The sequence below is a fragment of the Bos javanicus genome, chromosome 20 (genome assembly GCF_032452875.1).
Source record: "Bos javanicus breed banteng chromosome 20, ARS-OSU_banteng_1.0, whole genome shotgun sequence".
Taxonomy (NCBI): Eukaryota; Metazoa; Chordata; class Mammalia; order Artiodactyla; family Bovidae; genus Bos; species Bos javanicus.
The window spans coordinates 40,530,302-40,602,390 of record NC_083887.1 but is presented as its reverse complement, the minus strand read 5'-3'; positions in this window follow the sequence as shown (position 1 = coordinate 40,602,390).

Below are 72,089 nucleotides of genomic sequence, written 5' to 3'. Positions count from 1 at the left end.
TTTTTTTCCTTTTTGCAGATGATAAAACCAAGGTATGACGGTGCTAAACAAGATGCCAAAGATAAAATGATTAATAAATGGCATGACCACACTTCAGGCCACATACAAAAGTCTCAGCTTGAAGCCCAGTTCTTAAGACTAATGCTATTCCTGTGTTACCCCCACCGTGCAGATCTGACATTGTATAGTGTGGCTTCTAGCCTCTTCTGGAGGCCTCTGAAGGTTTTTTGAGAGCATTAATAACTGAGAGATGAGCTGTCACTACCTACTAAGTAGGCATCATCACACAATGTGATTTTGGCTCAAGAGTCCATGAATGAGGGATTCTCTGTGCTTTACCCAAATATGATGTGTATTTTTCTTTTCTTAAACAGCTTTGTTAAATAATACTAGCTGCTGAAATAAGCAAACCCCAAATCTCAGTGTTTGACCCAACAAAGGTTTATTTCTCTCTTATAATCCAGTGAGGGTGAGTAGTGGGGCTCTGCTCTCTCTTTGCTATCATCCTATTACCTCCAACTTGTGGCTTATTTAGGTTGCCTTAGTGTCATCCAACCAGCAGATGAAGAGAAGAGAAAACAAATATGAAAAACTTACATTCTTAATTTCGTCACTTCATTTCATGAGTAAGAATTAGGTAGATAATCTCGAATGTAAATGTGGGTTAAATGTAAATAATCTATAATGGTCTGGTGAATGTAATTTAGCTGTATGCCTAGGAGAATAAGAAGAGGTATTTGGTCAGTCTCTGCTAAACAATTTTTTCCATTTATTTGAGTAAGTATAAAAATATACTTCATATATAACATGAAGAACTACTTTTCCTTAGCAACCTTTCAATAAGAACTCAGCTCCCTTAAGGCAATCTATGTTTTGAAGTGTTTTTGGTTTGAAATTATGTCTGTATGAGTGTAACAGGCTTACAAGGACCCAGGAAAATGCTGAAGAGGATGAAGTTCCTCTAATAAGTCTATAAGAATTGCATATGACCTTTTCACATTATTTTTGAAGGAGATCATAAACCCAACATGCATATATCCAGAATTACGACTAACAAAGTCATGAGGGAAGTGAAGTTGTGCAATGCATTCTTTCCTTTTCCTTGTTGGGCCACTCTCTCTTCATCCTCCCGTTTCTAGGTACCAGTACCCTCGCGTTGGCTCTCCAGCACCATTCCGCTCCTTCACTCAGCATTGATCAGCCTTATGTCCTATGAAGGCTTTGCATGGTGCCTAATTGGAGAAACTACTTCACAGTCAGAAACTGACGGCTGATTTAGCTAAGTGTGATATCACTTCCAGGAATATTCAGAATTCAACAGGCTTTCTTGGCAATATAACAGTTAAGAAGAATGAAATCTCTGTCTATTCTGTTGGACTTGGAGGGCTGCAGCAAGCCTACAGGGCTTTTTAGTGTGGCTTCCAATTCATACCACAGACATTTGCCAAGAGGAGATATTAAGGGAGTCTACCCTGACTTTCATGAAGGCTTCAAACGCTACTGCGTAACTAGGGCTGTGGCTGGTAGTTTTCAATAGTAATTACTTTATTAGTAATTCTGTTATGATAGTGACTCACTTGTCAGTCATCTTTCATTTCCAGCTATTGCTAACGAGTACCTGAAAAGAAGGGGAAAGATCTCTAAGCTACTGAAGCAGCTCATGCCACACAAACTGAGGCCCTTGGATCCACTGAAGAGACCCTTTGACATGCCGTCAAGGTCAATTTTTATTTTATACAAAATTTTACTAAGGTAAGTAATCTGATTTCTAATCTAAGAGTACATTGAAGGTAACAAAAAAGAGGACACAAAAAGAGGGCTTTTTATAAATCAAGAACAATTTGGGCAAACTGCAGTGACAGATCACATGGACATGGAAGGAAGAGAAAATAAAACAAACAAGCGAAATTGGTAGTTTGGAGGCATTTAAGGTAGAGGCAAACATCCTAATAACCACTTTGAGCAAATTCGCAAAACTGCAGTGAACTAATAGCTGTTTAACAACATTCAGAAGAGATGGAGATATGATTACTATGCTCTAGTTAAAGAGCATAGACTTTTATCAAAGCCAAAAATTGGGGGAGGACATCAGTATCTGTCGAAAGGAATAAAAATCCTCTAGGAGTGGAGCCAGTGTGAGGCAATATTGTAAAGTTAAAGGTGGAGAGCTCCCCATCTTTAATCTCTTGGAGAATCATGAGTTATCGCATAAAATATGCAACAGTTAACCTGGCCTTTTTGGGTTTTTGCATATTCTTCATTCTTTCTGATGAAGAAAGTGTAATGCAGGATTGTGCAGAATGTATGATAAAATAAAAATACTTCTCTCAAAACTAGTAATTTCAGTAGTACCTAGGGATGCGGAGTCTTCACAATGTAACTTATTAAAGAAGATCAAAGATTGTTCTAGCTGAAAGAGTAGTACGTCAGAGGCCACATGCTGTGTGACCACAACACATATCATGGCAATAGTGATGGAAAAGGTCAACATAGAAATGCAAGCTGAGCCCCCAATGAAGTGCTCGTCCTCAGAAATATTATTTGCCTTAAAAATAGTGATTTGGATTACACTGGATGTATATATTAATTTAGGAGAATTTATACATTAACGATATTGGTATCTTAACAGTATCTGTGTTGGTATTTTAACAATCTTCCAATTCATGAACAAGGTTGTTATTGTTGTTCAGTTGCAAAGTCAAGTCTGACTCTTTGCAACCCCATGGACTGCAGCATGACAGGCTTCCCTGTCCTTCACTATCTTCCGGAGTTTGCTCAAACTCATGTCCATTGAGTCGGTGATGCCATCCAACCATCTCATTCTCTGCTGCCCTCTTCTCCTGCCCTCAATCTTTCCTAGCATCAGGGTCTTTCCCAATGAGTCAGCTCTTTGTATCAGGAGGCCAGAGTATAGGAATTTCAGCTTCAGAGTCAGTCCATCCAGTGATATTCAGGGTTGATTTCCTTTAGGATTGACTGGTTTGATCTGTTTGATCTTGCTGTCTCAAGAATCTTCTCCAGCACCACAGTTTGAAAGCATCAATTCTTTAGCGCTCAGCCTTCTTTATGGTCCAACTCTCATATCTGTACATGACTACTGGAAAAATCATAGCTTTGATTATATGGATCTTTGTCAGCAAAGTGATGTTTCTGCTTTTAAAAAGGTGTCTAGTTTTGTCATAGCTTTTCTTCGAAAGATCAAGTGTCTTAATTTCATGGCTGAAGTCACTGTCTGCAGTGATTTTGGAGCCCAAGAAAAGAAAACATGTCACTGCTTTCATTTTTTCCCCTTCTAATTGCCATGAAGTTATGGGACTAGATGCCATGATCTTAATTTTTTGAATGTTAAGCTTGTGAGTCATCCAGCTGGGCATATCACATGATGTACTCTGCATAAAAGTTAAATAAGCAGAGTGACTATATACAGCCTTGATGTACTCCTTTCCCATTTTTGAACCAATCTGTTGAATCAGGTACATCTAAGTTTTCTTTAATTTCTCTCAGCCACGTTTTACAGTTTTTCTGCATTCAGGTCTTATAAAATATTGGGCAGATGTGTACCTAAATATCTCATATTTTTATGCAGGTGGAAATGCTATTTTTTATTTCAACTTTAAACTGTTCATCGCTGGTATATTGAACTCTCATTGATTTTTGTATGTCGATTATGCACACTGAAATCTCACTGAAATTAACTTTCTCCTTCTAGTAGTTTTTTGTAGAGTTTCTTGGACTTTCTACATAGATGATCATTAATCTGGTAAAAAAAAATGATTTTTGCTCTTTATTTCAATACAGATGTCTTTTTTCTCTCTTAATGCACTGGTCAGATTCTCCAGTATAATGGTGAATAGCAAGGGATGGGAATGAATATCCATGTCCTGTTCCTGATCTTTGGGGAAAAAATTTAGTCTTTCAACATTAAAGTATGCTGCCAGTGATAGTTTTCTTTAGATGCCCTTTATCATGTTGAAGACGTTCCCTTCTATTTTTAGCTTACTGAGTTTTCATCAAGAATGAATATTTGATTTGTTAAATGCTTTTTCTCTATTCAGATGAAGTGCTTTCTTTCTTCTCAGCTTTCTAATATGTTGAATTACATTAATTGGCGTTCAAATGCTAAACTAGCTCTGTATTCCTGGGATAAACCCAGCTTGGCCATGATTAACTTTGCTAAAAATTTGTAAACAATTTTGTGTCTATATTCATCAGAGATATTGGAAATGTGAGAGTTTGACCATTAGGAAGGCTGAGTGCTGAAAAATTGATACTTTTCAACTATGGTGTTGGAGAAAACTCTTGACAGTCCCTTGGACAGCAAGGAGATCAAACCTGTCAATCCTAAAGAAAATCAACCCAAAATATTCATTGGAGGGATGATGCTGAGGCTAAAGCTCCAGCATTTTGGCCATCTGATGCAAACAGCAGACTCACTGGAAAAGACCCTGATGCTAGGAAAGATTGAAGGCAGGAGGAGAAGGGGATGACAGAGGATGAGATGGTTGAATGGCATGTCCGATTCAATGGACATAAGTTTGAGCAAACTTCGGGAGATAGTGAAGGACAGGGAAGCCTGGAGTACTGCAGTCTGTGGGGTCAGAAAGAGTTGGACATGACTGAGTGACTGAACAACAACAATGGCTTCATAGAATGACTTGGGAAATATTCCCCTCTCCATGTTCTTTGAAGAGTTTGTGTGGAATTCATATTTCTTCCATAAAAGTTTGGTAGAATTCTCCAGCAAGTCATTGGGCTTGCAGTTTTCTTTACAGGAAAATTTAACTACAAATTCAGTTTACTTAGTAGACAGGGACATCTATCTATTTTTTCTTGATTGAGTTTTGGTAGTTTGTACTTTCAAGTAATTTGTGTTAGAATTCATTGATGTAAAGCTGTTCATAATATCCCCTTATCATTTTAATGTCTGTAGAGACTGAACCTACTGTGATAGCACTTCTCATTCTTCAGATGAGCAGTTTATGCCTTCTTTCTATTTTTCTGGTCAGTCTAGGTAGAGTTTTATCAATTTTATTTGTCTTCTCAAAAGCCAGCTACTGGTTTCACTGATATTCTCTATTATTTTTCTTTTCATTTATTTCAATTATAATGTTTATTATTTCCTTAGTTTGTTCTTCCTCTAGTTTCTTAAGGTGAAAGCTGAGGTTATGAATTTGAGACCTTTCTTATTTTCTGCAATAGGCCCTTAATGCTATAAATTCTCCTCTAATAAGTGTTTCAGCAACATTCCATAACTGTGGTTTTATTTTCATTCACTTCAAAATATTGCCTAATTCTTCTCTTGGTTTCTTCTTTGACCCATGAATCACATAATAGTATTGTTTAGGTTCTACATCTTATTTATTTAGAGATTTTTTCAGATCTCTTTCTTTTATTGATTTCTAATTTATTTTCACTGTAGTCAGAGAACATATTTTACATGACTTGAATCTTTCTGAATTTATTGAGGCTTGGTTTTATGGGCCAGAATATGGTCTACCTTGATAAATGTTCTGGGTGGACTTGAATGATGTTGTTGAGGAGAGAGCTTTAAAACGTCGATTGAATCAAAGTAGTTGTCAGTATGAAAATCTTCTGTATGTTTGCAGACTTTCTGTCTATTTGTTCTATCTGTTATTGAGAGTACAGTATTGAAATCTTAATTTGTGACTATGTCTATTTCTACAGATGTCTATTTCTACAGAGACTTCCCTAGTAGCTCAGATGGTAAAGCATCTGTCTACAATGCGGGAGACCCAGGTTCAATCCCTGGGTGGGGAAGATCTCCTGGAGAAGGAAATGGCAACCCACTTCAGTATTCTTGCCTGGAAAATCCCATGGATGGAGGAGCCTGATATGCTACAGTCCAAGGGGTTGCAAAGAGTCAGACACGATTGAGCGACTTCACTTACTTACTTACTATTTCTACATGTCTTTTGCAGCTCTTTTATTAGGCAGATTACATGTTTGGAGTTGTGTCCTCTTGATGTTGTTACTGCTTTAGTATTATAAAAGCACATTTTTTTTTTAATCCATGGAAATATTTTTTGCTTCAAAATCTATTTATCTGATATAATTATAGCTATTCTAGCTTTCTTTTGACTAGTTTTAGTGTGGTATATCATTTATCATGCTTTTACTTTTCACTATCTGTGTCTTTGTATTTAAAATGTTTTTTTTTTGCATGCAGTATATAATTGAGTATTGATTTTTAAAAATCCAGTATGACAATCTTTGTCTTTTAATTAATGGTGTTTTTATTGTTTTTAAATGATTCCATATTCTCTCTTTTGCTGGATTATTAACTATAATTGTTTCATCATATAGGTGATTGTTTTATGTTAAACAACTCTAATCTATCACAATTTACTTTCAAGTGATACTGTACCACTTCACACATATATATAAGAACTGTTGTACAGTATGCTTTAATTTTTATCCTCCTGGCTTTAATTGTATTTTTCATTATGTATTTATACATATGCATCCCACAAAACATTGTTATTATTATATTTAATAAGATATTTAAATAATAAGTAAAATCTTACTTATTTACCAAGTAGTTTGTCATGTAGTTCCCATTATGCTCTTCATTCATTCCTTTGTGTGGCTCTAGTTTTCTATCTAGTATTATTTTTCTATTATCTCAAGATCTACTAGGGATGAATATTTATTCTAAAATATATTTTTGCTGGGTATAAATTTGTAGTTTGACAGTTTTTTTTTTCTTTTAGTACTTTAAAAATGTAGCTGTCTTTCATCTCTGTAAGTTTCTTTGAGTTTTTTATTTCTTCTCTTTCTCAACTTAATTTTTTTAAACATCTGGAATACAGTTATAAAAATAACTTTGTAATGCCCATCTGGTAATTCTAACATCTGTGTCATTCTGATTTGGTTTCAGTTGGTTGAGTTTTGTCCTCATTATGGGATATATTTTTTGACTTCTATGTCTAATAATCTTTAATTAGATGCTTACTTAATTGGCATTGTGATTTTACCTTCTTGGGTTATGGATATTTTGTATTCTTAAAATTTGTATTTAAATTACAGGAAACAGTTTAATACTTTTAAGTTTGCTTTTAAGAGTTGTTAGGTGGGATCAGAGTAGCATTTAGTCTAGGGGTAATTTTAAATTTCTTCCCTTTTACTGAAGCAACTCCATTTGAGTTATTTCCCATGTCTTGTGAATCATCAGGTTTATTGCCTGGCTAGTGCAAAAAGGCACGGTACTCAGTAGTAGCCTCTCATCATTCTTTTCTTGGATTCAGATTGTTTCCTCATATTCATATGCAGCCAGAAGTCAGTTAAGTATTTATCTCTAAAATTATTTCTCTGTGAAGCTCTGTCCTGTTCAGTACTTTGTCCTGTAAACTCTAGCTTCCTTGATCTCCTAGACAAGGTCTGCCTCCTCAACTCAGGGAGACTTCTAGGCTCCTCCTGAGTTTCACCACCTAAACTGAAGACTATAAACTCTCTCAAGGGAGTAAGCCAGGGTAATAACAGAGCTTGCTTCATTTGCTCTCTGTCGCCCAGTGATCACTGTCCTTTATGTCTTAATTTCTGATGTCTCAAGAACAGTTGCTGCTGTTGGTCAGTTGCTCAGTCATGTCCAACTCTTTGTAGTAGCTTCATGTATTTTGTCTGTTTTTCATTTTTTGTCATTGTTTCTTTTCTGGGTTTTTTTTTTTTTTGGTTGTGTTGTTCTTATTTCAATTGGGAGTATGAATATGATCCATATTACTCAATCTATTCCAGAAGCAGAAGTAACTAAGCTTTTTAAGCTGCTTTTATTTTATTATAGATTATAATATCTAATGGTTAGTGCTTTTAGTATCCTGTTTAAGCAATCTTTGACTCTTCCCAGGGAACAAAGATATATTACCTTTGTTTTCACTTAAAAGGCTTTATTTGTTGCACCTTTCACATTTAGATCTGCAATCAATCTGGAATTAATTTTTTATATGACATAAAGTGGGGGTCAAGAAACATTTTTTTGGTATTAATATGTAATTGACCCAGAACTCCTTATTGAAAAGGGCATACTTTCTGTACTTCAGTGTAGCATCAACCTTTGCCATAAATCAGGTGAATGAATGCACATTTATTTCTTTGCTTATGGACTCTGTTGTGTTCCATTTGTCAGGCTGCCTATAATTTCATCAACACTGCTGCTGCTAAGTCACTTCAGTCGTGTCCAACTCTGTGCGACCCCATAGACGGCAACCCACCAGGCTCCTCGGTCCCTGGGATTCTCCAGGCAAGAACACTGGAGTGGGTTGCCATTTCCTTCTCCAATGCATGAAAGTGAAAAGTGAAAGTGAAGTCACTCAGTCATGTTGGACTCTTCGAGACCCCATGGACTGTAACCTACCAGCTTCCTCTTTATAATTAGTATAGCTTACAGTGAGTCTTGGTCATAAATTTCCTTCCAAGGAGTAAGCATCTTTTAATATCATGGCTGCAATCACCATCTGCAGTGATTTTAGAGCCCCCACCCCAAATAAAGTCTGTCACTGTTTCCACTGTTTCCCCATCTATTTCCCATGAAGTGATGGGACCAGATGCCATGATCTTAGTTTTCTGAATGTTGAGCTTTAAGCCAACTTTTTCACTCTCCTCTTTCACGTTTATCAAGAAGCTCTTTAGTTCTTCTTCACTTTCTGCCATAAGGATGGTTTCATCTGCATATCTGGGATTCTTGATATTTCTACTGGCAATCTTGATTCCAGCCTGTGTTTCATCCAGCCTGGCATTTTGCATGATGTACTCTGCATATAACTTAAACAAGCAGGGTGACAATATACAGCCTTGACATACTCCTTTTCCTATTTGGAACCAGTTTGTTGTTCCATGCCCAGTTCTAACTGTTGCTTCCTGACCTGCATACAGATTTCTCAAGAGGCAGGTCAGGTGGTCTGGTATTCCCATCTCTTTCAAAATTTTCCACAATTTATTGTGATCCACACAGTCAAAGGCTTTGGTATAGTCAATAAAGCAGAAATAGATGTTTTTCTGGGACTCTCTTGCTTTTTCAATGATCCAATGGATGTTGACAATTTGATCTCTGGTTCCTCTGCCTTTTCTAAAACCAGCTTGAACATCTGGAAGTTCACGGTTCACGTAATGTTGAAGCCTGGCTTGGAGACTTTTGAGCAGTACTTTACTAGCTTGTGAGATTAGTGCAATTGTGCAGTAGTTTGAGCATTCTTTAGCATTGCCTTTCTTTGGGATTGGGATGAAAACTAACCTTTTCCAGTCTTGTGGCTACTGCTGAGTTTTCCAAATTTGCTGGCATATTGAGTACAACACTTTCACAGCATCATTTTTTAGGGTTTGAAAGTTATGACCAACCTGCTGCTGCTGCTGCTAAGTCGCTTCAGTCATGTCTGACTCTGTGTGACCCCAGAGACGGCAGCCCACCAGGCTTCCCTCTCCCTGGGATTCTCCAGGCAAGAACATTGGAGTGGGTTGCCATTTCCTTCTCCAATGCATGAAAGTGAAAAGTGAAAGTGAAGTCACTCAGTCATGTCCGACTCCTAGTGACCCCATGGACTGCAGCCTACCAGGCTCCTCTGTCCATGGGACCCTCCAGGCAAGAGCACTGGAATGGGGTGCCCATTGCCCTCTCTGATGACCAACCTAGACAGCATATTAAAAAACAGAGACATTACTTTGCCAACAAAGGTCCATCTAGTCAAGGCTATGGTTTTTCCAGTAGTCGTGTATGGATGTGAGAGTTGGACTATAAAGAAAGCTGAGTGCTGAAGAATTGATGCTTTTGAACTGCAGTGTTGGAGAAGACTCTTGAGAGTCCTTTGGACTGCAGGGATATCCAACCAGTCCATCCTAAAGGAGATCAGTCCTGAGTATTCATTGGAAGGACTGATGTTGAATCTGAAATTCCAATGCTTTGCCCACCTGCTGTGAAGAGCTGACTCATTTGAAGGACCCTGATGCTGGGAAAGATTGAAGGTTGGAGGAGAAGGGGACAACAGAGGATGAGATGGTTGGATGGCATCACCACTCAATGGACATGAGTTTGGGTAAACTCTGGGAGTTGGTGATGGACAGGGAGGCTGGTATGCTGCAGTCCATGGGGTCGCAAAGAGTCAGACATGATTGAGTGACTGAACTGAACTGAACAGTGAGTCTTAATATATGGTAGTAAGACCTCCAGTTTTAAAATTTATTGTTCTTAAAGATTTACTGGTCTATTTATAAGCCTTTGCTTTTACATATGAATTTTAGAATTATCAATTTCTGCAAAGAGGTCACCTCTTAGGATTTTGAGCAGATTACATTTAATTGATAGATTAGTTTATGACATCTTTAAATACCGAATCTTCTCATCCATTAACTAAGGGCCCCTGCATTTGTTCATTTAGTTTCTTTTGAAAGTGAAAGTGTTACTCAGTTGTGTCTGACTCTGTGTCCCCATAGACTGTAGACCGCCAGACTTCTTTGCCCATGGAATTTTCCAGGCAAGAATACTGAAGTGGGTAGCCATTCCCTTCTCTAGGGGATTTCCCCACCCCAGGAATTGAACCTGGGTATATTCTATAGTTTTCAGTGTAGAGTATTATACATCTTTGATCTGCTCAGTATATTAAAAGTTGTTCATATTAATAGGGACCATTGTCTCACTTTCTCCTCAAATATTTCTTAAGATCACAAAATGGTAAGAAAAACCAGACATGGATTTGTCCTCATGAAGCATAAAGTCTTGTGCTACTAAAAAGTTTATCATATTCATAGGTTAAATAGTAATTTTGTATTACTAAAGCAACCATATAACTCATATTAAATTAATATTGAATTTTATGGATTTCATGAGGCTATGTTTGCTCTTAGATTTATTTAAGTTTCATTATATAAAATCAAACAGTTTAATTAACATCATGATAAAAATATTTCATTGTTGGGCATCTACAAGAACTTTTTCCTTACAAAATATCTATATTAGTGAAGTTTGAAAAATTGCTTAGGGAAATATTTTTTGCCTTTTTCACATTAATTGTCAAGTTGAGTGCCAAATGCATAGGTATATAATTGTGGACAAAATAGCTCAAAAAACTTTCCAGAAATAGCCTCTAAATCTATGGTCATAGATTTTAGTTGCTTTTTTATTTAAAAAAATTTTTTTTAAAGATTTTTATTTCTTTCCTGATGTTCTTCCTGAAGAAAATATTCTCTCCCAAAACACTCATTAAATATGAAGTGTCGGAGGAAACATTCTGACATGTCAAAAGACATAGGTAAGCTCCAAGTCTATGGTCCATGAGAAATTAACTTGTAGTTTTTGGTCATTTGTTTATGGGCCATTGTTCATACCTGGTTAAAACACTGATGCTATCTTGGTAGTGTTCTTCTGAGACACAAAAAGTGTACAAATACATGAGCTATTTTTTTGGACTGAGTTCAAACCCAATGGATTTTAGAGAATTTTTGTTGAGGTTTTCTTGTTTGTTTGTTTTTGGTTTTATATTTGATTTAACGGGATCTCTGGAACATTGTTCTATGAGCACTTTGGGTCAGCTAATTAAAGTGTAAAGTAAGACAAGATGCAAGGTATATTTATAGAAACACCCAATATTTGGGTGAAAAGTGAAGACCTTAAAATTGATTAGATATTTCCAAAGAGGTATATTTGACATCATGTAGTTTAAACATTCAGATGTACTACCAGTTTTCCTCTCTTCCTCCGTGCCCCCAGTGTTCGACATCAGTAACCATGGTTGTTGTTGTTGTTCAGCCCCTAAGTCATATCCAACTCTTTGAGACCCTGTGGAATAAAGCATGCCAGGTTCTTCTGTTCCTCCACTATCTCCTGGAGTTTGCACAAATTCATATACACTGAGTTGATGATGCTATCTAACCATTTCATCCTCTGCTGCTCCCTTCATTTGCCTTCTATCTTTCCTAGTATCCGGGTCTTTTTCAGTGAGTTGGCTTTTTGCATCAGGTGGCCAAAGTATTGGAGCTTCAGCTTCAGTATCAGTCCTTCCAATGAGTATTTAGGGTTGATTTCCTTTAGGATTGACTGACTTGATCTCCTTGTTGTCCAAGGGGCTCTCAATAGTCTTCTCTAGACTACAATTCAAAAGCATCAGTTCTTTAGCACTCAACCATCTTTATGATCCAACTCTCACATCCATACATGACTACTGGAAAAACCATAGCACTGACTATATGGATTTTATCAGCAAAGTGATGTCTCTGCTTTTTAATACACTGTCTGGGTTTGTCATAACTTTACTTTCAAGGAGAAAGCATATTTAAGTTTTATGGCTGCAGTCACTGTCTGCAGTGATTTTGGAGCCCAAGAAAAGAAAATATGTCACTGCTTCCACTTTTTCCCTCTTCTATTTGCCATGAAGTGATGGGACTTGATGTCATGATGTTAGTTTTTTGAATGCTGAGTTTCGAGCCAGCTTTTTCACTCTCCTCTTTCACCTTCATCAAGAGGCTCTTTACCTCCTCTTCACTTTGTGCCATTAGAGTGGTATCATTTGCCAGTCCGAGGTTGTTGATATTTCTCCCAGCAATCCTGATTCTAGCTTGTGAGTTACCCAACCTGACGTTTTCAATGATGTACTCTGCATAGATGTTAAATAACCAGGGTGACATACAGCCTTGTCATATTCCTTTCCTAATTTTGTAGTCAGTTGTTCCATGTCTGATTCTAACTATTGCTTCTTGACCCACATACAGGTTTCTTAGGAGACAGGCAAGATGGTCTGGTACTCCTATTTCTTTAAGAATTTTTCACATTTTGTTGTGATCCATACAGTTAAAGGCTTTATCATAGTCAATGAAGTGGAAGTAGATGTGTTTTTTTGGAATCCCCTTGCTTTCTCTGTGATCCAACGAGTGTGTTGGCAATTTGATATCTGATTCCTCTGCATTTTCTAAACCCAGTTTGTACATCTGGAAGTTACTGGTTCACATACTGCTGAAGCCTTGCTTGAAGGATTTTAAGCATAATTTTGCTAGCATGTGAAATGAGCACAGTTGTATGGTAGTTTGAACATTCTTTGGTATTGCCCTTCTTTGGGATTGGAATGAAAACTGATCTTTTTCAGTCCTGTGGCCACTGCTGAGTTTTCCAAATTTGCTGACATATTGAATAACCATGGCGGTAATCTCAAATACCAGGTTCTGTGTTTTATAAATATGTGTTTAATTGAAATAGATTTTCTTATGAATGCAGAGAAAATTTTGTTTGTAAAAAAAAATAGTGCTGTTAACTCTTGAGAAAAAGCCATGTGAAAAATAATTTCTATAAAGGTATCATTCATCTTACTATATCTATAAGCTCATTATGAAAGATCTAAAAATGTAGACATTTGAAATTAGGGGAAAGAGAGGCCCTAGTTTTTTTCAAGATGTTATTCTCCAACTAGTGTGTGACTAATAGGGAAGGTATGTGACTCCTGGGGCATCCCTGAAGGTAGAGTGAATGAGCAAATTCTTAGCTGCATTATGACATCACCAGAGAGCGTGACTTGGGTCAAGAGCTTGGCAGGAGACTTGGGAACCGTAGAATCAACAGCAATCAAGACTGGCAAGCCAACACACTGGCCACCATAAAACTGAAAAGGGAGCTTATTGTACCTCGTGCACAGCAGCAGGTTTAACAGAGAGTAGACATGTTTATAGTCCCAGATTTACAGCACACCTTATAAACACCTTATTACTTAGAATCCAGTCTGCTGTCCTGGAAACTAAGAATATGACTTTGTTAAGCAGTAGGATTTGTTGACAGAAATGTCTTGACTAAGTTTGCCATTGTGGTTAACCAAAATGCATTTACTCCTGGGAAAGTAAACACAAGCGAACAAAATGCCTCTTATACTACAATACAGTAAGGTTCAAGTTGACCAAACTTAATGGTATGACATAAATATGCTTAATGTTTATGGAATTTTTTAGAAACCTTTTGCCATGTTGGGCTTACCATCCTGTATAAGTCTTACTGAATGGGAATGTGTTTTCAGAATTACATGTGCTTAAAGACTTCATCAGAAATATCCAGAAAACCTGCCATGAATACCAGGGCTGACCACGCAGCAAATAAAATGGGTCATGGTCTCCTTAGCCATTAACATAGACAATTCAGTTCTGCACCATGTAATAGCTACGTACTGAAATAGTTAGCAACAATTAAAAATAGAGAACTAATGGAAGATAATGTTGAATAAATATTATAAAGCCACATGAAAGTATTTTCAAGGAAAGCAAAGTATCTGGTTGAAACCCACACAATTGAGGAAATTCCTAGGGAAGAATAAAAATTCAGACCAATCTTCTGGTGTTTAAAAATTCATGTATTTAACAGTAGATAAAATGCCTGGTTTGGAGGTAAAGGACTTTTGAAATTACAGACTCATAGAACCATGGGAATATAACCAAATCAGTTTAGCAGGTTTATTATCCTTTCAGGCTTATAGTCACCCCTCTCCAAACCTCAAAAATTCTATGGTAGGAAAGTTCGTTATGTCAGATATAAATGGGTATCCATGATTATATAGTTTGGATCTGCAATAATCCATTTTTTTGCAACAAAATTTATATCAACAAAGACCTACAGGTCATTACTAAGAAGATGGTGTCTGTGTTATAAAATGTGAATAAATAGTCATCGATTTACTGAATCCCACAAAGTAGATTTTGTAAATGACAAAAACCTGGAAATCTTTTAACAAAACTGCCACCGGACTTCAGGAGCCACAGCAAAGGAAACTAACCACATGAAGCCATAAAAACATTTTTACAAGTTTAAAATATGAGAGATGTTGCTCTGTAGTAGCATATTAAAGGATATCTGTGTTTGTTGACTAAGCTCCATGAATCTCCTCCAAATCAATTGCAATTATAGGCCACATTAACAGAAATAAAATGTTTCAAATGAAAGAGTTGATGGTTGCAATCAAGATAGGAATTACCGTTCATAGTTCTGGGCATACAAATTAAAACTGACATTAACAACCTGAAGTTAATCCAAAGGAAAGCAATTTGAATAAAAAGATTAGTATCACACATTCTCACATTATGAGAAATTTAAAAAATCAGAGATGTTTGGCTTGTAAAAATTTTTTTTCAAAAGAATATGATCATTGACTCAAATACATTGGATAGAGCACAATCTAGTTTTGTCCTAGGTTCAAAAAATAGAGAAGTTATAAGGAAAGCAACAAAACTTGAAAATGAATTTTCTAAACAAATAAGTAAAGCTGTTGAAAAATAAGAGAGCCTTCCTTGGGAGGACAGACCACTGAAAGTGATGCAATGTTGAATAAATCAATGGTGGTGGTTGTAGGAGGGAATGAAACTCTGGAGGGAAGAGGGGCTGGACTATAGTTTTAAAATGGTTAAGTGGAATCTTAGCCTCTGCAAAGAAACGAAAAGACTGAGTAATATGTTGGGGTTCTGTCTCCCTGTTCAGCCAAAGCATATTTTACTAAATCTATTTTATATGGTGCTCTATCCATGATTTCATTTTATAAAAGGCATGTCCTTTTAAAAAATTTATAAACCATTTGGGAAGATGATTTCTGAAGTCAATTCTGATGCTATTCTAGGATTCAAATCTTCTAGAAAAATTACTTCTTTATGGTGTGACCTACTGCCATTTTACTGACTAAAGTAGCTCTGTTTATTGAAATGCTAGTACTCAGAGGGCTTGGAGCACCACACATGAAGGTTAACTTGATGTCTGCTGCCAAGAATATGGCTTGGGCAGAAGAGAATAATTCATAAGCAGCGATATGGGGAAGCAATATCTAGGTAAATCAGAGGAGAAAACCTGTAGTTTAGAGAGATGTGATATTGCAGTAATTTTCAGGACCACATGAATGCTGTTCACAGCAGTGTGAAAGAGGAAACACCCTTGGCCTCCAAGGAGTTTCTCAGTGCTGATACTACTCAAATTAGATTGCATTTCCAGTGGAGCACTAATTTTATGAGTTGCTTGTAGAAAACTTAAGTCTCTGAGGACAGGAAAGAAAAAGGCTGATTTCATTTTTCAGATATTTTAGCATGTTAAGACCTCTGGGTTAATTCCAAATAAAGTGTACATCCTTGTTCAGCCACCCTCTTTCACAGAGAAGCAGTTGATAATTTAGAAGTGTTTTCCCAGACATGATCTCATTTGTCTCTCAGTGATGACCTAAGGATATAGGACATGCATTTTCTTTCAATCTCATTTTCCAGATGAGGGAATTGGAAACAATAAGTGACCAGACCAGGTCACACAACTACTAAGTAGGGGGGCCAGGATGAAATCTTTCTTGATTCCAAGTTTAAAGGTCTTTTGCAATATATTTAGCACAGATCAGATCAGATCAGTCGCTCAGTCGTGTCCGACTCTTTGCGACCCCATGGACTGCAGCCTACCAGGCTCCTCCATCCATGGGATTTTCCAGGCAAGAGTACTGGAGTGGAGTGCCATTGCCTTCTTCAATAAAGCTCATAGTGCCCCTAAACTTTGTTTTTTTCTTACTATTTCTTTGTGTCTGATACACAGCTAACTGCTACTTGACACAGCCTTAGCATTGGATATATAAGTGGACCAAAAAACCCCACTTGGATTCAAATAGTAACATCTCTATTAAAAATCAACAGTCCTCTAGAAATAAACAGGTCTATTTAAAAAAACTTAATTCAGTGACTCAGCAAATCGTGCTGTGATAGCTTTTAGTAATTACTTTTTATTTTTGTTTTTGTTTTCTTAAGTGTCTATGGTAAGAGAAGCATGCAGAAAAACATCATGCTTTGCGTGCTCTTTTATTTTCATTGCCTCTTCTACCACTTGAGAATGTCTGGCCTTTGCCAACCTTTTGAATGCCTTGCAGATGGACAAGTCTTAGTAAATCACCTTGAATTATATCAGCTGAAAACAAATGTAAGAGCTGGTAAGAAGCAAGATTTTCCCCAAATGGTGTCCTTGAAGAGTGTTGGGTTTTTTTCATTATTTTTTATTTTTTTCCTTTTTATTAAACTTTTCATTTTGTATTGGAGTATGGCTGATTAGCAATGTTGTGATGGTTTCAGCTGGACAGCAAAGAGATTCAGCCATGCATATACATGTATCCACTTTCTCCTAGACTTGCTCTCATCCAGGCTGGCACATAATATTGAGCAGTCATTTTTTTCTGACAGGTTAATCTTCAGTTTGAGACTTCATAGTATAAAATGCCAGGGTCTTGGGTGCAAGGATTATTAAAAAAAAAAGTAAATTCTAGAATGGCCCCTATGGGAAGCAGAGAAAAAGTCACATGGATACTCTTATCTACTTTTTTTTCTTACCTACTTTTATACTTCGAATTTTCTTCACTGTTCTCAAGAAGAGAGTAGATGGTGTCTATTAGGAGACTATTTACTCTCACAGAGCAATTTCCGTAAGATCAGTTCTGTTCTCCTGGGTTAGTCTAGATGAAGATAGAGTTTCTCAAAGGATAGTTCTTGTTCTGTGCAATACTCTAGCATAAGAGCTCCATTTTCAACCACATACTCTATCCCTTCTGTGCAGAATCATAGTTGTAAGAGAAATCCCACAGTTAAGAAATTCATTGTTCTTTGTTTAACCTAGCATGTCTCAAAGTTTGTTGGCCATTGTGCTGATCCTCTGTTTGCCCTTTCTCTGCTCTCCCTGAATTGGGGGATAAGTGGAAGGGAGAGCGCACTTTGGCAAGCTGTGTTTTTTCAGGCTTCCATGGAAACTAGCCTCCTGCTGTGTTTGGCTAATGTCAGGCTATGATGGGAAACTGGGAGAAAGGAAGGAGAAACCAGGGTGTTCTTTCTTCTAGTGGGTGGTTCTAGATTCACTTCTTTCCTTTGCACTGAGAGCGGTAGGGGATTCCTGCTATTGCTAACCTATGAGTTGTTTTGCAAGTGGTGGGCCAGGTGGTTTTCCAGAAGTGTCCATAGCATTCTGCATGCCAAGGCTCACAGAACATGCTCACTTGTCCTGGCAGTGGAGCTCTAGCTGCATAGATGTCAGTATGGTGGAAATATTATTTTAAATAGCAGAGATATTATGGAAATATTTTAGTGCTTTCTCTGTACCTGGCCCAAACTTATAAAGCTATATATGTAGCTATATATATATGTATATATATTTACAATTATGCATACATATTTCTTTTCCTAGAGACATCTGAAATTTGTATTTGTAAAAGAGATTTATGTATTCACAAGCATTCAAATTCAGCACTACCAATAAATTTGGTACATAAATTTGGTACATCAATTTCTCAAGACTTTAATAGCACAAAATTCCTAAATATGAAGTCATTTACATAAGCTTCTACATTGTAGAATCAAAATCACTATTAATTTATTCAGCAATTTCATAAATTTTCTACCTAAAATTTTGATAATACAAGTTTTCTATGACACATATCTCTGAGATGGTAGGTCTTAAAATATTTAAAAATCTGCAATGGTCATTATAAAATCACTCCCTCAGAAAAAGAAAAGTAGGTAAGAGAGTGAATTTAAATCTGTATTGAAAAAAATCTCAGATTGAGTATGAAAAAAATACTTCGGGGATGGGTGGCCTCTGCAATCTTAATAAGGTAAAAATAGGAAGAGGATTTCTTTGGAAGGAATGATGCTAAAGCTGAAACTCCAGTACTTTGGCCACCTCATGCAAAGAGTTGACTCATTGGAAAAGACTCTGATGCTGAGAGGGATTGGGGGCAGGAGGAGAAGGGGACGGCAGAGGATGAGATGGCTGGATGGCATCACTGACTCGATGGACGTGAGTCTGAGTGAACTCCGGGAGTTGGTGTTGGACAGGGAGGCCTGGTGTCCTGCGATCCATGGGGTCACAAAGAGTTGGACACGACTGAGCGACTGATCTGATCTGATCTGATCTGAACAGGAAGAATTTCCTGATAGAAATATTTTGTGGATCTGGTTTATGAAACAGATCTCATGATTGTATATTATCATTAATGTTGCTCCTTGAGGAGCCTAAGATATTTCAAAATATGCTACCTTGACTACTTCAAATAATTTTCTTTTAACATTGTTTATATTATTATTTTCCAGAGAAAATTACTTCAACTAGATGTTCCAGAGGGACACTTCTGCCAAGCCTTTATCCAAATGATGTAGATTTTATGAGTGGGTCTTGGTCTGAATCCACAAGCTTCTCATAACTTGGTATTTTTAGATAAGCAGAGATTAAGCCCACATCAAGAGTTAAAGATCAGCAACAAGGTTAACAAGTGTCACAAATGTCTAATCTTGCTTTATACTGATGGGGTTATATAAATAGCCTTCTTGACATTATTGTGGCCTCACTGAGTATCATGAAGCTTCCTTTTTAGCTCAGTTGGTAAAGAATCTGCCGGCAATGCAGGAGACCTGGGTTCGATTCTTGAATCAGGAAGATCTCCTAGAGAAAGAAATGGCAACCCACTTCAGTATTCTTGCCTGGAGAATCCCATGGACAGAGGGGCCTGGCAGGCTATAGTCCATGGGCTTGCAAGAGTCAGAAACAACTTAGCGACTAAACCACCACCGCTGAGTGTCACAGAAACACTACTGTAGTTTACAGAAATTCTCACTGGCTTAAAATTCCTTATATTTTAAGGGAATTGTTCCCCTTCTTAAGTCTAGATCTAGGAACCAGTGTACACATGATAGTTATGACATACTTGTGACATCTAAGCTGCTCGGAGTCTATGCCTGTGGCAGTGGCAAATGGTAAACACCTATGTAGCTAACATTATACACCAGGCACTGCTCCAAACAAATCAGGGCTCCCGCAAGCAGCCAGTGAAACCCCAACTGCTCCAAACACCTTTAAACTCAATCACTGCACTACTGGCTATCAGCTCTTTACAAAATTGCATTTTAATATTTTCAGTGAAACATTGAGCTCGAGAGTCAGTTTGTTTCCACCCTTTACTCTTTGAATTCACAAAAGCTAATTTCTTTGAGATTACGTTTCCTCATCTTAAAAGTGAATAGAACACCCTCTCCTCCCTTTCCCATGCAGAGGGGCCAAGGCAGCTCTGAGTGGGATGCAATGGTGTTAGGGCTGGAGTTCAGGTCCTCCAAAGAGAAATTTGGCAGGAGGCATTAGCCTTCAGTCAGCCAGGAGCACACACACCCAGGAGTGCAAGTCTCTGTTCTTATCAAAGACAGTTGCCAATGAGAGATTTACCATCTGATGGCCACATGATGTGAAGAGCTGACTCATTGGAAAAGACCCTGATGCTGGGAAAGATGGAGGGCAGGAGGAGAAGGGGACAACAGAGGATGAGATGGCTGGGTGGCATCACCGACTCAATGGACGTGGGTTTGGGTGGACTCTGGGAGTTGGTGATGGACAGGGAGGCCTGGTGTGCTGTGGTTCATAGGGTCGCAAAGAGCTGGACACGACTGAGTGACTGAACTGATACGCCAGGGCTCGTCTGAACCCTGGGGAAATAAAACAGCCAATTCAGTGCTTGCCTACTGCACAGTCTTCACACTTGGGTAAGGAAAATGTTGAAATTCTAAGGTTTGATCACTCTTTCTCTCTCACACACACACACATAGAATGAATTTCCTCATTAACATACTTTAGGTGAGAAGGAGAAGGCTAAGTGGATTTGCTAGCAGGAACATTCCACTCTTTAAGGACTATTTACCCTAGAATGGGGAATTTATAAATTGGATAAATATCCTAGAGGACCTTTGGAAAGGGATAGGAGAGTTTAGATTTAGAGGTAGCATTCACTGAATAACAACAAGATGACTAATTGGCATTTAGTTGTTATTTTGGAACTATTACAAATACATTCAAATACAAAAATTACACTCTACCATGGAAAATTGTATCTTTACAGTGATTTAAAGCATATCAATTCTGATCATGGTCATTTTGTCTTTATTTACATTCATATCTTAATGTAGACAGACACAAATATAGAAATAAAATGAAATTAACAAAAATTTTAAACTCATAACAGTGAGTATAGTTTAGTTTAAAAAATAATAAAGGGACTAGATATCCTGAAAAATTGTCCACTAAAACATAGAGAGTACTGAATGAAATACTTCACATATCTTTTATATTTATGGCTCATTTGAATTCTCAGAGAAAGCAGAGTGGGAAGCTGATGCCAAATCTTCAGCTGCTCAGGGCATTTGACAATCTGATGCCTTGAAGCTTGGATATGAAGGTGGGTGGACTGGGGGGAAGCAAGATGTGAAGAAGTAACTGAGACCCCAGATTAAAACTGGGACCCCTGAAGGTCTGTGCCCTGAGTCAAAGTTTGCTGTATTATTCTTTATACATTTTTATATATCTGGAATATTTCATTATATTTATTTTTAAGTTTTAAAAGGAATTAAAAGCATGGGAAATTACTTTTTTTTCCCTTGAGGGTTACATAAATTAATTTTTATTTACCTAGCTAAATATTAAAGTGAATTTTTATTTTAGCAATTTCTAATTTAACAGTTTTTGACCTGTCAGGGGAGTGTAATCTCCTTGGTTCTGTCTTGTCTCAACAAAAATTTGAAGCGACGGACATTAAAGCCCTTAGCGTGTCATAGCTCTCAGACAGACCGTGTTATAGCTCTTAGATAGATCAGTGTTACAGCTCCATGTTACAGCTCAGTTTTATTTAGAAAATAGCAGGAAAATACATCCTCAAGGCGTGAGGGCATGCTGACCCAAAGAAGCGAAGAGAAGAGAGGGCCCCCGCCCTTTGGCTCCTCTTTTTATGTTTTTTTTCCTCCCTCCACCCCCACTGCCCCAGGCCTGCCCTGTGTAAGCTGGCCAAGCCAGGAGAGCTGTTTGTTCTACCCGAGGTCCTCACTCCAGTCCTCTGACCTTCCTTTGTTCTATTTTCATGGGTTTTTCCCTTCCTTGTCTTTTAGCCACTGCCATTCTGGACTCCTGTTTCCTATTTTAACTACCTAACAGACCCATAATAGTATAAAAAAATACTAGATAATTGGTTCTCAATTATGAAAAGTATGGTATGGATAAGCCTGGCTAACTAAAAGTAATTTCTTCTAGGGTTTTGACAGTTTTACAGTCTAGTTACTCAGCCAATGTAAGTGGTATACAGGCTACTCTAAGTAATTGAATACATGTATCCCATGGGTTGAAGCCATTCCCTGCTCACTCAGACATCTCCATTTTTAACCGCTCTTTCTGGTGCTGGTCCTTAAGAAGTCTCTGTTTCTTTATCATCAGTGAGATAAACTCCATACCAGTGCAGAAGTGCACATACTAGATTTTGGCTATATATGCTCTTCCTTGATCTGGCTTTGGTGATAAAGCCATCAGGCAAAACTGGATGCACCTTTTCAGATCCAGACCTTGGAGCATAATTTGAAATAAATAAGAATGGGCACCAAAACATTAGCTTTCCTGAGGAGAATGGATGTACATTTGTTTTCTCGGTAAGAACAGCAATCTTCATTATGAGCCAGGAAAAAAATCTAAACACTTTCAATTTATCTTGTTTAATCATCAAGACATTACAGAAGAAGAAATATAATCATTTCCGTTTTGTAAACGAGGAAATTGAGGCTCAGAGATGTTGAGTATCTTGCCAACACGTTTAGATGTTGATAGAGTCAGTGGTGAAACTAGGATTTGGACCAAGGCAATTCATCTTCCGAAATACAGAGTTCTGGGGCTTTTATCTTCTCAATCATGAAGGAAGATGGCTTTGCTAGACAGATATATGAGTAGATGGACTTCTTTCATCTTGGCTAACCTTGGGGAGTAAGTACTAGGGAAATACCTAGCTTATATGAAAAGAATCTTCTTGTTCTGGTTTTGATCTAGTTCCCTGGCAGGCTTCTTAGGATCTGTCTTAACACATACATTTCCCTTGCCAAAGAACACGTGGTATGTTTGGACATATGGTCTCATTTTTATGATCTTTTAACCTTTACATATTTTAAATACTTCATGTTGGGGTTAATTATTTGTGGTGACCAAGATTGGCAGCAGGTCTGATGGGGCCATGTTTAGCATCCCTAAGGAAAGAGAGGATTGATACCCTGTAGAACATACTTTCAAAGATAAATATATAAATGCAAAGGAGAGATTCTTGACACACATTAATTAAAAAAAAAAACCTTAGTGATATCTCGCAGCAAATTTGTAAATTTATTCTGAGACCTATCATTATAAATGGTTTTGAGATTAACCTTACTGTACTTTGAAACATTTTTTAAAATGGATAAATATTAGGTAATCTGAATTACTTAGAATATGATCATTTTAGTCTTTATATGTACTGAAGACATAGTTGGGCTGGAATGGTAAAAAAACTGAAAACAGTAAGATTGGATATATGATTCCAACCTTACTAAGCTTTAAAAATTTCCCTCAGGTAACTGGATGGTGTGAATGCCACAGAATTATAAATACCTGTAAAATGTGATAGTAAATCAAGTTCTTATATCTCTAGTAACTCTTTGACAAGGCAGTTAAAAATGAAATAAAGTGAGTGAAACACCAAGTGAAGTCAAGATCAGATGTATGCTATTCAAAGACCTTATACAATATAAAATTTATATGGTATGCATATAATATGTATTTATCATTGCTTCAACTGCTTGGCTTTAACAAACATGTCAGTGGACATGAGTCTGTCTGTAGAAGTACTGAAGAGGTTAGATTCTGGGGTATAGTTTACTGAGGTTTAGGATCTATCATATAAGGTTGTGGGCCTAAATCTTGGACACCTGAATGGCTTGTTTCCCTACTCTATAAATAAGGGGCAATTTTTACCCCTAGGGACATTTAGTAAAGTCTGGAAATATTTTTGTCATAACTGTGAAGGGGGTACTATTGGCATCTACTGGGTAGAGGCCAGGGATCCTGTTAAACATTTGACAATGCATAGGAGAACTGCCCAACCCCACAACAAAGAATTATCCAACCCCAAATAAAACAGTGCTGAAGTTGAGAAACTTTGTGTAAACCAAGATCACCTAAATTGGTTTTTATAGATACAAGCGGGTTTCTGACTAGATCTTAGAAAAGTCTCTCATGCTATGCAGCTAATTAAAAAAGTCAATCCTGCTCTCCAAAGGCTCCCATTCTACCCCACCTGACGGGTAGCCTCTGCCAGCATTGGTGTTCCTCCAAAGTGGCTCCAGCTCTGGGGATCAGCCCCACATATCCACAACAGTTGTGGCCAAACTTCTCAGCCAGCTGATCCACCCGTCCACCTGCAGTAGTCAGAACTCAACCAAAACAGGACAGCATGTACAGCCCACATATGGGGCCCCCTGCAGCACCTAGCTCTGGTGACCAGAGGGGACTGAGCCACTGGGCACCGCAGGACACCTTCTACATAAGGTCACTCTTTCTAACTGGGACATGTAGCTGATATACGAAATACATAGAGACAAACTCAGAGTTACGCAAAATAAGAAGACAAAAGAATGCCTTCCAAACAAAAGAACAAACATGCCCTCTCCAAATAAATGAAATGGAGATAAGCAATTTACCAGATAAAGTTGAAAGTAACAGTCATAAATGTGCTCGCCGAACCTTGGAGAAGAATGGATGAACACACTGAGAACTTCGACTAAGAAGCAGAAATTATTAAAAAAAGAACCAATCAGAACTGAAGAATATAATGACAAATAAAAAATACACTAATGGGAATTAACAGCAGATTAGAGCATGTAGAAGAATGGATTAATAATCTAAAAGACAGGTGGTGGAAATCACTTGATCAGAATAGCAAAAAGATAAAAGAATGAAAAAGAATGAAGATAGGGACCTCTGAGACAACATCAAGCATACTTATTGTTACATTTTAGAAGTCTCAAGAAAAAGGGTTTGAAAAACCTGTTTGAAAAAGTAATGGCTGAAAACTTCCCTAACCTGGTGAAGGGAACAAAAATCCAAGTCTAGGAACACAGTGAGTCCCCAAAAAAGATAAACCCAAAGAAACTCACACCAAGACACATTATAATTAAAATACCAAATGCCAAATGCTAAAGATAAAGAGAGACTCTTAAAAATATGAGGAGAAAAACAACTAGTTATGTACAAAGGAATTACTCTAAAGAATTATCAACTGATCTTACAGCAAAAACTTTACTATCCTGAAGGAACTGATACTATATACTCAAAGTGTTGAAAGAAAAAGAAATTACAGCCAGGAATACTTTACCTGGGAAGGTTCTCATTCAAAACTGAAGAAGAGAGAGTTTCTAGACAAGCAAAAGCTAAAGGAGTTCATCACCACTTAAGTTGGCCTTACAAAAAAATGTTAAAAGGACTTCTTTAAAAGGAAAAGGTAATAATTAGAAATAAAATTATGAAGGAAAAAAAATCTCACTGGTAAAAGCAAACATATAGTAGAGGTAGCAGACAACCACCTATTAAGCTATTATGAAATTAAGAGACAATATAGCAAAAATCATCTATATCTACAAAAGTTAATCAATACACAAAACAAAAAGATGCAAAATATGATGCCAAAAACATAAATGTGTGGTAGGAAGGTGAACTCAGGCAACTATCAACTTAAAATAGACTGCTATATACAAAGGGTGTTATAAATGAAACTCATGGTAACCACAAACCAAAACCCCATAACAGATATAAAAAATAAAGAGAAAGGAGTGCAAACATAGAACTAAAGAAAGTCATCAGGGTTTCCCTGGTAGCTCAGTGGTAAAGAATCTGCCTGCCAATGCAGGGGACACAGATTCAATCCCTGGTCTGGGAAGATCCCACATGCTGTGGAGCAACTAAACCCGTGCACCACAACTATTGAGTCTGAGCTCCAGAGCCTGGGAACCACAACTTCTGACCCCCCTGCTGCACCTACTGAAGCCCGTGCACTCTAGAGCCTGGGCTCCACAAGAGAAGCCAGTGCAATGGGAAGCCCACGCACCACAATGAGGGAGTAGCCCCTGCTCACCACAGCTAGAGAAAAGCAGAGCAGCAACAAAGATCCAGCACAGCAAAAATAAATGAATAAAAAAAGAAAGTCATCAAATCACAAGAAAAAAGAATCAGAAATGAACAGAGAACTACAAAAATAATCAGAAAAAATTATCAAAACAGCAATAAGTACAATCTATTAATAATTACTTTAAATGTAAAGGGACTAAATGTTCCAATCAAAACACATAGAGTGGCTGGATGGAATTTTAAAAAGATTCGTAATCATGCTGCATACAAGAAACTCACTTAAAATCTAAAGACACAAAATGAAAATGAAGTGTTCCGTGGAAATGGAAACGAAAAGCTTTAGAGAGCGACTTCACTTTCACTTTTCACTTTCATGCATTGGACAAGGAAATGGCAACCCACTCCAGTGTTCTTGCCTGGAGAATCCCAGGGATGGCGGAGCCTGGTGGGCTGCCGTCTATGGGATTGCACAGAGTCGGACACGACTGAAGCGACTTGGCAGCAGCAGCAGCAATACTTATGCTGACAAAATAGACTTTAAAACAAAGACTGTAACAAGAGACAAAGAAGAGCATTACATAAAAGGATCATTTTAAGAAGAAGATATAACACCAGGTGGCTCAATGGTAAAGAATCTGCCTGCCAATGCAGGAGACACTATCCCAGGTCTGGGAAGATCACCTGGAGAAAGTAATGACAACCCACTTTAGTATTCTAGCCTGGGAAATCCCATGCACAGTGGAGCCTGGTGGGCTACAATTCATGGGGTTGCAAAGAGTCAGTCACAACTTAGCAACTAAACAACAACAACAACAAAATGTGTACCCAACATAGGAGAATGTAAATAAATAAAGCAAACAGTATTACATATAAAGAGAGAGATTGACAGTAATGTAACAATAGTAGGGAACTTTAATACCCCCTACATCAATGGAACTTTAATGCCCCCTACATCAATGGATAGATCATCCAGACAGAAAATCAATTAGGAAACAATGGCCCTTGAATGACACATTAGCCTAATGAACTTAATAGATAAATAACAACACACTAAGAAACAACAGAAAACACATTGTTTTCAAGTGCAAATAGTACTTTCTCCAGTATATATTATATTAGGTCATAAAACAGTCTCAGTAAATTTAAGCGGGTTGAAATCATATCAGGCATCTTTTCCTACCACAGAGGTATGAAACTGGAAGTTAATTAGGAGGAGAAAACTGGAAAAAGCACAAACAAGAGGAGGCTAAACCACATGCTATCAAGTAACTAATGGGTCACAAAGAAAAAAATACCTTGAAATAAAGGAAAATGAAAACATAATGTTCCAAAATCTGTAGGATGCAGCATAAAAAGTACTAAGAGGGTGGTTTATAGTGATACAAGCATACTTCTGAAAACAAGAAAAAGTCTCAAATAAACAATCTGACCTTACACCTAAAGAAACTAGAAAAAAGAACAAAGCATAAAGTCTATATACTAACAAAAAACTATCAGAAATAGAAATTAAGAAAATAATTCCATTTACAATTGCATCAAAAAGAATGAAGACCTGGGAGTAAATTTAACCAAGTAGATAAAAGACACTGAAAAGTATAAAACACCAGTGAAAGAAATTAAAGACAACATAAATAAAAGAAAGATATACCAGTCTCATGCTTAATTATTAAACAATATTAAACAATATCTTAATATTGTTAAAACATTCATACTACCCAAAGCAATCTATAGAGTCAATGCTATTCCTATCAAAATATTGATGGCATTTTTCACAGAACTAGAGCAAAAACTCTTAAAATTTGTATGGAACCACAAAAGACCCTAAATAGCCAAAGAAATCTTAAGAAAGAGCAAAGCTAGAGGGATCATGCTCCCTGGTTTTGAAAAGAAAAGTGAAGTAGCTCAGTCATGCCTGACTCTTTGCAACCCTGTGGACTGTAGCCCACCAGGCTCCTCTGTCTATGGGATTCTCCAGGCAAGAATACTGGAGTGGGTTGCCATTTCCTTCTCCAGGGGATCTTCCCAAACCAGGGTTCAAACCTGGGTCTCCCACATTGCAGGCAGACGCTTTAACCTCTGAGCCACGAGGGAAGCCCTGGTTTTGAACTATACTACAAATCTATGGTTTTCAAAACTGTATGGTAGTAGCACAAAAAGAGACACAGAGATCAGTGGAACAGACTAGAGAGTACAATACAGTTAAGAAATCCATGTTAGTGTTTCCAATTAATTTATGAAAAAGGAGCCAAGAATATATGATGCAGAAAAGACTTATCTCTTTAATAAATTGTGCTGGAAAAAAATGGACAGCTATATGCAAAAAAGTGGAACTGTCACACTTGCTTATACCATATGAATAAGCTCAAATGGGTTAAAGACTTAAATGTAAGACCTGAAACCATAAAACTCCTAGAAGAAAACACAGTATGGTTTCTGATATCAGTTTTAATAATATTTTTGAATCTGTCTCCTCAGGTAAGGGAAACAAAAGCAAAAATAAACAAATGAGTCTACCTCAAACTAAAAGGTTTTATACAGTGAAGGAAAATACCATCAAAATGAAAAGTTAATTTACTGAACTGGAGAGGATATTTGAAAATGATTCACCCAGTATTCAAACAAACAAAGAACTCACACAACTCAATAAGAAAAAAATCAGATTAAAAATGGTTCAGTCAGTCAGTCAGTTCAGTCGCTCAGTCATGTCTGCCTCTTTGCAGCCCCATGCACTTCAGCACTCCAGGCTTCCCTGTCCATCGTCAACTCCCGGAGCCTACTCAAACTCATGTTTTTCGCATCGGTGATGCCATCCAACCATCTTATCCTCTGTTGTCCACTTCTCCTTCCGCCTTCAAACTTTGCCAGCATCAGGGTCTTTTTAAATGAGTTGGTTCTTCACATCAGGTGGTCAAAGTATTGAAGTTTCAACTTCAGCATCAGACCTTCCAAGAATATTCAGGACTGATTTCCTTTAGGATTTACAGGTTGGATCTCCTTGCAATCTAAGGAACTCTCAAGAGTCTTTTCCAACACTGATTTTCATAAGCATCAATTCTTCAGCACACAGCTTTCTTTATAGTCCAACTCTCACATCCATACATGACTACAGGAAAAACCATAGCTTTGACTAGACAGACCTTTGTTGGTAATGTAATGTCTCTGCTTTTTAATATGCTATCTAGGTTAGTCATAAGTTTTTATCCAAGGAGTAAGCATCTTTTAATTTCATAACTCCAGTAACCATCTGCGGCGATTTTGGAGCCCCCCAAAATAAAGTCTGTCACTGTTTCCATTGTTTCCCCAACTATTTGCCATGAAGTGATGGGACCAGATGCCATGATCTTAGTTTTCTGAATGTTGAGTTTTAAGCCAATTTTTTACTCTCCTCTTTCACTTTCATCAAGAGGCTTTTTAGTTCTTGTTCACTTTCTGCCACAAGGATGGTGTCATCTGCATGTCTGAGGTTATTGATATTTCTCCTAGCAATCTTGATTCCAGCTTGTGCTTCATCCAGCCCGGCATTTCTCATGATGTACTCTGCATGTAAGTTAAACAAGGAGGGTGGCAATATACAGCCTTAAAGTACTCCTTTCTTTATTTGGAACCAGTTTGTTGTTCCATGTCCAATTCTAACTGTTCCTTCTTGACCTGCATACAGATTTCTCAGGAGGCAGGTCAGGTGGTCTGGTATTCCCATCTCTTTCAGAATTTTACAGTTTGTTGTGATCCACACAGTCAAAGGCTTTGGTGTAGTCAATAAAGCAAAAGTAGATGTTTTTCAGGAACTCTCTGGCTTTTTCAATGATCTAGTGGATATTGGCAACTTGATCTCTGGTTCCTCTGCCCTTTCTAAATCCAGCTTGAACATCTGGGAGTTCATGGTTCATGTACTGTTGAAGCCTGGCTTGGAGAATTTTGAGCATTGCTTTGCTAACATGTGAGATGAGTGCAATTGTGCAGTAGTTTGAGCATTCTTTGGCATTGCCTTTCTTCAGGATTGGAATGAAAACTGACCTTTTCCAGTCCTGTGACCACTGCTGAGTTTTCCAAATTTGCTGGCATATTGAGTGCAGCACTTTCATAGCATCATCTTTTAGGATTTGAAATAGCTCAACTGGAATTCTATCACTCCACTAGCTTTGTTTGTAGTCATGCTTCCTAAGGCACACTTGACTTCGCATTCCAGAATGTCTGGCTCCAGGTGAGTGATCACACTATTATGATTATCTGGGTCATGAAGATCTTTTTTGTATAGTTTTTCTGTGTATTGTTGCCACTTCTTCTTAATATCTCCTTCTTCTGTTAGGTCCATACCATTTCTGTCCTTTATTGAGCCCATCTTTGCATGAAATGTTCCCTTGGTATCTCTAATTTTCTTGAAGAGATCTCTAGTCTTTCCCATTCTATTGTTTTCCTCTATTTCTTTGTATTGATCACTTAGGAAGCCTTTCTTACCTCTCCTTGCTATTCTTTGGAACTCTGCATTAAAATGGGTATATCTTTCCTTTTCTCCTTTGCCTTTAGCGTCTTTCTTCTCTCAGCTATTTGTAAGTCCTCTTCGGACAACCATTTTGCCTTTTTGCATTTCTTTTTCTTGGGGATGGTCTTGATCACTGCCTCCTGGACAATATCACGAACCTCTGTCCATAGTTCTTCAGGCACTCTATCAGATCTAATCCCTTCAATCTATTTGTCACTTCCACTGTATAATCGTAAGGGATTTGATTTAGGTCATACCTGAATGGTCTAGTGGTTTTTCCTACTTTCTTCAATTTCAGTCTGAATCTGGCAATAAGGAGTTCATGATCTGAGCCATAGTCAGCACCTGGTCTTGTTTTTGCTGACTGTATAGAGCTTCTCCATCTTGACTGCAAAGAATATAATCAATCTGATTTCGGTAACAACCATCTAGTGATGTTCATGTGTAGAGTCTTCTCTTGTGTTCTTGGAAGAGGGTGTTTGCTATGATCACGTGTTCTCTTGGCAAAACTCTGTTAGCCTTTGACCTGCTTTATTTTGTATTCCAAGGCCAAATTTGCCTATTACTCCAGGTATTTCTTGACTTCCTTCTTTTGCATTCCAGTCCCCTATAATGAAAAGGGCATCTTTGTTGGGTGTTAGTTTTAGAAGATCTTGTAGGTCTTTATAGAACCATTCAACTTCAGCCTCTTCAGCTTTACTGGTTGGGGCATAGACTTGGATTACTGTGTTATTGAATTGTTTGCCTTGGAAATGAACAGAGATCATTCTGTCATTTTTGAGATTGCATCCAAGTACTGCATTTTGGACTCTTTTGTTGACTATGATGGCTACTCCATTTCTTCTAAGGGATTCTTGTCCATAGTAGTAGATATAATGGTCATCTGAGTTAAATTCACCCATTCCGTCCATTTTAGTTCGCTGATTCCTAAAATGTTGATATTCACTCTTGCTGTGTCCTTTTTGACCACTTCCAATTTGCCTTGGTTCTTGGACCTAGCATCCCAGGTTCCTATGCAATATTGCTCTTTGCAGCATCTGACTTTCCTTCCATCACCAGTCACATCCACAACTGGGTGTTGTTTTCTCTTCTAACACTTTATATAACGTGACAATAATGAAAGGAAGACTAAAACTAGAGTCAGAATTACAAGGCTCTAGCTAAATTCAACTGCTCCCTTCTAGCTTTGTGACCTTGAACTGCTGCTGCTAACCTGCTTCAGTCGTATCCGACTCTGTGCGACCCCATAGACGCAGCCCACCAGGCTCCCCCATCCCTGGGATTCTCCAGGCAAGAACACTGGAGTGAGTTGCCATTTCCTTCTCCAATGCATGAAAGTGGCAAGTGAAAGTGAAGCTGCTCAGTCATGTCCAACTCTTCATGACTCCATGGACTGCAGCCTACTACAGGCTCCTCTGTCCATGGGATTTTTCCAAGCAAGAGTACTGGAGTGGGGTGCCATCTCCTTCTCTGGTGACCTTGAACAACAGAGCGCAATTATACAATTGGAGGGACTGAATTAAATAATCTCTGAAGCACCCTCTAGAATTAACATTCTGTAGTTTGGAGTATGTTTTCTTTAGGGACCTCAAAATATGATGTGAAGAAAGCATAATAGGGAGAGAAAAATATAAGGGGAAACAAAAACAAAGCAGAAACAAGTTAATAGGAAAGGAGCACAGTGAGAAATAGGAAGTAAATGTATGCAGATTCAGTCAGACAACTGTTGGACATTTTTTCTTTTTAAAAAATATTTTCTATTTTTAAAAGACATAGGCTTATGTTACACAGTGAATGGGTCATTTATTCACGAAATAACCTGGTTGATATTTTTAAATTAAGCATCCCCTGTATGCTAGGTCCTGGGGATAGGATGATGGACAAGCCCTCACAGAATTTAAAGATGATTATAGAATATGTAGACAGAGAGTCAGAAAAAGAACAGAAGAAGCTAACATCATTTGGAGAGTCAGAGGCGGATTCCCCGAGAAAGGGTGGTGAAGGTTGGGACCGAGCATTCTGGGTAGACAAAACAGCATTTACAAACACTGTGAGAGAGCAGCAAGCCTAATTTTGAAGAGCTGAATGATTTCATGTGTGGTTGCAACTGGGAAGAAAATGAGGCAAGAAAGATAAAGCACATCCTCTAAGGACCTGATAGTAGGTTGAGATGGAAACCATTCCATTTCATCCCCTGTGTGCTTTGATGTGGGATGGCCACGTGCAGTGTGATCTTCTCCAGTCAACTTCCTTCCCAATCAATAGTCCTGTAATAAGGAAGAACACAAGCTCTACCCTGGTTACCCCCAGAGAATCCCTTTCAGGTCATCTAAGGGCAAAAGAGAATGGTGCATTTTGACAAAGGAAAATCCTCAGGAAAGAAAAGTAAGGAGATGATACTAAATGTGTCTCCCTGTGCTTCCTCCCGGCCCTCATTCCTGTATCTAGTGCATGAAAAGTCTTCCCCCTTTTCTCTTAGATTCTATTTCCCTTCCTCAAGAACAGCTTCCCCCCCCCCCCCGCCCGCCTCTTTTTTCTCTTTTTTTCCCCCTTTGGCCCAAACCATAGTGCTGAAAATGTTAAACCTGCAGTTTTGGGTATGTTACCAAATGAAACAGTTTTACTTAACATCTTGTTTTTGCCAAAATATTTTCAAAGCAGCTGGAGAGCTGTCAGACCACAGCGACTCTCAGCTGCGTTTCCTTCTAGCATTTCCCCAGGTTTTCCCAGCACAGCACTTAGTAACTGGATATTATTTGAGGAGGAGGGGGAAAAAACTGCTGCACGAGACAGTTTGTAGATTTAAGAACTGTCCTCTGGGTACTGAAGGCCAGAGATCGAAGGTGCTCGGTTGCCAAACTCCAGGGCTGGGTGACCGTGTGTCATTTTTAGATGAAGCTTTCAGTGAGGAAACCTAGAGGAAAGATGGTGGCAATGGTCAAAATTTAGATTGTCCTTCCAAAGTCTTTAGATTGTTTTTTGCCTTAGTCATGTGATTTTGACCAAAAGAACTGATTCTGATAGAAAAAAAATTCACTAAATGCAGCTTGAAATGACACGCAGTTTGGCTTTGCAGATACCGTCGGCCTTCCCCCATCCTTAACCGTCTCTTTTAATTCTCGCTAGCATTTGTGGGTTTTATGTACTAGCAGAATAATTTAATAGTAAGCAATCAGCCTTTATGCTTCTCTAACAACTTTCTTCCAAGACGTTAAAGGAGGAGTTTAGGGACTTCTAGAAACAGAGGCAGTAGTTACTATGTCTACTTAACTCAAACAGAAACTGAAGTTCTGGAAAGTGACATGACTTTTCTAAGGTCATGCAACAAGTCAAAACTGTTTCCTTCCTTCTAATATACTATTAATCCATTCAATTATAAGACATTATAAAATGAAGCAAATAAAATATAATAAAATAAATTCAATAACTGTATGGAAATTATGATAATTGTCAATCCAAATGATAACCACTAATTGACAATAGATTGGGCCTCAGGGTTTAAGTGCTATTGGATTAGTCAAGTCTGACACTTGTGACTGCATGGACTGTAGCCCGCCAGGCTCCTCCGTCCATGGGATTCTCCAGGCAAGAATACTGGAGTGGGTTGCCATTTCCTTCTCCAGAGGATCTTCCCAACCCAGGTATCAAACCCAGATCTCCTGCATTGCAGGTAGAGTCTTTACCGACTTAACTATGAGGGAAGCCCTAAGTGCTATTACCACCAATTTATTTTTACCAGTTCTATTATTGTCATTTGGGTCCTGTCAAAAAACAGATGGCATACTCCAAAGCGGTAATATAGTTAAATGGAGTAGGTGGGGTCAAGGGAACCAATGGGAGGTGGTAAAGCACCCAGGACTGGGAACACTGAAAAGCAGTTGCCACTCCATCAGTGCTTGGCCCAAGAGAGGCTGGAGAAGGAGCAGCCACCAGAGCTCAGTGAAACTTCTTGCTATAAGAGAGGGGCTATCAGACATGGACATGAGCCAGGGGGTGGGAGTGACCTCGCAAACCCCCACCTTTGCTTTTCTCTCATCTCTGCTTTCTTACAAGTGCCCTCTGATTACCAATACCAGCAAGAAGCCAGAGAATTAAGAAGTCTGGGTGATGCTGTCTGAAATGCTCAGATCTCTTCTCTTTTCTTTATATACCATTTATATGCTGATGACTGCCAGGTTTCTATCAAAATTTCTTGAATTTTAATTCAGTGAATTGAATTTCAGTTTACTCCTAGGAATCTCCTAATTGAGCACCTGTTCTTCTCCCAAATTCTGTTCCTCCCACAATCTTCTCCATCTCAGTTGTTACCCATCTTCCACCAGTCACAAGTCAAAAATCTTGGAGACATCACTGTCTCATGACCAGCATCCTGTTCTTCAGCAAATCTTACTGACTCTCCTTCATTTAGCATCTATGTGGACTCTTAACACTTCTCACTGCTTTAATACCACCACCGCCATCTGAATCCTAATTATTAGTTGCTTAGAATGTTACACTAGATACACTGTTTCCACCTTTTTCTTCTTTAGTTTCAACAGAAAATAAAGTGATTCTTTGAAAAAACTAAGTTAGATCATATCAGATTTTATACAGGAGTCTAATAGCCTCCAATTTTACTCAAACTAGAGGAAGTTAAATCCTTAAAATGTCCTATAAGACCCTACAAGATCTGTCTGTCCATCCTCTTAACTCTCTGGGCTCATTTCCTATATACCTCTCCCTCTTTCAAAACCATGGCTCAGCTGGTTGACCTGGGTTGGGAAGATCCCCTGGAGAAGGGAATGGCAACCCACTCCAGTATTCTTGCCTGGAGAATTCCATGGATTATAGTCCATGGGGTCACAAAGAGTCAGACACGACTGAGTGACTCACTTTCAACCATTCTGCTAACACTAAACACTTACCATGTCTAAAACCAAGTACATTTTCACCTGTAAACAACATTTATGCTTGCTATCTACTCTGTGTGGCACACTTTTCTTCCAAATGTCTGCACAACTCAGGCCCTAATCTTCATATTTTGTTCAAAAGTCATCTTCTCAATACGACCTTTCTGACTATTTTTTTTTTTAATTAAAATACAATCCCCTCAACTCCCTACCTAGCATTCCTGACACACTTCCCTGTTTCATTTTTCTCCATAGCATTCATGATCACCTGACACATTTTATATTTTACTTTTGTTTGTTTATTGTCTGCCTTCTCCTGCTTGTATCTCCATCCCCACTATAATTAAATTTAGGAGCTTGACACGCATAGGGCTATGAGGAGTCATGAGCAGTTGTCGAAGGTTTCACTGCATGAAAAAATCTATTTTTTTTGTCTTTCTCATAGTACTTGACAGTACTTGGTACAGGGATGTATAAATGCTCCCTAGGTTGAAACAGAGTTTTAAATATACCCAGAGGTGGTTCAGTGGTAAAGAATCCGCCTGCCAATGCAGGAGACGCAGGAGATGCAGGTTCGATACCTGGGTCAGGAAGATCCCCTCGAGGAGGAAATAGAAACCCACTTCAGTGTTCCTGCTTGTAAAATCCTGTGGATGGAGGAGCCTGGCAGGCTACAATCCACTGGGTTGCATAGAGTCAGGCATGACTGAGTGACTGAGCATACATGCACACAGAGTAGCTTATGGCAAGGGGTCTAAGTTTGAAATCACGGCAACATTTGGGGCCTTTTGTTAGAAACAAGTTAAAGGGATTCCAGAGACCTCCTTGGAAGCTGGGAGGGCCAAAGACAGCCCTCTTTCAAAAAAAAATATTAGGACTAGATTATCTAAAATCACTCAGGGCGAGAGCTTATCCTGAGAACAAAACACTGCTGAAATCTGAGCCAGGGTCGCAGGTTAGAGTTCAAGAACTGTGAGAAAATGAGAACAGCTTCATAGAAGTTGAGCCATGGAAGGATTCTCTCTGTTCTTTTTAGTTTTGGTAAATGTTTAGTCAAAGGAAGTCCTAGATATATTTTCCAGACTCATTTAAATGTGTTAAAGATATACCAATAAGCTAATATTTGCTGAATCAGTACACAAAGCTTTGTCCAACTTCAGCAGAATGGAAAAGGTGAAAAGAAATTAATTTAATTACCACTGAAGGTTTTCCTTACGGAAAAAATATAATAGACATTAGTCAAGTATCAATCATATGATTTCAGGGTTCTAAGATGCCCCAAAATGATAAGCTTGCTGATACCTAAAGTTCTACATTCCATAATCTAAACACTTTTATTTAAGGATTTAATCCTGATTAAATGTAGATGTCCCCTGGGTAAAGTCCCTCACCAGTTATTTATTCCTCAGAGTGAAAAAACAATTTGAGAACAAGTTTCATCAAGCAGTATAGGGGATGGATACAGTCGTCTTGAGAAACTTGTGATCCATGAAATAAAGGGTTAGGGGGCTTTGACACCAAACCTCACCTATCTCCTGGCTTTTCTTGGATTCAGCTTCACTACATCTGTTTCAAAGATTCCTCATCATCAAAATGAAATGTGTTTTTGGGTAAGCTGTAATTTCAGAAACCAGGTCAGCTTTCAAATATATGCCCATGGAATTGGGGGTGGGCAGAGGGTGTGAATTACACTGTCCTCCCTCTATTCCTTACCTGACACCCATTACATTCATTTGCATCTTTATAATGAGAGTTGGACTATAAAGAAAGCTGAGAGCCGAAGAATTGATGCTTTTGAACGGTGGTGTTGGAGAAGACTCTTGAGAGTCCCTTGAATTGCAAGAAGAACCAACCAGTCAATCCTAAAGGAGATCAGTCCTAAATATTCATTGGAAAGACTGATGCTGATGCTGAAACTCCAATACCTTGGCCATCTTATGTGAAGAACTGATTCATTGGAAAAGACCTTGATGCTGGGAAAGATTGAAGGCAGGAGTATAAGAGGACAACAGAGAATGAGATGGTTGGATGGCATCACTGACTTGATGGACATGAGTTTGAACAAGCTCCAGGAGTCAGTGATGGACAAGGGAAGCCTGGCATACTGCAGTTCATGGGTCACAAAGAGTCTGACACGACTGAGCGACTGAACTGAACTGAATGAGTTCAGTACAATCAATTAGCCCATTAGCAAATTTAGTCATAGAAGAAATTCATAGTATGACTAAAATCCATTCAATATCCTCAGTACATGAGTGAACTTCAATTATTAAGCCTCTTTTTTCTCTCCAATTATCTAAATTCCCAATTGATGTGAAGATAATTCACATCAAGATGCGTGTTCAGTATGTCCATTTTCATAGTAGTTTTCCTTCAAAAACCACTGGATTGCTTTATCACTACCAGAATTTGAATTACATTAAAGAACATATGAGGAAACGTGACATAGTAAATATAGGATTATAGAAGCTTCCTTCCCTAAACATAAACTATTAATGAAAATAAGAAGTAAAATGAATGAAGAAAATAGAAATGCTACTCTTACAAGGGATGCATAATCATGAATCCTAAAATTTTTAAGGCATCTCTATATGATGAAGATTCTGAGAATAATTCAAGTTTCTCTACCTATCATCTTTTTCTTCCAAATACAATATAACACACACACACACACACACAAAGAACAAACAGAAGCTGTACCATGGGGATAGAAAGTGAGTGGACAAAATACTGCAGAGTCTATTGATGGTACAGGGAAGAGGACTGAGGGTGGGTGAATGAGAAGTGGAAAGAACTAAAAAGAGTCATGAATTTGTTTTTTCTGGCCCAGAGGAACATGAGAGAAATACCTCAGGAAGAATTATCCAGAACTAATTGTCTATAATAAATAAAAGTTTGGCAAAATAAAAGATGAGAATAAAAGGAAAATACCATTCCTTAACCCACTGAATACTTTTCCATAGTAGCTAAAAAGCATCATGTTGATTGTTGGAACAACCTCTACATTTTGAGTATTTCTCCAACATGACCACAGCTGGGAGTGAAGCAGAAGAAATGCTGGGGGAGTGGCGAGTTAAGTAGTGGTTGTTTTCATATAGCCAAAGATTTAGTGAGCCTGAACTGGCAGGATCACTGTGAAATAAGGAAACAATCCAATACCCTCATGTATGGAAATGCCCCCTAGACAGAGTAAAAATCTGATAAAAGATGTTTAATAAACTTCCAGAGAGATTAAAGACAAAATCCGCGAATGGAAAAAGTACACACCTCCAGCTCTTTTCTCTCACCTTCATCCCACCACTGCCCTCGCCTAGGTAACTATTGTGAAAAGTTAAATATAGAACTGACTCATGCGTTCAGAGATATTTACAAGAATGATCAGATAAAGCAGAAACTTGGCAAGGAGAAACTACCCACATATTTTGGAAAAGAGATGGAGAAGTGGAAAAGATAGAGCAACTACACTGAAACAATACAGAAGAACAAAACATTTTGAACATATATATATATGTGTGTGTGTGTGTGTGTGTGTGTATTTTGCAATCCATAAAAATAATCCATTCTGGATGAAAATCAGTTCAGTTCAGTTCAGTTTGGCCGCTCAGTCATGTTTGACTCTTTGCAGCCCCATGGACTGCAGCATGCCAGGCCTCCCTGTCTATTATCAACTCCCAGAGTTTACTCAAATTCATGTCCATCGAGTCAGTGATGCCATCCAACCATCTCATCCTCTGTCATCCCATTATCCTCCTGCCCTCAATCTTTCCCAGCATCAGGGTCTTTTCAAGTGAGTCATTTCTTTGCATCAGGTGGCCAAGGTATTGGAGTTTCAGCTTCAGCATCAGTCCTTCCAATGAATATTCACGATTGATTTCTTTTAGGATTTACAGGTTTGATCTCCTTGATGTCCAAGGGACTCTTAAGAGTCTTCTCCAACACCACATTTCAAAACCATCAATTCTTCGGTGTTCAGCTTTCTTTACAGTCCAACTCTCACATCCATAGATGACTATTGGAAAAACCATAGCTTTGACTAGATGGACCTTTGTTGGCAAAATAATGTCTGTGCTTTTTAATATACTGTCTAGGTTGATTATAACTTTTCTTCCAAGGAGCAAGTGTCTTTTAATTTCATGGCTGCAGTCACCATCTGCAGTGATTTTGGAGCCCCCCAAGATAAAGTCTGTCACCGTTTCCCCATTGATTTGCCGTGAAGGGATGGGACCGGATGTCATGATCTTAGTTTTCTGAATGTTGAGCCTCAAGCCAACTTTTTCACTCTCCTCTTTCACTTTCATAAAGAGGCTCTTTAGTTCTTCTTCACTTTCTGCCAGAAGGGTGGTGTCATCTGCATATCTGAGGTTATTGAGATTTTCCCGGCAATCTTGATTTCAGCTTGTGCTTCATCCAGTCCAGAAATGGCTTCATCCAGAATTTCTCATGATGCATGAGAAGTTAACTTGCATAGATGTTAAATAAGCAGGGTGACAATATACAGCCTTGATGTACTCCTTTCCCAATTTGGAACCAGTCTGTTCCATGTCCAGTTCTAACTGTTGCTTCTTGACCTGCATACAGATTTCTCAGGAGGCAGGTCAGGTAGTCTGGTATCCCCATCTCTTGAAGAATTTTCCACAGTTTGCTGTGAACCACACAGTCAATAAAGCAGAAGTAGATGTTTTTCTGGAACTCTCTTGCTTTGTTGATGATCTAGCAGATGTTGGCAATTTGATCTCTGGTTCCTCTGCATTTTCTAAATCCAGCTTGAACATCTGGAAGTTCACGGTTCATATACTGTTGAAGCCTGGATTGGAGAATAAAATATCAATAATCAAAAATCTTCATGAATTAAGTACAATTAAAGAAAAGGTGGTGCAGTGGTAATCTGCCTGCCAATGCCTGAGACACAGGAGACTTGGGTTCAATCTCAGGGTCAGGAAGATCCATTGGTGGAAGCAATGACAACCTATTCCAGTACTCTACCCTGGAAAATTCCATGGACAGAAGAGCCTAGTGCGATATAGTCCATGGGGTCACTAAGAGTCAGACACGACTGAGTGACTGAGCACGCGAGGGAAAACTGACATTTTTGAAAGAATAAATTCATGGTGAAATGATGGCAGCAAAATAAGGTAAAAATGACACTAGAGAATGAGTCAGAGAGAACATCAAAATTATTTTAGAACCGATTATCTATAAACAGCAATTAAATAATGTTCACAGTGAAAGATCAAGTTAATGAAGAGCTCTAGAAAACATTACAGAATGCAGCTAAAATAGACAAAAATAGAGATGATGAAAAAAATAAAGAGAAGCTATGATTAACAGACAAAAAGGGATCAATAATATATAAATTGGTTCCCTTGAGGTGGTAGATACAACTAACAGAACAGAAATATATTTCAAAGTAAAATGAAAAAACTGAATTTGGCATCTGCAAGTATAGTGTACTATTCTAGGACAGTTCGATAGAAAATGATCAACACAGACATAGCCTATTGAAAATATTGGGCTTAAAAGATTTTTAAAAAATAATCTGATTTCCAGTTTCAGCTCCAACACATAAAGAGCTTGGAATTCATCACTCCTTTCCTTAAAGTGAGAAAAAAGTTGAACAAACTACAATTCAGTGACTCCTTGGACTCATTAGAGAATGAGGTACAAGCAAACAGACAACACACCCTCTGCAGAGATGGGCTCCAGTATAATAATCGTGGGTCACAGATGAAAGATAATGTATTTTGAGGTGAGAGTATGTTCCTTTACTAAGCATGATATTATAAGAGCTCTAAAATTCAATAGGTCTAATTGTGTAACCTGGTCAGATCACATAGCACATTCTGGAGTCCCTTCTGAATCTGTGACTGGAGATCAAAGTTTACATCAAGCATCTTTTCTGACTGAAATGCTATGAGATTAGAAATCAACTACAAAAACAAACAAACCTTTAAAAACCCCGCAAACATGGGAGGCTAAACAATATGGTGCTGCTGCTAAGTCGCTTCAGTCGTGTCTGACTTTGTGCGATCCCATAGATGGCAGCCCACTAGGCTCCTCTATCCCTGGGATTCTCCAGGCAAGAACACTGGAGTGGGTTGCCATTTCCTTCTCCAATGCATCAAAGTGAAAAGTGAAAGTGAAGTCGCTCAGTCGTGTCCAACTCTTTGCGACCCCATGGACTGCAGCCTACCAGGCTCCTCCATCCATGGGATTTTCCAGGCAAGAGTACTGGAGTGGGGTGCCATTGCCTTCTCTGTCAAACAATATGCTACTTAACAGCTAATCAATCAACAAGGAGATCAAAGAAGGAATATAAAAATACATAGACACAAATGAAAACAGAAATACGACAATCCAAAATCTCTGGGACACAGCAAAAGCAGTTCCAAGAGGGAAGTTTATAGCAATCCAATCTTACCTTGTGAAACAAGAGAAATTACAATAAACAGCCTAAGCTTATGCCTTTAGTTTAAACCTGGATTTTGCTATGAGGAGCTGATAATCTGAGTCACAGTCAGCACTAGGTCTTATTTTTGCTGACTGTATTCAGCTTCTCCATCTTCAGCTACATAGAATATAATCAATCTGATTTTGGTATTGACCATTTGATGATGTCCACATATAAAGTCATCTCTTGTATTGTTGAAAAAGGGTGTTTGCTGTGATCAGTGCGTTCTCTTGGCAGAATTCTTTTAGCCTTTGCCATGCTTTATTTTGTACTCCAAGGCCAAACTCACTTGGATTAAGGTAACTCTTGACTTCCTACTTTAGAAAGCAGGGAGATCAAACCAGTTAATCTTAAAGGAAATCAACCCTGGATATTCTTTCAAAGAACTGATGCTGAAGCTCCAAGACTTTGCCCACCTAATGTGAAAAGCTGACTCATTGGAAAAGACCCTGATGCTGGGAAAGATTGAAGGCAGAAGGAGAAGAGGGCAATGGTTAGATGGCATCACCAATTCACTGGACATGAACCTGGGCAAACTCCAGGAGACAGTGAGGGACACAGAAGCCTGACATGCTACATGGGGTCACAAAAAGTCGGACACGACTTGGCAACTGAACAACAACAGACCTAAAGCAGCTAGAGAAACAAAACCCAAAGTTAGTAAAAGGGAAAAAAATCATAAAGATCAGAGCAGAAATAAGTAAACTAGAAAGGAAGAAAACAGTAGAAAAGATCAATGAAACTAAATGCTGGTTCTTTAAATAGGTAAACAAAACTGACAAACTTTTAACCAGATGCATCAAGAAAAAAAGTGAAAGGGCTCAGATTAATAAAATTAGAGACAAAAAAGGAGAAGTTACAGCAGACACCTGAGAAATACAAAAGATCATAAAAGACTACACAGACAACTATATATCAATAAAATGGACAACCTAGAAGAAATTGACAAATTCTTAGAAAATTACAGTCTTCCAAAACTGAACCAGGAGGCAACAGAAAAAATAAAGGCTAATCACAGTACTGAAACTGAAACTATGACTGAAAAACTCCCAACAAACGAAAGTTCAGGACCACATTGCTTAACAGGAGAATTCTATCAAGCATTTAGATAAGTGGTAACACTTATCCTTCTGAAACTATTCCAAAAATCTTCAAGGGGAGGAACACTCCTAAACTCATTCTGTAAAGCCATCACTACCCTGATACCAAAACCAGATGAAAAAAAAAAGAAAGAAAATTACAGAACAATATCACTGATGGACATATTCACCAAAATCCTCAACAAAATACTAGTAAACTGAATCCAACAAGACATCAAAAAGATCATACACCATGATTAAGTGGGATTTCACCCAGGGGTGCAAGGATTTTTCAATATTCACAAATCAATCAGTGTGATAATACACTACATTAACAAATTGAAGAATAAAAACCTTATGATCATCGCAATTGATGCAGAAAAGGCTTTTGACAAAATTCAACAACATTCAGTAATATTTCTGTAATAGCATATTATATTATTTGAAGATTAGTAGTAGGTCTTTAGAGGGGGGTGGGGCGGGGGCAATTTCTATAGAGAAAGAACCAGTGTTTGTTGTACAACTGTTGGGGGAGAGGCATCTATCCCATGTGAACCTATTGATTTTCTGAATCTTACTGTTTCTGCATTTGTGTCCACCACTCCCTTCTTGGCTGACATTGATATGCCTGTCAGATTGTCATCAAGGGTCATGCTTCAATAAAAGGTGCTAAAGACCAAAAAAGAAAAAAAAAAGATAAAATCTCTCCAGAAAATATGTGCAGAGGGAATTCACCTCAACATAATAAGGGCCATATATGACAAATTCACAGCTAACATCATACTAAACAGTGAAAAGCTAAAATCATTTCCTCTAAGATCAGGTCAAAACAAAGATGTCCACTCTTGACACTTTTGTTCAACATAGTTTTGAAAGTCTTAGCCATGGACATCCGAGGAAAAAAAAGAAATGAATCCAAATTGGAAAAGAAAAAGTGAAACTGTCAGTGTTTGCAATTGACATGATACTGTATACAAAATATCCTAAAGAATCTACCAGAAAACTGCTAGGCCTCACCAGTGAATTCCATAAGGTTGTAGGATACAAATTTAATACATAGTGGGAAGATTTGGGAGAATGGCATTGAAACATGTAAAATATCATGTATGAAATGAGATGCCAGGCCAGGTTTGATGCACGATACTGGATGCTTGGGGCTAGTGCACTGGGACGACCCAGAGGGATGGTATGGGGAGGGAGGAGGGTTCAGGATGGGGAACACATGTATACCTGTGGCAGATTCATCTTGATATTTGGCAAAGCTAATACAATTATGTAAAGTTTAAAAATAAAATAAAAAAAAAGAAATCTCTTGCACTTCTATACATTAACAAAGAAAGATCAGAAAGAGAAATCAAGGAAACAATCCCACTTACTAGTACATCAAAAAGACTAGGAATAAACCTACCTAAGGAGGCAAAAGACCTGTACTTTGAAAGTTATAAGACCTTGATGAAAGAAATTGAAGACGAAACCAGTAGATGGAAAATACACCATGTTCATAGATTGGAAGAATCCACACTTTCAAAATGATTCTCCTCCCCAAGGCAACCTACAGATTCAGTGCAATCCCTATCAAATTACCAATGGCATTTTTCACAGAACTAGAACAAAAAATTAAAAAAAAAAAATCTGTCTGGAAACACAGATCAGATCAGATCAGTCGCTCAGTCGTGTCCGACTTTTGCGACCCCATGAATCACAGCATGCCAGGCCTCCCTGTCCATCACCAACTCCTGGAGTTCGCTCAGACTCACGTCCATTGAGTCAGTGATGCCATCCAGCCATCTCATCCTCTGTTCTCCCCTTCTCCTCTTGCCCCTAATCCCACCCAGCATCAGAGTCTTTTCCAATGAGTCAACTCTTCGCATGAGGTGGCCAAAGTACTGGAGTTTCAGCTTTAGCATCATTCCTTCCAAAGAAATCCCAGGGCTGATCTCCTTCAGAATGGACTGGTTGGATCTCCTTGCAGTCCAAGGGACTCTCAAGAGTCTTCTCCAACACCACAGTTCAAAAGCATCAATTCTTCGGTGCTCAGCCTTCTTCACAGTCCAACTGTCACATCCATACATGACCACAGGAAAAAACCATAGCCTTGACTAGACGAACCTTTGTTGGCAAAGTAATGTCTCTGCTTTTGAATATGCTATCTAGGTTAGTCATAACTTTCCTTCCAAGGAGGAAGCGTCTTTTAATTTCATGGCTGCAGTCACCATCTGTAGTGATTTTGGAGCCCAGAAAAATAAAGTCTGACACTGTTTCCACTGTTTCCCCATCTATTTCCCATGAAGTGGTGGGACCGGATGCCATGATCTTCGTTTTCTGAATGTTGAGCTTAAAGCCCACTTTTTCACTCTCCACTTTCACTTTCATCAAGAGGCTTTTTAGTTCCTCTTCACTTTCTGCCATAAGGGTGGTGTCATCTGCATATCTGAGGTTATTGATATTTCTCCTGGCAATCTTGATTCCAGCTTGTGTTTCTTCCAGTCCAGCGTTTCTCATGATGTACTCTGCATATAAGTTAAATAAACAGGGTGACAATATACAGCCTTGACGTACTCCTTTTCCTATTTGGAACCAGTCTGTTGTTCCATGTCCAGTTCTAACTGTTGCTTCCTGACCTGCATACAAATTTCTCAAGAGGCAGATCAGGTGGTCTAGTATTCCCATCTCTTTCAGAATTTTCCAGTTTATTGTGATCCACACGGTCAAAGGCTTTGGCATACACAGAAGACCCTGAATAGACAAAGCAATCTTGAGAAAGAAAAACAGAGCTGGAGGAATCAGGATCCCTGACTTCAAACTATACTACAAAGCTACAGTAATCAAAATGTTATGATACTGGCACAAAAAGAGAAATTTAGAAATGGAAAGTCCAGAAGTGAACCAACACACCTATGGTCAGTTACTCTATGACAAAGGAGGTAAGAATATACAATGGAGAAAAAACTGACTCTTCAATAAGTAGTGCTTGGCAAACTGGATAGCTACATGTAAAAGAATGAAATTAGTACATTCTCTAACACCGTACACAAAAGTAAGCTAATGGAGTGATGTAAAACTGGATCTAGCAAAATCTTAGAGGAAAACATAGGCAGAACACTCTTTGTCATAAATCCCAGAAATATCTTTTTGGATCCACATCTTTAGAGTAATGAAAATAAAAACAAAAATAAACAAATGGGACCTAATTAAATTTAAAAGTTTTTGCACGGCAAAAGAAGCCATTAATAAAATGAAAATACAACCCACAGAATAGGAGGAAATATTTGCAAATGATGTGACTGACAAGAGATTGACTTCCAAAACTATAAAAAGTTCATTCAGCTCAATCAAAAAAGCAAACACAGTTAAAAATAGACATTTCTCCAAAGAAGACACACAGATGGCCAAAAAGAACCTGAAAAGATGTGCAGCACTGCTGATTATCAGAGAAATGCAAGTCAAAGCTACAATGAGGTATCACCTCACACCAGTCAGAATGGCCACTGTCAAAATGTCTACAAATAATAAATGCTAGAGAGGGTGTAGAGAAAAGGAAACACTCCTACACTGTTAGGAGAATGTAAATTTGTACAACCACTATGGAGAACAGTATGAAGTTTCCTTCAAAAACTAAAAATACAACTACCGTATGATCCAGCAACCCCACTCCTATGCATATACTCAGAGAAAAACAATTTGAAAAGATACCTTCACCCAGTGTTCATTACAGCACTATTTACAATAGCCAAGACATGGAAGCACCTAAATGTCCATTGACAAGGGAATAGATAAAGAAGATGTGGTACATATATACAACAGAATGTTACCCAGCCATCAGAAAGGGCAAAATAATGTCATTTGCAGCAACCTACATAGACCTGGGGATTATCGTACTAAGTGAAGTAATTCAGACGGAGAAAGACAAATAACATATGATATCACTTATGCGTGGAATATAAAAATGATACAAATGAACTTGTGTATGAAAAAGAAACAGACTTACAAAACATGGTTACCAAAGGGACAGGTTGGGGGAAGGGCTAAATTAGGATTTTCAGATTAACATATACACACTATAAAACCGATAAGTAACAAGGACCTACTATATAGCACAGGGAACTCTCTTCAATATTCTATAATATCCAACATGGGAAAAGAATCTGAAAAAGCATGGATGTATGTATATGGATAACTGAACTATTCTGCTGTACACCTGAAACTAACACAACAACGTGAATCAACTATATCCCAATATAAAATAAAACTTAAAGAAATAAATTTAAAAACTGACTTCTATGGCATTGTCACCCAGGACCCCTTGTCTCTGGATTACTTTTGGTTTCTGCCAATGAGCAGCACCCAGAGGAGACTGGAGAACGTTTGGAATACCCACTCCTCTTGTTTTCTCCTTGTCTTCCTATCGATTGGCACTTGCTGTGCCTTTAAGTCCACAGTGTCTCTCAGGTGGCCCTTTTGGTACAGTTCCAGGTCTCAGCAGCCTCTATTAGTAGAACTGATGTTTCATCCTATCTTGCTGGTCGCCCTTGCTCTGCTCACACCTCCATAAATAGTCTCACCCAAAACTTTACTCAATTCAGCATTTTCCAGTGTCATTTGTTTCTTGTAGAACCTTAACTGGCAGACCTGGTATCACTCCAGTGAATGTCTCTAAATCTAACTTTCATTTCTACACTGCTTCTACACTATTGTTAGAATTATGAAGTATTGATAGCTCCAAGTTTATGGGATCCAGAGGTTTGTTTTGGAATCACTGGCAAGTGAAAATGAAACTGCATTTTAAAAAATGGGCAAAGTAACATGATTTAACCTGCCTTCTAGATATTTCTGAAAACACAATAAACAAAGGAATATTTCAATGTAGATTCTACAACACTGTCATTCAGCAATGAAATGATTCTGGAAAATTTAGCTTGGGAATACTTCTCATTCGTTGCATCATAAGCAGTGTTTCAAGTAGAAACTGTGAGTTGCTATGGTTTCCACAAACATTTGAGGGCAACTATCCGGACACACATCCAAACAGAACCATCTTCATAAAGCAGACTAGAGAGTTTACCGTTATGCCAAGACACCCTGTGGAGCTTTCAATGATGACAAAGCATTGTGCTCTCACGCCTTCACTGGGAAAAAGCAAATGTAACACACACGCCACTTAGGAGTGCCTTGACCTTTTCAGAATCCGTCAAACTCCCAATTTCAGAACTTAGAATGTACAGTGGCCTCCTGATGACCTCTGTGAATATCTGACTAACATCTAGTGGATCAGTCGTTTTCATTCTAGAATCCGTGCTTATCAGTTAGATTCAGCATTTTGTACAAACTTGACACAAAACTTTTCTCTATTCCTGCTTCTGCAGAAAACTCAAATACATCAACCACATTATGATTTTCAGATTTAATTAAGAATTTTTGGGTCACTGTGATGGAATCACACTGAAAAACATCCTGCCACCCTCTCTCCGGCTACCTTCCTTTTTCCTTTCCCTTCTTGTCTCTCCTCACTCTCGCCTCCACTTTCTCTCCCTCTCTCCTACCTCCTTTTACTTCTGTATTCTCTCCCTCCTTCCTGCTGCTCCTTCCATACGGACTTCCTTCTTGCATATAACTGCATTTCCGCCTCTTGTGAGAGTACCTGTAATCCATATTGTCACATCCACTGCCCCTTCCAAAGGAAATTCTAGTGAACACATTTTCTCTGCTTTTATGCACAAGTAATTTATGTAAATACAATTACTGAGAAAGATGCCCAATTAATTCCTTAGAGAAACCTGAAGGTCTGCTACAAAGAATATGCCTTTAAGAAATTAACTAAGGATTTTACCAGTGATCCAGTGGTTAAGACTCCATGCTTTTATTGCAAGGGGCACAGGATTGATCCCCAGAGAACTAAGATTCCCACAAGTCAAACCTAATGGCAGACAAAAATAAATAAAAATGAATAAATACATAAAGATAAAAAATAACTAGAGAATCAAGTTTAGTAAAGGTACACTTTGAGCCTCTCAACAATTGAAAGAGGTTCAGACATTTAAAATATAAAGCATTTCCAAATATTTTGTGATGGTTAAAATCTGTGAATTAATGCATTATGGCAGAACCCTTTAGAAAAAACCATGTCCTATATGTTGGGGGCAGACTAGGACAGCAAAGATGGTACCATCAGAATTTGCTCTTATGAGTCAGAATCATTTTACAGGTGTGAAGGTCATCTCTGTCACAGGTTGAGTTCCCAGTAAAGGACTCTGATATGAAAATCTGCATACAAAAATGTATAAAGAAGTTCTCCTAGAAGACAAGGAAGGAAAAGAAATCAAGCAGGGGTGTGTTATTAAGCAAAGTCTATGGAGGGCAGCTTTATTTTAATCCTGCAGGATTAGAATGTGATCTATGTTACATTCTGAGAGAAAGGGTTTCCCCATGTCAACTCCCTGGCACTTCTGTAGCACAGCAGCTCAACTTGAGGGCAGTCCTCCAAGAAATAGTCACAGTGGCAGACTCTTGCAAGCAAAGGCACTCCAAAGCCAGGGGAGGGGCACTCTAGTAACCTTAAAACATTTCCACAAATATCTCTGACACTGATCCCCTCAGAAAGAGCCCAATTCCCCTTAAATATAGACTTGCCCTAATGATTTACTTCTAATGAACAGAAGTGACACTGCATGAATTACAAGGCTAGGTTCAAAAAAGTTTACACTTGCCTGATTCTCACTTCCCCTGTTGGGCTGGTCTTGCTCTTAGAACTCAGGTCCCATGTAATGAGACCACATGGAGAATCCCACACTCCTTCTCACTGTCTGTCTCACAGTCCCAGCTAAGATCTAAGTCCATTATCAGCATCAACCACAGACATGTGGATGAGGTAGACTCCTGATGATTCCATCTTCCAGCCTTCCAGCCAATGCCCCGGACGTCATGGGCAGAGGGTATCTTGTCCCTTCCATGCCTTGTTCAAATTCTCAATCTGCAGAATCTATGAGCATAATAAACAGTTGATTTCTGCCACTGATTTGTGGGGTAATTTTTGTAGGGTAAAGCCATGAGATCTGGAATAGGCACAGAAAATGTAAACACTTCTGTGGGAATATATGAAGGAATATGGGTGGAGTATTGGAATCTGTGACATTCCTAATAATATTTTATTGAGAATACCATTTCTACCTCAGAGACTGGGCAGACCCATAGGATAATGCGATTTAGTGGAAAGAGCACTGGCCATGGAGTCACAAGACCTGGGTTCATATTCCAACTTAGCCACATGTCTGAATCTCTTAAGAGTTTTCTTACTGGTAATACAGAAATAACTATACCTATCTAACAGGTTGTTTGTGAGGAATATGCAGAAGTATTTGATAAGATAAGATATGCAGAAGTATTTGATACACGGATACTCTGTGTAGAGACTCACTGAGTCTATTTCCACTATCAAGCGTGCACCCACTTTGTGAAGACCAATGGTATTTCAGACAATTCTTGTTTAGGTGAGTAGTTCTCTTTGCTGATAGAGGAGAGGTTCAGATTCTTCTTTGACTTAGGTTTTTTTTCTGTGTTAAAAAGACTCAGTTAATGATCTCAGAGGACACTTGCATGAACTTATTTTTTCAATTCTAAATAGATGGTCTGTGCAGTTAAGTCTCAAATAGAGTTCTTCGGGGTGGCATTATTATTAAATAATGTGGCATTCTCCACTATAAAAACCATCTTGACTGTTGGAAGAATTGTCAAAACCATATTTGGTAAACCAGGAATGAAATGCATCTTTATTAAGTTATTCAACAATTTCAAAGTTTGCATTTGGAACCATTCAGAGAGCTCTTTTTAAGCTATTAAAAATTAATTTCACACGAGGCAAGGAAGACATGTCTAGACAAATGTTCTTTAAAGGAAATATCTTAAAATAAAGCCTTTTCTGAAATGGCTATATAATCTCGTGCCTGAACATTTTACTTTGAACTCACTGAGATATTTGCTTTCTTGAAAGCAAGCTAGTGTTCGGTGAATTAACCAGACTTCAGAGAGTTCAGATTTTTATAATGACAAATTTTCAGGGTTGTGAAAAAAAGAAAAACAGTTTTGTTAACAAAAAAATTTTTCACAGAACATTTTTTAGGGGTCTTTTTCAACTGAATGAGATTTATGGGCCTATGGACAAAAACAAAGACAAAACAAAAAACAAAATAAACAGAGTGGGGGACCATACTCTGGTCATCAGAAAAGTCCAATATAAATATATTAAAAATATAAATAATAACCTTTACAATTTACAGTGGCATATCATTTGGTTCGGAGAAGGCAACGGCACCCCACTCCAGTACTCTTGCCTGGAAAATCCCATGGACGGAGGGGCCTGGTAGGCTGCAGTCCATGGGGTCGCTGGGAGTTGGACATGACTGAGTGACTTCCCTTTCACTTTTCACTTTCATACATTGGAGAAGGAAATGGCAACCCACTCCAGTGTTCTTGCCTGGAGAATCCCAGGGACGGGGGAGCCTGGTGGGCTGCCATCTCTGGGGTCGCACAGAGTCGGACACGACTGAAGTGACTTAGCATAGCATAGTATAGCATTATTTGGTTATTGGTAAAATGACCTGCAAAGACCATGGAATTTTAAGATCTTATTTGGCTCCCTCACATTGCTGACTTTCTCAACGAGCTGTGTTTGGCCATATCAACATGATCCAAACAAATTACTGATGACCAAGTAATTAAATTAGCTAAACTCACAATTTTTGTGAAGCTGATGTATGGCAAATTTTCCTCACCTGTGAGGGGCTAGGTAAAAACACTGGAGTCATTCAGGACCACATCCTGTCTAAATATTTCTGTCCTCTTCAGTACCATCTCCAAAGGGGAAAAAAGTCACCCCTGAGATAAATGTCTTCATTAATATCTCTTACATAGATTCTCATAACGTGGTCTGAAATGTCACCCAAAAAGATGTCTCCCTATGCCATCATCCCATAGGTAATTTGACTGACAGTTAAATCTAGGAATTTTGGAGTCATGGACAGTTTGACTTCTTTATAATTTTGGTAACTCATTCATTCATGCATGCAGCAAATATTTACTGAGTGACTACTACATGCCAGGCACAACTCTCAGCACTGAGAAGAAACCTGAGACAGAAAAGTAAGCGTAGAGAAGAGGAATTACGATTACATGGGGTGATCTAGGAAAGACTTACCAGAGGCAACATTTGAACAGAGACCTGAAAGAGATAATGAGACAAACCCTTCAGATACTTGGGGGAGAGCAGTCCAAGTACAGAGAGCATCAAATGCAAAAACTCAGAGGAGAGTCGGCTTGGCCAATACACTGCCAAGAAGACCAGCAATGCTGGAATAGAAGATAAAGGAGAGAAGAGTAGGAGCGAAGGTCACAAAGGTAGTGGAATAGACCATGGAGTTGAGTCCAAGACTCAACTTGGACTTGGGCTCATGCAGTGAGTCCAAGAATTAAGGGAGTCTCTGCAGATGGTGACTGCAGCCACACAATTAAAAGACGCTTACTCCTTGGAAGGAAAGTTATGACCAGATATGCCAAGATAGCATATTGAAAAGCAGAGACATTACTTTGAGAACAAAGGTCCGTCTAGTCAAGGCTATGGTTTTTCCAGTGGTCATGTATGGAAGTGAGAGTTGGACTATGAAGAAAGCTGAGCGCGAAGAATTGATGCTTTTGAACTGTGGTGTTGGAGAAGACTCTTGAGAGTCCCTTGGACTGCAAGGAGATCCAACCAGTCCATCCTAAAGGAGATCAGTCCTGGGTGTTCTTTGGAAGGAATGATGTTAAAGCTGAAACTTCAGTACTTTGGCCACCTCATGCGAAGAGTTGACTCATTGGAAAAGACTCTGATGCTGGGAGGGGTTGGGAGCAGGAGGAAAAGGGGACGACAGAGGATGAGATGGCTGAATGGCATCACTGACTCGTTGGACGTGAGTCTGGGTGAACTCCGGGAGTTGGTGATGGACAGGGAGGCCTGGCGTGCTGCGATTCATGGGGTCACAAAGAGTTGGACACGACTGAGCTCTCTTTCTTTCTTTTAAGATAAAATTAGTTTTTGCTAGGGTTATTTATCCATCTTCTCCCATTATAACCCATTGCCAATTTGACAGAGAAGTTTAGTTATTCCATTTCATCTTGGCACACTTGTAAAGACAGTGGAAGTAGTATTCTTAAGCAGGTACTATCAAAATAGATCAATGATGATGAATTTTGGTGGAAAGGATTAACTAGATTTTTTTGGTTTCATACTACAATGGTTATAAAGATATTTCATAATTTTTTAAATAACTGCTTTAAAAATTGGCAGATATATGCTAAACTAACTGACAGTTACTCTAATTTTGTAATTTGTTCAATTTCTAGGGCAGTAATGGTATTTAATAAATGTATATTAATATTAATACTTTCCATGTTGCCTTCATTAAGCTTTTATACCCTAATTAAATAGTGATTACACTGTAAGGAAACCAGATCATTGAATGATTATAAAATATCTCACCCCTGAAAGTCAAAGATCAACATGTTAAAATCCAATGCATGCTGTTCATAATTGACCAAAGAAAGCACATGTATGGTACTACATATAAAGTGTGATTTCCTTTCCTCTCCTTAAACTAGGGAACAAAACAAACATCCAGTGATGTTTTTGGCTGGTTGGCCTTCCCAGGATATGCTGCCTTTGGGTCAGCCAAATCTTGCCTTCACATAAACAGTAAGAGGCTAAGCTTGAAACTCCCACTAGAAAAAAGAAAATTTACAGTAGAAATTAGAATCCAGCTTTTTCTGGCACTGCCCATCCTAGATCACAGAACAAGGGAAAAGGAAAATCAGTGCCAAGGGGATTGATCATGCTAGTAAAGTTCTTGGTAAGGAACGCTGAGAATTACATAATAGTACCTCTAACCGATTAAGGTGGGAGACAAGTGAAATTTCTGTCTTGGAAATACATTATTAGAGACAAGGGAAGCTTTCCATTCCAAATCATCTAAATCAACGCTAAATGTGAAGGGAGGTGAGGGTGAACAAAGAAAATAGTTTACAAAATATACACTGTAAAATCTAGAGGAAAACTACAAGTTCAATCTTAAAACACTAATTATTAAAAGTACTCCCCTAATTAAGTTTTCCAAATCTTTTGGAGAAATTGTCTTTATTTTCTTGCATTTTACTTGTGACTCATTAGTTGTAGCATTAATCGTGTTTTGTTTTTCAAAAACTATAGCTTTCAAAAGGTATTTGTGATTAAAAGATTACAATATCAGGCTGTGTGTGCGTGTACTTGCTAAGTCGCTTCAGTCGTGTCCGACTCTGTGTGACCCTATGGACTGTAGCCCACAGGGCTCTTCTGTTCATGGGATTCTCCAGGCAAGAATACTGGAGTGGGCGGCTATGCCCTCCTGCAGGGGATATTCCTCCAGGGATCCAACCCACGTTTCTTAAGTCTCCTGCATTGGCAGGTGGGTTCTTAACTACTAGCACCACTTGGGAAGCCCCCATTATGAAGCAGTGTGTTCTTAAATCACTTGGTGAGTATGAGGCTCTAAAATGCAGGTGTTTTCCCCCTGCAGGGATTAAATGGGATCTTTTCAACCTGACAAAATTATATTACCATTTATTACAATTGTATTCCACTTTTACTGTAAATGGAGCAATAATCCAACATTTGACTAGCAACAGCCAATTAGAAGTAGCCAAGAACTGAGAAAGTGTATATATTTCAAACTCTGAAGATAAAATGGGGGGAAAACCAGGAGAAATTCATTATGAGAATGTAAAAATGCTCGTACATCATTAATGTCTGACTGATCACCCTTGTGAAGCAGTGATGCATCTTCACAGAGATACAGCAGTGGGAATGGGAAACAGTACAGCTTTCAGTTGTTTTCCTTCTTCCTTCAGTAGGCTTTTGCCTCTTCTTTCCTCAGGGAATATATACATTGGAAACCACTGGTTGAGATTCAGAATGATTCTGAATTTATAATACATTCAAGTTCCAAGTACTGATTGATATCTGTGATATGAAAAAGATTAACTTCATTTTACTGGAAAGGGGGACTTCCCTGGTGGCTCAGAAGGTAAAGCATATGCCTACAATGCGGGAGACCCGGGTTCAATCCCTGGGTTGGGAAGATCTCCTGGAGAAGGAAATGGCAACCCACTCCAGTATTCTTGCCTGGAAAATCCCTCGGATGGAGGAGCCTGGTAGGCTACAGCCCGTGAGGACGCAGAGAGTCGGACACAACTGAGCGACTTCACTTTCACTTTCACTGGAAAGGACCCACTCTCTCCTGGCAATGGTGACATATCTTCAGTACAATCTGTACACCCAGTCACAGTATTCTGGTAGGCATAAATTTAATAAAATAAGTAATATCTGTTAGGAGAAAGCTAGTCAGTCCCTCTATAGGAAACCAACAAGTTTCCTTAAGGACCTTAAGTGTCATCTATAGAGCACTGCTTTTCTGCTTCTACCTACCAAGTCGATTTACATAACTTCCATTGTTCTGAGTGTTGCGGTAACTGTGAGGATTAATGAGTGTGATAAATCTGTTAAGAGGGATTTCCTCTTTGCAGGAGGATAAAATAATCTAAGCCAATTTGTAGTCCCTAATCTCAATGAGCCAGTTTGACAGCATATTCTAAATGACTATAAGTTCACTGGAGAAAGGCAAAAATTATGGATGCTCTCATATTTCAATACTCTTTTAAAAATATTTTCTCTGTTTTAAAAGATCATTTGCATAAACATTCTCTACCCTTATTTCAGGTTTTCCCTTTAGTTCATCTAGAACGTGTCATGGATTCAGCTCTGTGGAGGCTTCAAGTACAAGTAGAGATTGGAGTAGTGTCCTTAGGACAACCAACTGATAGTTAAAATGACCACACTCTTTTAATTAACAAGTTTCCTCCTCAAATTCCTGTGGAAAATGGTTACTAATTCAGAAAACAATCAGGGCAGAAGTTTCAGTGGGCAACAATTGGTTGCCACGAGGTCAGAAAGCCTCTCCTTCTCAAAGCTGTCTTCCATAAACACACTGTGGATAACAAATGTTCTTCTGATCAATCACCTCCCGAAAGAAAGTCACATATTTAGGTTCCCAATTCCAGACATTCTTTCTACTATGTCTTATGAAGTTGATTCTGGTCCCAAACCAAAAAAGATTGTGGGTTCAAACTACTAGGAAGTAATTAGGTGTTGATGGAGTGTACCGTCTGCTGGCATTATGGAGGATGACGGCCTTGGAGCTGAGATCTTAGATCCAAAATTCAGTATGGCAGACCACCCACAAAATCAGTCTTCTGACAGACAACCCTCAGGAAAATGCCTACTGCAAAGAGACTATAAACAAGGGGCAGACTAAACTAAGCATGTTTTCCTTTAATAGAAAATCATTCTCTCCAAACATACACACACACACACACACACACACACACGCATGTTCAAACATCACATCCCATATGGATATAAAATCTCTAATTCCTTCAATATCCTGTCTTTAATTGCTTCCCAAATGTGACCAATCTAACTGGCTTCAGAAAATAGGCTGCATGCTAGCATCATGGAAAGAGATGCACCAAGCTAAGAAGGGGTATGCCAGGATGAGTAAGAAAATATTTTCTGTTCAAGAAGCTTAAAGTTTAGCATTGCAGCAATTGAGTATAATATTTTTCACACATTAATAAAGACAATATGTATACAATACAAAGTGGAATTAAAATAATCATTGTAAGGGAAGTACAAGGTGTTAAGGGACTGAAAGGTAGATGAGATGTCTATTTGGTTTTGTCATCCTTATAATAGTGGCTTCCCCAGTAGCTCAGATAGTAAAGAATCTACCTGCAATGCAGGAGATCCGGGTTCAATCCCTGGGTTGGGAAAATCCCCTGGAGAAGGAAGTGCAACCCCCTCCAGTATTCTTGCCTGGAGAATCCCAAGCACAGAGGAGTCTGTTGGGCTACAGTGCACAGTGTTGCAAAGAGGAGGACAGAGCTGAGCAACTAACACTTTCACTGTTCATCCGTACAAACATAGCATATATAATTTAACCTTGAAGTATAACAAGGCACTTAAAATGCCATCTTATTAACATATGTGTTTTCTATGTGTATATGATGCTATTCATAAAACACCTTTGTTAGCAGACATCATCATCATTATTATTATACTGCCCATACTGAATGTACCAGTGTGTATTAAGCATTTCATTTTTTATTAGGAGCTTTAATATTTTCAAATGAATGAATGACATGTTAGAAATGGAATGCCAACCAAGAAACCAGTTGATTCCAGAGCCTTTGCTCTTTTCATGACAATGTGCTATTTTTTAAAATCAGTTGTCTCAACTTTGGCTACACATTAGAATTTTCTAGGGATCCAGAAAGAGTACTGGTGCCTAGGTACCATGTACTAAAATTCTCATTTAAGTTTTCTGGAGTATACCTTGGGCATCAGAACTTTTTAAAGCTTATCAGGTACTTTTAATGTGCAGTCAAGGTTGAGAATGATTGCTCTAAATATATTCTTTCAGATGAAAAATACTGAAGCTTATGATTGCTAGGCAAGAGGTTTAAAGGTTTAAACAGGAAACATATCATTTTAGTGCAGTGTTTTAGGCTAGATTTAGACCATCTGTATATAGTTAAACATTTAAACATGAGGCAGGTGGTACATGAGGCAGTTAGAAGATTCTTTAGTATTAAAAAAAGGAACAAGCGTGCATGTGTGCTAAGTCACTTCAGTCATGTCTGACTCTTTTCGACCCTGTAGACTTTAGCCCACCAGGCTCCTCTGTCCATGCAATTCTCCAGGCAAGAATACTGGAGTGGATTGGCTTGCCTTTCTCCAGGGGATCTTCCTGATCCAGGGATTGAACCCATGTCTCTTATGTCTCCTGCATTGGCAGGTGTGTTCTTTACCACCAGTGCCACCTGGGGAAGCCCAGAAGAGGGAATAGTTCAAGCCAAAGGTAGAGATATATTTAAGTGAATAGAACCGACATTAACTATAATTACTTTATATGACTTCCTTTATGAAAATCTATGAGGTAATTAGGCACAAGGGGGGTTTCTCTTATTTGTTTTAAGAATTTTCCAAATGTCCAAAGCAATGTATTTGTCAGATTTGAAAAGTTTCATTGAAATTCTAGGGCCCCTCCATGTATACCTGATTTGATCTAGACGTTCCCCACAGACCTATCCATAGTTACTTCCTTTTATCCACTGCCACACATTTGGATCAAATGTATAGTAATTCATACCAGTAAATTTATTGTCCAACCTACAAAAAAGCCACATGAAAGGGGGGAAAATCTGAGATCTATAATGTGGTTACTGCTAACTCAGCCAAAACTAACTCTTTGATATCTTTATGTTATTAACATCTGCATTTCGCTCAGTCTCCAGTGTGGTAGGAGAAGCAATAGAGGAGACAGATGAGAAAAAAGTGGAGGAAAAACAGCCCTCCAAAAACTGTATAATAAATTATAATAATGTATCTTCATTAATCATGCCCAGCTATGGTTTCAATTATTTATTTTTCAGTGGAGATTTCGGGGCAAGTGAGTGAAGCTTTCTTTCAAGCTATTTTATGATTCTTTAAAAATCTGGGATGGAAAAATTCTCAGGCTTTACTACTAAGATACTAATTGAAGCCTCATTTCTACTGAAGCTGACAAGAGGATGAAACAAAGAGATATCCCACCTTGGAACCCACAAATCCCTTTTAATTGGGATTAAATTAAAATCCACATACCTTTAATTGGTACATGGGATCAGGTCATTGTCTCCCCTTAGCAAACTAACTTAGCTGTATTTTTTTTCTCACATTTTATAAATGATATTTATTTTAAATTCTGTCATAGAATTATACTTCAGTGGCAGAAATATTATATTGCTGGACCACTAAAACAGAGTCCCTAACTCAGTAGAGTGAACTTGCTTGTTCTAGGATCAGTGCAAATTATCTCACGTCTTTTCATGATTTTGTACTAGACTTCAAGTCACAACATGACTTGAATAGTTTGAAAAAGAGCCCTGTCTTCCATGCCAGCTGACGGTGGCCTTTTCTGGAAGCCCACAAGAGATGGAATGTCTGAGATCCTGAAGGTTTCTCTCTGGAGTTTTAAGAGAGTCCACGCTTCCTCAAAGACGGTGCCAAATTCACCAAACTCCTCATAAGTCTGACCCAAATTGTAGCCTGTGCACAGGGCCAATCACCAAGCCAAAGTCGTCTGGTTCAAATGTATCATTTCATTTGTAAAACAGGCTGCATCTGCAAACGGGACAGTGGAGCCAGCACGGGTGTACAGCATGTGAGCCCAGAAGCCTCAATAGACACAGGCCTAGCAGAAAGGGAGTTATACTGGGTCTGGGGCTCCGGAACTGCTAAAGGGAGGGAAGCCAAGTAGTAAGTAAAGCTAATGTGTATTTTAACAAAATCGCCCGTTTTCTTCAAGTTTGAGAAGTCTGGACAAATAATAATGAATACAATTTGCACTTCAAATACTTCAGCACTTTTGCAAATTGGAGTTCTGTTTCAAGCCGCTGAGGTTGAAAGAAAGAAAAAAGGTTATGGCCATGAGTCTAAAGACATGGCTTTAGAAACAGGGAGTGTCCCTGTTGAATCTCTGGGTGGGAGTAACATGCAAAAGGGACCCAGAGGCTTGGGACAGATGCTGGGTCCTAAAGTTAAAAACAGTGAGACCCTGGAATTCTATTTCCTCATATCTGGTAACTACATGTTCCCTTCATACTTTGGGATACAGAAGCAGCAACTTTTCTCTATCCCTATCAATGAACATGTTCACAGGATGATGTCCACAAAAGAAAAGGAAGCACTGTACCTTGAAACGTGATTGAAACACTCTTCCTCCTTCTCTTTTTTTTCTCATGATTATTGTATTAGCCAACGCAGCGAAAGATAATTGGGTCAGAAAACTAAAGAGTAACAGACAAGTTTATGGACCATCAGCCATGCAGGCAGGAAATCAGAAATCAAAAGAAAATAATACTATAAATGGTCAGAATCAATAAGCAAAAATACACTTAAAACTTGCTTAAGATTGAAATTATATATAAGTCAAGTCAGGAAATCCATAAATTAAGAAAGAATAGCAATAGTCCTGATCACCGATGTGAAGGACACTAACAGCATTTATTCAATACCGTTGAGACACAGTCCCTATCCTTAATGCATTATAAATTAGTCATATAGTTGAGACAAATAAAAGTCACAATTTCACCAAGATGGCAAGCAATATAAGCCATAAAAAATGCTGAACACAACAAACTATAGTATAAGGAACAAGTGCTGTGACAATTGGGAAAATAGATTATTATTCAGGAAATAGGGAAAGTGGGCTTGCCTGGTGGCTCAGATGGTAAAGATTCTGCCTGCAATGCAGGAGACCTGGGTTTGTTCCCTGGGTTGGGAAGACCCCTTGGAGAGGGGCAAGGCAACCCACTCCAGTATTCTTGCCTGGAGAATCCCCCACGGACAGAGGAGCCAGGTGCGCTACAGTCCATGGGGCTGCAAAGAGTCAGACATGACTGAACGACGAAGCACAGCACAATCAGAGAAAGTATTATGGGACTGTAGATATGAACTTCACTGTGAAGATGAGTGAGATCAGATAAGTTAGAGAAGGGGAAAGGTCATCTGACCTCAAGATAATGATCTGAGCAGGAAAAGAGTAGTGCAAATTCACCTTGAGCATTTTGAAGAATATCAAGTAGACCAGTCTGGTGGAAAAGTAAAAGGTATATGTAGATGCAGCAACAGCGATTGGAAAGAAATATAGGTAAACAGTTCTGAGGAATCTAAGCACCATATCAAGGAGTGTGGATATCAGCTTATAGGTGAGCAAAGTCCCTTGGAAGATTTAGAGGGAAGTGACACAAACAGAGCATTGTTTTAGGAAAGCTAATTTGACAATCAAGTATAAACTAGAATAAAGAAAGAAAATGGGGACCAAACAGAGGATATCATTCAATGAATACTATTTGAGTGGCTTCTCAGTACAAGGATTTGTGAAAGATATTAATATCACAGATATATAGATGAATAAATATGGTCATTTCCCAAGACAGTCTTGCAGTCTAACAGAGGAAATACAACAGTGGATTTTTTAAATATACGATTATTTTTTTAAAAATCTATGGAACCATATTGGAGAAGGCAGTTCATCTGAGTTTGAAAGATCAATAGATATTCCTTTGGAGACAGAGTGAGAAAGGCCAAGAAACAGGATGAACAACCAATCAGAGATAGAAGAAAAGGGATATGGAGGCAATTATGAATAATTTTTAAAGACTAAAGTATACAACATATGTTGAAGAGACAGAGGTAATGAAGCTGGAGAAGCAAGTAAAATGTAAAATGCAGTTAAGTAATTCAAACCACTTGTAGGCAAAGAAAGCATAGAAAATAATTTTAAGTAGGAGAGTAACATAATATGATAATTAATTTAGAAAGATAACTCAATTGTTAAGGAGCTTAATTAGGAGTACATAAATTGATGGAGACCAGTTAGCAGATTACTGAAATAGTTCAGGTAAGGAATAATGAGAGATAAAACTCAGGTGATCACATGTGTAGGGACCAAGAGGATGAAATCAACCAGTACCTAGGAAATAGAAACAACAGAATTCAGTGATTGATGAAGTGTGGCTAAAAGAAAGAAAAGCAAGAGGAGATGATGATTTAAAGATTCCTGGCCTGGGTGACTGGGTGAATGATGGAAACAAAGGACAGCCTCGAGAAATGGGGTGGGGAACTGAAAGGTGAGTTCAATTTGGGACATGTTATGTTTCAGGTATCTGTGAGTCAACCAAGTGAAGAAGACTATTAGGCAGTTTAAATATCGTCTGGAGTCAAGGAGAAAGGTTTAGACAGGCACTATGAGTCATCAGCATATAGGTGATCTCTGAAACTGGGGAATGAATGACATCACTTGTGGAAAGAATAAAGAGAAGGAAAACTTAATGAGGACTTAATTCTAGGGAACATAGGACCTAAACATCTAAAGTCAGAAAGAAACCAGAAGAACATTTTTAGAAAGCCAAGAAAAAAGTGAGTTGAGAACAAGAAGAAAGCATATAATGAAAACAGTTGAGAAATTCTGCAGCAACAGGTGGGATTAGGGGTGATTCAAGGGTCAAATGATGGAGAAAATTCAAATATAGGGAAGTCTAAGACTGCTCATAAATGATTGAAATTTGACGTCCTTTGGGGACCTAGTGAGAGCAGGGTCATCGTTGCAGTAGAGGCAGTTCCCTTTCTTTAATGACTGGACAAACAGATTGGAAATGAAACTGAAAATATCTAGTTTTTGGCCTACTCTCTTAAGAATGCTGGGGCTTCCCTGGTGGCTCAGAGGGTGAAGCATCTGCCTGCAGTGCAGGAGACCAGGGTTTGATCCCTGGGTTGGGAAGATCCCCTGGAGAAGGAAATGCCAACCCACTCCAGTACTCTTGCCTGGAAAATCCCATGGATGGAGAAGCCTGTAGGCTACAATCTATGGTAGGCTACAGTCTATGGGGTTGCAAAGAGTGGCACATGACTGAGTGACTTCGCTTTCACTTTTTAAATTTTAATTGGAGGCTAATTACTTTACAATATTGTAGTGGTTTTTGCCAAACATCGACATGAGTCAGCCACGGGCACACATGTGTTCCCCATCCAGAACCCCCTCCCACCTCCCTCCCCATCCCATCCCCCAGGGTCATCCCAGTGCACCAGCCCTGAGCACCCTGTCTCATGCACTTTCACTTTCTTAAGAATGCTATTTGGGACAGAAAAAAAGGCAATGCCAAATTATTTTCAAACTATCATACAATTGCACTCATTTCACATGCTAGCCAGATTATGCTCAAAATGCTTCAAGTTAGGCTTTAGCAGTATGTGAACCAAGAACTTCCAGATGTACAATCTGTATTTAGAAAAGGCAGAGGAACAAGAAATCAAATTGCCAGCATCCATTGGATCATAGAAAAAGTAAGGGAATTAAAAACAAAATCTGCTTCATCGGCTATGCTAAAGCCTTTGATTGTGTGGATCACAACAAACTGCATAAAATTCTTAAAGAGATGGGAATACTAGACCACTTTACTTGTCTCCTGACAAGCCTGTATGCAGGACAAGAAGCAACAGTTAGAACTGGACATGAAACAATGGACTGGTTCCAAATTGGGAAAGGAGTACATCAAGGATGTGTATCGTCACCCTGATTAACTTATATGTAGAGTACATCATGGGAAATGCTGGGCTGGATGAATCACAAGATGGAATCAAGATTGCCAGGAGAAACATCAACAACCTAAGACATGCAGATGATACCACTCTAATGGCAGAAGTGAAGTCGCTCAGTCGTGTCTGCAACCCCATGGACTGTAGCCTACCAGGCTCCTCTGTCATGGGATTTTCTAGCAATAGTACTAGAGTGGGTTGCCATTTCCTTCTCCAGGGGATCTTCCTGACCCAGGTATTGAGCCTGGGTCTCCTGCATTGTAGGCAGACGATTTACCATCTGAGCCACCAGGGAAGTCCTGATGGCAGAAAGCCAAGAGGAACTAAAGAACCTCTTGATGAAGGTGAAAGAGGAGAGTGAAAAAGTTGGCTTAAAACTCAAAATTCAAAAAACAAAGATCATGGCATATGGTCCCATCACTTCAGGCCAAATAGATGGGGAAAAAGTGGAATCAGTGACAGACTTTCTTTTCTTGGGCTCCAAAACCACTGCAGACAGTGACTGCAACCATGAAATTAAAATTCCCTGGAAGAAAAGCTATGACAGACCTAGACAGCCAACAAAGTAGTCATGTATGAAGGTGAGAGCTGGACGTAATGAAGGCTGAGTGCTGAAGAATTGATGGTTTTGAATTGTGGTGCTGGAGAAGATTCTTGTGTGTCCCTTGGACATCAAGGAGATCAAACAAGTCAATCCTAAAGGAAATCAACCCTGAATACTCATTGGAAGGACTCGTGCTGAAGCTGTAATACTTTGGCTACCTAATACGAAGAGCTGACTCACTGGAAAAGACCCTGATGCTGCGAAAGATTGAGGGCAAGAGGAGAAGGGCGCAACAGAGGATGAGATGGTTGGATGGCATCACTGACTCAGTGGACATGAGTTTGAGCAAACTCCAGGAGCCTGGTGTGCTACAGTCCATGGAGTTGCAAAGAGTCAGATATGACTTAGCAACTGAACAGTGAACAACAACAACAGGAAGCAAATAATGGGAGAAAATAAAGAACAGAGAGAGGACTTTTATTTTATAGAATTTCTTTATAGACTGGGGTGAAAAAATCAGTAGAGAGGCAGTGGGTAATAAGGAATATGTGGCAGGATTAGCATTAAAAAAAAGCAGAAAAAGAGATAATCTGAGAATTTCATGTAGAAACTTTAAGGGTGAAAAGAGAAAGTAAGGGGGTTCTTGCACTAATGAGTTGTCTTTCTCTGAGAAGTAGGGAACCAAGCCATTTCCTAAGAGTGAGTATGGTATAAGTAAGATAAAAATTTGTGAACGTGGATTAGGCAGTGGAATGACCAATATTAGAAATGGAAAGACAATTTGTTAGTTGTAAGTAAAAGTAGTTTTGAGTAGCATAAAATCCCTAAATGATCTAAGAAAATTACATGTGTTCCTTCCAAACACTTGGCAGTCTAGGTGTAGTAGTAAAGAACGGAGATGTTTTGACTGATTTGGCTTTGATGACTGAAGGAGCAGATAGGATAAACAGACAAAGAATTCAGAATATTGGTGAGAAAGCAAAAATGAGATGTATGATCGTGTCTGAATAGTTTCAGGTAAGGAATCCCTAGGAGAGAAAAAGCACCAAGAAAGATAGATACGGAACTAAGCTAATATATTAGTACTATTCCTCTGATCATTTCTGAACTTTCACTAAAAAAAAAAAAAAAAGCTTTTCTCCCACTCTCTGTCATTAGCCCAACAACTCTGCTTCCAGAAATTTATCTGACAAATATTACTATACATATGCAAAGTATATTCACTGCAACATAGTCTGTTTTAGCATAAGACTAGAAACAGCATGAATTCCCATCAATAGAGATCTGGTAAATGAGTAACAGGGCAATGAAATAACATAATACTAAGCAGCAAATAAATAGAGTGAAGCAGGTCTACATGGACTAATGTGCCACAACTCTTAAGATGTGTTAAGTGAAAACACAAGATGCAAATGAATGTGTATTATGTGTTACCATCTGTATAAAATTAAAGCAATGTGTGTAAATGCACATGCAAACATACACACATATGTGCATCATCTCTCTGGAAGGATAAGGAACATCTGGATATGGTGACTGCTCTAGAACTGGTGCAATATGACTGGGGAAATGGTGAGGAGGAAGATACCTTACTATGCATATTTCCTATTTTTTCAATGTTTAAAAACATACATATAATCAATTGGACAAAAAAATTTTTTTTTAATTATCTGCTATAACTAGATACTCTTTCCATTAGAGCTGAGGACTTGTGGGGCTAGATGCTTAAATACATCTGTGCTTGCCTTTATCTTGAGTCCTTCTGGACTAGTTGATTTTTAGTTACATTAGGTAAAGTGAAGTAGTTTAGTATTGCAATATTTATTATGCTCTATACCAGCAAGACCTTCAGCTGAGGTTCAGAAAAAGAGAGGGCTATTTCTGATAACAATGACATGAGGAATGATTGTCCTACTGACAAATGCTAAGCTGAAAGAGACTTCTGTAGAGATGCACATGCATCTGAATTTATAGATGGTCAGGTATAATTCTACTGAAACTTAAATATAATACTTTAAGTAACAAATCTTACTTGATTATTGAATTTTCTCATAATCTAAGAGAAACTTTTTATTTAAACATCTCTAAGAGTATGGCTTAGCTATGAGAGAATGTACCTCATAAGTGAAAACTGATAGTACTTTTCTCCATTTATAACAAGCTAGAGAAAGCATTAAGCTTCTATCTGTATAGACAACACTTACATTTCAGCCTTATTTCCGAAGAGACATAAGTAAGATTATGTAACTGATAGCTTACATAAGTAAGTCTGGATAGAATCCAGAGTCATATTATTTGGTGGGATATCCCAAAAGTTCTATGCAAAGCTGTAAGATAGACACAATACAAATCCTGAAAAAAAAAGTATAATGTACCACACAGGCAGCTCTTGTAATGCCCAAGTCTGGTATGTATTCATCACTCAAAATTAACAGCAACTACTGCCAAGGCCCACACTGTTTTCTGTGCTGATTTATATTGTGGTTGGAGTAGGGGTGTAGGGAGGAGAAAAGAGAGAAAAAACTAAAGAGCAAAAGACTAAGTTTTTATACCAAATATTAGTTTCACGTATTCTCTTCTTTGGTTTACTGGAAATCAGATCATTTTGAACCATTTCATCAGGATCTATAGCCAGTCTCATCATTAGTGGACATGTGCTTGGCTGTCAACTCAGAAGGTGAGCCAGGGGTTCAGGAAGAAACATAGACGCACTGCTCCTCCTGTCAATAATAAACACTCTTGTATCTCTACAATCTAAGACTCCTCTTGACTAGAATTCATTTTACTCCTTTTAAACTGGAGAGATAAACATCTTTCCAAATTTGGTTTAGATGTCCTTTCTACAGTTCTCTCCCTGCTTTGCTGCTCCCAGTCATCAGTCTTTTTCTTACTACAATTCTGTGCTGCTCTAAGTTGCTTCACTCGTATCTGACTCTGTGATACCCTATGAACTGTAGCCTGCAGACTCCTCTGTCCATAGGGATTCTCCAGGCAAGAATACTGGAGTGGGTTGCCATGCCCTCCTAAATGGGATCTTCATGACCCTGGGGTCGAACCCATGTTTCTTACATCTCCTGCACTGGCAGATGGGATTTTTACCATTAGCACCACATGGGAAGCCCACTATAATTCTACATTTAGAATCTACTATAGCACTGCCCTGGAGAAGGCAATGGCACCCCACTCCAGTACTTTTGCCTGGAAAATCCCATGGACAGAGGAGCCTGGTAGGCTGCAGTCCATGGGGTCGCTAGAGTCGGACATGACTGAGCGACTTCACTTTCACTTTTCACTTTCATGCATTGGAGAAGGAAATGGCAACCCACTCCAGTGTTCTTGCCTGGAGAATCCCAGGGACGGGGAAGCCTGGTGGGCTGCCGTCTATGGGGTCGCACAGAGTCGGACATGACTGAAGTGACTTAGCAGCAGCAGCAGCAGCAGCATAGCACTGCCCACAGGATTCTATGATGACTAATTTATGTCTATACCTATAACAGAGCTTTCCAGGTGACTCAGTGGGTAAAGAATCTGCCTAACATGCAGGAGACTCAGGAGACACGGGTTTGATTCTTGGGTCGGGAAGATCCCCTGGAAGAGGGCATGGCAACCCACTCTAGTATTCTTTCTTAGACAAGCCCATGGAGAGAGGAACCTAGGGGGTTATAGTCCATAGGGTCACAAAGAGTTGGACATGACTGAAGAGACTGCACACACATGCATACGTGTAACAACAAATGTCTGCTTCATCACTGGACTCTGAAGTCCACAAGGGCAGAGGCCTTATCTTTTTATCTTTGAATCCCCAACAAATGACAATGATTTTGGGGGGAGGGGCAAAATCTCTCTCAGCTTCAGTTCCCTCATATGTGATGCAGAAAGAATAATTTCAGCCTTGAAGGGTAATTGTAAAGATTAAAAATAATACATATGCAGTGCTGACAGAGGAAAACCAAGAGGGGCTTAAGACCAAGAAAACACTCCAGTTCAGTTCAGTTCAGTCACTCAGTCATGTCCGACTCTTTGCGACCCTATGAATCGCAGCACACCAGGCCTCCCTGTCCATCACCAACTCCTGGAGTTCACTCAAACTCACGTCCATTGAGTCAGTGATGCCATCCAGCCATCTCATCCTCTGGCGTCCCCTTCTCCTCCTGCCCCCAATCCCTCCCAGCATCAGAGTCTTTTCCAATGAGTCAACTCTTCGCATGAGGTGGCCAAAGTACTGGAGTTTCAGCTTTAGCATCATTCCCTCCAAAGAAATCCCAGGGCTGATCTCCTTTAGAATGGACTGGTTGGATCTCCTTGCAGTCCAAGGGGCTCTCAAGAGTCTTCTCCAACATCACAGTTCAAAAGCATCAATTCTTCGGCGCTCAGCATTCTTCACAGTCCAACTCTTACATCCATACATGACCACAGGAAAAACCATAGCCTTGACTAGACGAACCTTTGTTGGCAAAGTAATGTCTCTGCTTTTGAATATGCTATCTAGGTTGGTCATAACTTTCCTTCCAAGGAGTAAGCGTCTTTTAATTTCATGGCTGCAGTCACCATCTGCAGTGATTTTGGAGCCCCCCAAAAATAAAGTCTGACACAGTTTCCACTGTTTCCCCATCTATTTCCCATGAACTGATGGGACCAGATGCCATGATCTTCGTTTTCTGAATGTTGAGCTTTAAGCCAACTTTTTCACTCTCTTCTTTCACTTTCATCAAGAGGCTTTTGAGTTCCTCTTCACTTTCTGTCATAAGGGTGGTGTCATCTGCATAGCTGAGGTTATTGAGGTTTCTCCCGGCAATCTTGATTCCAGCTTGTTGAAACACATAGCAGTGTTCTACTAACATAGAATACTTACCATATTCTACTCTGGGTAGTCAGATTTTGTCAGGCAGCTTTCAGAGCAGAGAGAGAGAGTCTACAGAGAGAAGAAAGAACTAGACATGCAGAGAGAAGCAGGAATGAGAAATGGAGTAAAGTCATGCATGGATCTTCCTACAGCTTTCCAATGCCAAGTTTCAGACTTTCTGCGGAATACCTGGATACTTCAGGATTAAAGTAAATGGGCTTAAAGCATAACATGCTCAAGAAAGAAATGTTTTTTATTACTTAAGTGATAAACAGCTTCCAAAGAGGAGAACAGAAACAGAAGTGGCAAACTAGGAGGATCTCATATAATGTTGTGTATATTATAGCTTTTGGCTGTCTTGGGATGATTTGTTATGAGATATTCAAGGTTTCCTTGAAACATATGCATGAACATAAAACATGCTGGCACTTTCCATAGTCTAGAGTGTGCACTGTGACTTCCAATAGTCGGTATATAAATATAACCTGATTTGCCAAGCAAATGGTAGGCTCCTGGAGTGGGAAAATCATATCTTCTTCCTTTCTATTCCACATAGAGCCTAGTCCACTGTTGAATACATAATTGATATTTAGTAACTTCATCAATATTTGATAAATGAATGAGTCCAACTTTAATTAAGACCTGATACATGCATGAGATTTTTACGTAATATGTTTAAGAGGGATCTAGAGACAATGAATCAAAGATGGATGTTTAAGACTCTAAACCTGCACACTCCTTCTGGGTGATTCAATACATACCCAGAGTTTCAACCACTACATAGGTACTATGGTGTTCATGCCTTTATCTTCAACCCGTTCCTATAGCTTGTGCTATAGAGCCTCATTCCCAAAGCTTGTGGTAGCTGGCCATAATTGCCTACAGGCATCCTGCTCTCAACATCATGAAATATCGATCTTCAAGTATCTCAGAATATCATGTTCTCCTCCAAGCTTGCTCCTCAACTGTACCCTGGGTCTCAGAATATAGGCATCATCAATTGCCATTCACTTTACCTTGCTGGAAAACTGTGAGTCATCCCTGACTCCTGAAATTTCTCCTCTTCGTGCACCTGGCAGGAAGAGCAGTGTGGCACATATAAAAGGGTATAGGCTTAAAAATCTTAGAGGTCTGGATTTTTGTTCTGCTATTTATCAGTTGTGTGACCTTGAAAACATTCAGTTCAGTTCAGTTCCTCAGTCATGTCCAACTCTTTGCGACCCCATGTACCACAGCATGCCAGGCTTCCCTATCCATTACCAACCCCTGGAGCTTACCCAAACTCATGTCCATTGAGAGAGTGGTGCCATCCAACCATTGCATCCTCTGTGTCCCCTTCTCCTCCTGCCCTCATTATTTCCTAGCATCAGGGTCTTTTCCAATGAGTCAGCTCTTCGCATGAGGTGGCCAAAGTATTGGAGTTTCAGCTTCAACATCAGTCTTTCCAATGAACACCTAGGACTGATCTCCTTTAGGATGGACTGGTTGGATCTCCTTGCAGTCCAAGGGACTCTCAAGAGTCTTCTCCAACACCACAGTTCCAAAGCATCAATTCTTCGGCACTCAGCTTTCTTTATAGTCTAACTTTCACATCCATACATGACTACTACCACAGCTTTGAATAGATGGACCTCTGTTGACAAAGTAATGTCTCTGCTTTTTGATATGCTGTCTAGGTTGGTCATACTTTCTTTTCAAGGAGTAAGCACCTTTTAATTTCATGGCTGCAAACACGCTCTGGAGTGATTTTGGAGCCCCCAAAAATAAAGTTATCCACTGTTTCCCCATGTATTTGCATGAAGTGATGGGACCAGATGCCATGATCTTCGTTTTCTGAATGTTGAGCTTTAAGCCAACTTTTTCACTCTCCTCTTTCACTTTCATCAAGAGGCTCTTTAGTTCTTCTTCACTTTCTGCCATAAGGGTTTTGTCATCTGCATATCTGAGGTTATTGATATTTCTCCCAGCAACTTGATTCCAGCTTATGCTTCATCCAGCCAAGCGTTTCTCATGATGTATTCTGCCTATAAGTTAAATAAGCGGGTGACAATATACAGCCTTGACATACTCCTTTTCCTATTTGGAACCAGTCTGTTGTTCCATGTCCAGTTCTAACTGTTGCTTCCTGACCTGCATATAGGTTTCTCAAGAGGCAGGTCAGATGGCCTGGTATTCCCATCTCTTTCAGAATTTTCCACAGTTTATTGTGATCCACACAGTCAAAGGCTTTGGCATAGTCAATAAAGCAGAAATAGATGCCTTTCTGGAACTCTCTTGCTTTTTTGATGATTGAGCAGATGTTGGCAATTTGATCTCTGGTTCCTCTGCCTTTTCTAAATACAGCTTGAACATCTGGAAGTTCATGGTTCACGTATTGCTGAAGCCTGGTTTGGAGAATTTTGAGCATTACTTTACTAGCGTGTGAGATGAGCGCAATTGTGCGGTAGTTTGAGCATTCTTTGGCATTGTCTTTCTTTGGGATTGGATTGAAAACTGACCTTTTCCAGTCCTGTGGCCACTGCTCAGTTTTCCAAATCTGCTGACATATTGAGTGCAGCACTTTCACAGCATCATCTTTCAGGATTTGAAATAGCTCAACTGGAATTCCATCACCTCTACTAGCTTTGTTTGTAGTGATGCTTCCTAAGGCCCACTTGACTTCACATTCCAGGATGTCTGGCTCTAGGTGAGTGATCACATCACCATTATTATCTGGGTCATAAAGATCTTTTTTCTATAGTTCTGTGTATTCTTGCCACCTCTTCTTAATATCTTCTTCTTCTGTTAGATCCATACATTGCTGTCCTTTATTGTGCCCATCCTTACATGAAATGTTCCCTTGGTATCTCTAATCTTCTTCAAGATATCTCTAGTCTTTTCCATTCTGTTGTTTTCCACTATTTGTTTGCATTGATCCCTGAGGAAGGCTTTCTCTTCTCTCCTTGCTGTTCTTTGATACTCTGCATTCAAATGGGTATATCTTTCCTTTTCTTCTTTGCCTTTCACTTCTCTTCTTTCTACAGCTATTTGTAGGGCCTTCTCAGACAGCCATTTAGCTTTTTTGCATTTCTTTTTCTTGGGGATGGTTTTTCTCCCTGTCTCCTGCACAGTGTCACAAACCTCCATCCATAGTTCATCAGGCACTTTATCTATCAGATCTAGTCCATTAAATCTATTTCTCACTTCCACTGTATAATCACAAGGGATTTGATTTAGGTCATACCTGAATGGTCTAGTGGTTTCCCCTACTTTCTTCAATTTAAGTCTGAATTTGCCAGTAAGGCGTTCATGATCTGAGCCACAGTCAGTTCCCAGTCTTGATTTTGCTGACTGTATAGAGATTGTCCATTTTTGGCTGCACAGAATATAATCAATCTGTGTAGAGTCTTCACTTGTGTTGTTGGAAGAGGGTGTTTGCTATGACCAGTGCATTCTCTTGGCAAAACTCTATTAGCCTTTGCCCTGCTTCATTCCGTATTCCAAGGCCAAATTTGCCTGTTACTCCAGGTGTTTCTTGACTTCCTACTTTTGCAATCCACTCCCCTATAATGAAAAGGACATCTTTTTTGGGTGTTAGTTCTAAAAGGTCTTGTAGGTCTTCATAGAACTGTTCAACTTCAGCTTCTTCAGCATTACTGGTTGGGGC